A 71,318-nucleotide genomic window follows, 5' to 3' on the forward strand; every position below is an offset into this window, starting at 1 on the left:
TTAACCTTCTTATTCTTCATTTCTTTTAAAGAAAATCTTAAAAAAAACTAGAACCTCTTTCCCTCTATTTTTATTTTATTTTTTTTCTCCACATAAATCACCCACTCGCACTTCACGTTCACATCACTTAATCAAATTCTTTGGATGCTACCAATTTTCTTGTGCTCAATCGTTAACCAATACAAGGTACGTTCTCTTTTAATTTCTGAGCTTTGAACTTGAATTCTTTCATGAATGACTTTGTTATTGATATGTATTGATAGTTTGGATTGGAGTTTGATGGGGAATGATGAAAATTTTTTGCAATTAATTGGGGGATAGAGAATATTACAGGGGATGAAAAATAATCACGTTAAGGTACAAAAGGCATCCCACAGGAAGTCCCGAGAATGGGGGATAATTTATGAGCTTCAAAGAACGTCAAGCTAAAGACGTTAACCAAGCGCTTGTTGGGAGGCAACCCAACATCGGTATCTTTTTTTTTCATATTTATTTTGTTTTCTTAGTTTACTCACGTCCCTACCGACTTTTCAAATTTATTCTTAACGTAGTTTTGAATAAGTTTGGGGGGATGAAGTGGTGGACCGTGAGTTTAGTTGTTTTTGCTTATTTTTGTTAGTTTTTTTTAAATAATCCCGAAGTGAATCTTGTCACGAGCATAACATAGAAAATTTAGAAATACTTATGTTTAGGAACATCAGACCGAGTTGCCTATGATAAAAATTTCGTTTATGTGTTGGTTGAGTTGGCTTGATGCATTGGTTTGAAGGTTTAGTGAAAATGTGCATAAATAATGAATTGCTTGTTTGCCTTGAATCATGCTTATACCTTGTGAGACTTGAGCCATAAATTTCTTTCTTGTGTGATTTATCTGTATTCATGTATTTGTTTCTAGAACTTGCCCCTAGTCTGTCTAAGTCTATATAGTGTTTAAATGATAAAAGAGGACGTTAGGCCATCCTTCTTAGCTACTTTATATATCCAAATTATTGACCTTACTCAAAATATTTTTCCCTAGCTAGCCATTTTGAGCCTTTAAAGCCTTTTTCTTTGGAAGCTAAATAAAGGGGGAATATTCATACACTCTTGGAGAAAGTTAGTTCATATCTTATGAAAAGAGTTGGAGAGATAAGGTAGAAAGAAAAGTAGTGTGCTTACTTATGAAAAGTGCATAGACATTTGTGGTTTGAATGAGATAATTGGTTGTGCATAGAAAGAAAAAAAATGTACAAAAGAAAAAAAAATGAAAAGAAAAAAAAATCAAAGGAATTTGGGAAGTGAGAAGAAATTTAGACAAAGTCTAGAATTTACTGAGATTCGAATTGTTGGTGCAGTGCTATGTTTGATGTAGTAGAAATTGATCACTTTTGCTATGTTTGGGATTAGTCACTTTTTAGCCATATTTCCTCACCTTACCAAAGAGCCTACATTATAACCGAAAATAAAGACCTTTCGAATTTTTGATTTTAATCACATAAAGTAGAGGAGGGATTAGACATCGAGCAAGCCTATGGTAAACTTTGCATGTTGCATGATCTGAGAGCATATATTCTTTACCTTATACACTTTGAGAGTGAGTGATAAACACACTTCTAAACACTTGTGAGCGCATGTACTTCAAGGTGATCAACGAGCTAGTAATGAAAATGCACTAATAAGCTTTGCTTGAGTTGATTTGTATTCTTGTCAAACTCTTTATTTCTTGTTACAATTTTTGAGGCAACTATGAAGTCTAGTTCTTAGCTTCCGTGTTTCTTTATTAGTTTCTCTTTTGTTTTGTTTGAGGACAAACAAATAATTAAGTTTGGGGGAGTTGACAAACACATATTTTGCATGTTTTTAAGGACTAGATTTGACTTGTTTTAAATGTCAATCATGCAAATTATGTTCTTAAATTGCATATGTTATACCTTTGGTATTTTTGACGTGTTTGTTGATAAATGATAGAAAAAGATAGAAAAAGGTGAAAAAAAGCCAAAGTGCAGCAGCCTCTGTTCGAGCCCATTCTGGAAGCGATTTTGAAGTCCAATCAGTGCTTACTATATGTCATTCTCTTCGTCTTCGAAAGAGCTTCGCGTGGATATCTTGCATGTCTCAATCGGAGTTCTGTGGAGAAAGTTATGACAATTCTACGAACATTGCGCAGTGCAGTCAAAGCTGGCGGGAATTTAGGCGGAAATTCACGGAAGAAAAGAAATTATTATATTGTGAAGCCAAATCTCTCCTATTTCTTGTAGGGCACGAAATTTATCAAAAATAAACCTTTTTCCAGCCTATAAATACCTCTAAACCTAATTCACAATCTTGATCTCAGAGCCTCCAATCCTTCTCACTATCTACACTTCTTCCATTCCATATTCCACCCTTAAATTCATCCATCTTCCATTGGAGCGGAGCTCTGCAGATCCAGGCAAGAAAAGACTGAAGATTGAAGATTCAACCTTCGGTTTATCAATTTCTTTCATGTCTTATACTTTAATTTTTGTTTTTACTACTTGTCTATGAGTAGTTATACATCATTTGTAGTTTTTTTGGTGAAAACTATTATGATTATGTTTTGATTTATTGAATTGAACCTTTTTCTAGCTCTTGTGATTATTTTGCTTGTTCTTGTGCTTTTATTGTTCTTTTGTCTGGCCAACTTTAGAACTATGTCCGTCTAACTATATTAATCGAGAGATAGCTAGTTTTACGTGGTAAAAGGAACGAGTACAACACATAGGTTTATCTGCACTCGAGAGAGGGGACCCTTTGTGAGGGCTTGAGTCTTAGGAACTTAAGGAGTTAGAATCTAATCTATTGGAATGAGACTTTGATAGTTAGAGTCTAATCTACTAGATAAGTGCACTCGAGAGATTATCTGAAAATCGCGACTTTCCTAATAATCATGGAGACACATAAAGGTAAAGGTTCTGTGAAATTAATCATCACTAGGTCGTAGTAGTTGGATCTTAAAACTCTACTTTCTTTAGCCTGTTTTGTATTATTTTGTTTCTATGCGTTTTTTATATATTTTTTCTCTAGTTTAATCTTACTAAAACCCAAAACTCCATGTCTCTAGATAGTATATGACGCTTAGTATATGATAGCCAGTTGCAATCTTATTCCCTGTGTTCGATATTCTGGTACTGACCTTTAGCTATACTAGTTCTACCCTGTATGCTTGCAGGTATTTTTAGTGCTAATAAATAGTGCATCAAGGGGGAAAAGAATAGTAAGGAACAAAAAAGTATAGTCACAAATGGAGCATGTATGTTTACCTTTTTGGGTTTTAACGTATATACAATTTGAGGTCGAAGTTGTCGTACTCTTCTTGCTGCACCTTTAGAATTTGTTGTACCGAGGCCACTGTAGAAGCGCCACATTCACGAATATGAATCTGTTGGAGAGTTGGGATATCTCCAATGGCGCTGGGGATTTCCTCTAGCTTATAGCAATCGGATACAGACAGCCTCCGGAGTTTAGGGAAGTTGGTCTCATCGGCTTTCCAACGCACCAGATTTAAGGATTCTAACTATAGGAATAGCAGTGAGCGAAATTCATCTCCTTCTGTCGCCTCCCACTCTTCCTCTTCCTCTGCCGCTGCCTCTTCTTCTTCCTCTACCTCTTCCTCCTCTTCCTCTTCCTCTTCCTCTTTCGCTGCCTCTCTTTCAAATACACAGTCATTTATTCTCAACACTTCCAGATTCGGTAGTGTACACAAAGTTGTCAACAAACTCCTAAATACTACACAACTACGAAGAGTTAACTTTCTAATATTAGATGGAAATCTGAGTTTGTGCAGAAAACGACTACCATCTTTATCCAATTCAGATTGGCAATGCAATATTTCGAGCTTGTGAAGATGGCTAAGATCAGCTTCAATGTTTGGTGAGTCTTCATAATAGATTTCCAACTTTATGATATTTGGAATTCCTTCATAAAGTCCATTACCAATCAGCTCAAGAGTTATCCACACAGTGCTAAGAGTTTGGGCGAAAAGTATTATGGAATTCCTTCAGAAAGTCCATTACCAATCAGCTTAGGAGTTATACCAACTATGTAAGGCCGAAAAGTATTGTGGAACAAATAATATAGTAGCAACTGGAGCACGTATATTTACCTTTTGGGTTCTAACGTATATACAATTTGAGGTCGAAGTTGCGTACTCTTCTTGCTGCAGCTTTAGAATTTGTTGAGCCGAGGCCACTATAGAAGCGCCACATTCACGAATATAAATTCGTTGGAGAGTTGGGATATCTCCCATGGCGTTAGGGATTTCCTCTAGCTTATAGTAGCGGCCTACAAACAGCTCCCGGAGTTTAGGGAAGTTGGTCTCATCGGCTTTCCAGTGCACCAGATTTAAGGATTCTAACTGTAGGAACAACAGTGAGCGGAATTCACCTCCTCCTGTCGCCTCCCACCCTTCCCCTGCCTCTCCCTCTCTTTCAAATAAACTCCTAAATACCACACAACCATAAAGAGTTAACTTTCTAAGATTAGAAGGAAATCTGAGTTTGTGCAGAAAACGGCTACCATCTTTATCCAATTCAGATTGGCAAAGCAATATTTCGAGCTTGTGAAGATGGCTAAGATCAACTTCAATGTTTAGTGAGTCTTCATAATAGATTCCCAACTTTATGATATTTGGTATTCTTTCAGAAAAGCCACTACAAATCAACTTAGGAGTTGTCCACACAGTGCTAAGAGTCTGCAGCTTCTTGAGATCAAATTTTATCTTCCGGATATTGATTGTTGTACTTTCAAACCTAATATGTCTTAGCTCATACATCTCCCATAATTCAGATGTCACATAGCGCATAAGTTTGGACAAATCAAGGTTTGCAGATTGTGCAATCTTGACATTCCATCAGGTAAATCCGAAGAGCAGTTGATAGCTAAGTAGGGTAGGTTGACAAGTTGTAAAATTTCTTCTAGGAACTCCTCCAATAACATACCCATTATATCCAACACTCTAACCAATCTTAACATGCATAAAGCATGAGATATATTGATCTTATCTCTAGTGCATATAAAAGATCGGGCAAGTGACATTAATTGTGGTGAAGCACACACATCATCCATTTCATATGATGACTCAACACTTACACGCCGCATGGAATCCTTAACGTGTAAAAACTTCTCCTCATTAGCTTTCCTTATGCATAAATCCCTCAAAAGATCATGCATTGAGTAACTCAATGCTTTCCCATTGGACTTTTTTCGTGTAACCACAAGTAGATTCCTCTGCACGAGTGCATTTAAGTAATCCTTAGCCTCTTCCTCCAAACTCTTATCACCAATAGATTTCACAAATCCCTCCGCTATCCATAGACTCATAAGTCTAGATCCCTTAATCTCGTTATCTTCTGGAAAAGCTCCCATATATAAGAAACATGGTTTCAAGCAAATGGGTAAGTGGTTATAACTCAAGGAGAGTATATTGGAGAACCGCTCATCTGATTTAACTATGGAAGCGTTTACATCTGTTGAAATCTGCTCCCACACATCTTTTGATCTTTTGACCTTTGACAATAGCCCTCCTATCACATGAATGGCAAGAGGAAGCCCACCGCATTCACTCGCAATCTTAGTTCCTATCCTTTGTAATTCAAGAGGGCAATCATCTTCTCCAAATACTGTTTGGCGAAGTAAATCCCAACTTGCTGACATATTAAGCAATTGCATGTCATGAGGTAAACTCTTGGAGTTTACAACATATTGGGCTACATGAGATTCCCTGGTCGTGATCACAATTCGACATCTATGTGTCTATGTGTTTTATTTTTGTGTTAGTATTTTTACTTAGTTGTATAATTTTCGTAGGAGGAAGAAGATCGAAATGCGGCCTTGTTACTTGCCCTCGCCGACAACGACCAACAAGGGGGGCATTCACATTCGGCTTCGCGTTTCGAGTACGATGTGAATCTATCGTCAGACGAAGGCGATGATGGATCGCATCAATTCCCCCCTTCTAGCACCGGCCAAGTTGGCGACAATGATGAGGAGGAGGCTGATCCTCCTCCTTCCGCAGGACGACAAAAGAAAAAGATGCCTCCCAAGTTGAAATCCGAGATTTTCACCAAATATTTCAAGAAGGTCCCGGTGGTAATTTCAAATCCTAATGATCCGACCACTACCGTGGAGACAAGTGAGTTCAAAGCATATTGCAACTATTGCGATAAAGTCTATCCATTTGTTATCGGTGGGGATATGGTACTCTCCATCGCCATTTGAAGTCAAAACACCCCGTGGAATATGGGCATACTAAGTCCCAAAGCCAAATAAACTTCCCCGCCGGCTCATCGTCTCAAACAGGTACGCCGCTATTTAAATATGATCCGAAAAATGTTACCGATGCTATGATAAGATGGGCGGCAATGAAACATTTGCCGTTCAATTTTTTTAATGACAAAAAATATGACGTTACTATGCAAACCGCTTTTAATGTTGCTACAAAGAGAATTCCCCCCTCTACTGCTCAAAGATCTAACAACCGTCAGTTTTTTGACAAAAAACGAGAGGTTGGAAAATTCCTCTCCACCTTGGGGCACAAAGTTAATATTTGCTCCGATGTGTGGACGGATTCTTTCCAACGAAATTCTTACATGGGAATTTCATGTCATTTTATAGACAATAGTTGGTCTTTAAATAAACGTTTAATTGGTTTTAGACAATTTCTTTCCCCGCACACCGCACAAGCAATTGCATCTTTAATTATTCAAGTTTTGAATGAGTATGAGTTATGCAACAAGAAATTTTCGGTTGGTTTTGATAACGCAACCGCTAACACCGCAAGTATAGCCGATTTAATTGCGGCTTGCTCCCCGGTGATAAGTGGTAAGTATTTTCACCAACGATGTATTTGTCATATTTTAAACTTATGTGTACAAGATGCTTTGTCTTTATGGCAAAGACGTATTCAACCTATTACTACAGCTGTATCCTTGATCTACTGGAAGCCTCAAATTGGCAAGGCGTGGAAGAAGTATTGTCACTCGAAGAAAATAAGGTACACAACTTTTACTTTAGACGTGTCTACTAGATGGAACTCCACATATGATATGTTGCAATCTACATTGGAGCATATAGAATATTTAGTTGATTTTTATAGAACTTACCCTGTTGATGATTTATATCTAACATCTTCTTGTTGGGATCAAAGCATGAGCTTGTTTAAGTTATTCAAAGGTTTCGAAATGCCACTATTGAGTTATCGGGTGTGTATTATTGCACATCCGTTCGTGTTTTAGAACATTGCATGATCATATCACTTGGTTTTAAAACTGCAATGAAAAATTCCACAAACAATCTTGAGTTAATGTGTGTTTTATATTATATGGTTGAAAAATAGCTCAAGTATTTCAACGAGATCCCCACGGTTTTTTTGCTTGCCAAAGTTTTGGATCCAAAGTGGAAACTAGTTGGTACTTTCAAAATTTTAGAATTTTATTACAACAATTTGGCTTCTATTGATCTTGAACCACTCCGAGCTTTGCAAACTGACGAGGACGACGACAACTACATAAACTTAGCCCAAACATTCCAAATAAACATCCCCCACCTCCCAAGCCTCCAAAGAAGTTTTGAGTTCGACTTGCGGGCTCTCTTTCACGATTACGAAGCCAAGTACAACCGTACCCACCAAGTGAGACCTAGACCCCCCCGTCAAACACATAACTTTGGCTTCTTTCAAGTTGATGACCCCGACGCCCAATCCCAATTGGCGGACCTATACGGCTTCAGCAGCGGAGGAAGGACGGCAAATTCGACAAGTGAGTTAGACTTATATTTTGACTCACACTTTTCATTCAATGAGGAAGAAGGAGGTCCCGTTCCCCAACAAATCGACGTCCTAGATTGGTGGGGATCACACGAGAAAGGTTTTCCCATCCTTGCATCAATGGCCAAAGAGATCTTTTCGGTTCCGGCTTCCACTATCGCCGTCGAGTCCACCTTTAGTGTTGGAGGCAACGTCTTGGACGATAGAAGAAGTAGACTCACCGGGCAAAACATGGAAGCCACCATGTTACTTGATGATTGGTGCTCCGCCGAAATTAGAGACCAAGAACCGGATTGGAACAATCAAGTAGTACAACCCGACCAAGACTACTTCCCCGACGAAGAAGAGTAGGCGCGCCGCCAATTCCTCCGATCAAGCCAAATAGGTAAGCAAGGTAAGAGAACTACGTGGACTTTGATTCCAAAATGCAATTGAGCATTGAGGATACGTAGGCATCTCAACTTAAATTTTAAATTTAAGTTGAGCTCGAGTCCTTTTCCTTTATTTTTTTCTCCCCTTTATTTCGAATATGTAATTTGTAAATTGTAATCAAAACTTTAGGTCTTTTGTAATTTATAATTTTTAAGTTGTAATTTGTAAATTTTAAGTTGTAATTTGTAATTTTAAAGTTGTAATTTGTAAATTTTAAGTTGTAATTTGTAATTTTAAAGTTGTAATTTGCAATTTTAAAGTTGTAATTTGTAATTTTGAAATTGTAATGTGTATCAATAAAATTGCATTTGTACATCGTTTTATTCTAATTTTATTTATGCAAATATATTTACATTTTTTACTTGAATTTCAAATTTACAATTAAAAAAAAATCGAACCGCCGAACCGGCCCGGAACCGGATTTGCACAGCGGTTCCGGCAGTTCACATGAACCGGCGGTTCACGGTTCACGAACCGGAACCGCCGAACCTTGGCCGGGCCGGTTCAGGTTCATCCAAATCTTGAACCGGAACCGGCGGTTCCGAACCGTGAACCGCCGGTTCCCGAACCGTGGTGACGTCTACTAAAGCTATTGCACTACTAGATTTTATATGGTACTTTTTGGAACATATAGTACTCAATATTTTTAGACTCCAGCGGATATTCCATTTTCAGCTCGATTCAAGGGAAAATTTAGACTCTTCAAACAACTTAACTAGATTATATATGATGATTTTTGAAACAAATAATGTGTTTGATTCATGAAATTTAATCTCAATTAAAATAATCTCACGACTTCATCCTAGATTATATCTTGGTATTATTTTATCTATTAAACCAAACAACCACCATAATGTATTTCCATGTCTTTAAATTCATCTTTATGGTATTTGGATTGATTTCAAAGAAATCAAGTCACAATAGTAAAGCGATTGCAGTGCGCTTCTCATGAACATAATTCATCTTTATGATATTTGTATCTCGAAAAACACATTATGGAACTATTGCAATCACGAAATAAATCAAGAATAGTAATGCTAATCTAATGCTCGGAGTTCGTTTAGCAACAATGAATCAATAATCAGACTACTTATAAAATAGAGAGGACCGAACAGGACGCATCAGTCACATAGCACATAGCCATAAACGAGTATTGTGTTCTAGGGATCCCGAGTCAAGGCTCTGTGCAATAAGCCAAGAGGGTCCCCCCTGTCATGGTATCAATGTAATCAAGAAAATAAAACCCTAACAAGATACAAAAGCAACAAACTGAAGTATGTGATCAGTTAGTTTCACAATCAATAATTAAGATTCAAAAAATAACTAAACATAACTACATAATCTCATAGGCATTAGCGCTTCCCTAACTAAGACCCTAGATTCATAGCAACAAATAAAGAAATTAAACTTAACGATAATGAAGTATGAACACAAGTAGAATAAGCTCCCAAATTTAAATATCTGATAACTTCATATAAAAAAAGAGGTGAAATAACACTATATAATCCAATACAACGCCACATCAAAAACCCTAAAATAGATATTAAAACCCCTAATCCCTGATCCCCAAAATTCATCATTTTTGCCCATACAAAATGACTAAGATGGATTAGGGTAAATACGTAATTTGCAGAATCTATTCTTCTCCGCTGGCGGCCTCTCCGCTCTTCTTGTTGTGCTTCTTCGCATACCTCTGGTTTCTCAGGAACTTAGGATCCATCTGCACAAAAAATAGAATCAAATAAGAGAAATTCCAAATCTAAACAGAGAGGGGGGGAAGAGAGAAATAAATACCCCTTTGGTGGAGGTGTGGGGGTGACGCTTGGGCTTCTTAATTCCGTTCCTGTGGGCCTTGTACGACTGGTTGTGGGCGGTGTGATTCTTCGACTTGGCCATTTCTTTTCTCCTCTGAGTTCAGACAAACACTGCAAACAGAAATAAATCTCAACAAAAAGATGGAACGTATAAAATTGGTGCAGAATTGAAACTTTCGGGAGGGGCAGATTCACCTGGCTGAAGGAAATGTGACGGGGTGAAATGTGACGGGGTGAATTTGGTTTACGATGTTTTATAAGAAGGTTTTCAAAACCCTAGCTATGGGAGTCCAGATAAAACGACGACGGAAATGTGGCCCATTTGTAATTGAGGTATTGGGCTCAATAATGGGTCGTGCGAGTTTGATGGGCTGAGTTCTGTTTATAAAAATCAATATATTTAATCTATTTATTTTTTTTCCATCTACTTTATTTTTTCACTATCTCATGGTATTGACTAACTAAATATTCATTTAGTGAGTTTTTTTTTTCACATACTCCGTATTTATTTTATCCTATCTTATTGTATCATTTAAATGACTAAAAGTTGAACTTAGACTAGTCACGGTGGAAGTGGAAATAAAATTTGTTATTGTGCGATCTTAAGTGATTTTATACGAATTTCATTCTTTTTATTCTCAATGGAGCGAAATCAAAGCTATTAGGCAAAGATTGCTCGAGTGAATAGACCAAATCAAAGAATAATTTATCAGAAAACAAAGATAAAGAAAGCAAGAAACTTTAGAAAGCAAATCTTTGTTTCGACTTGATGATTTCCAAATTGATCTCTCGTCTTTATCGGTTGAGGATTATTACAAAAAAACTAACTAAATTTTGTATCTCTTCAAAACATCATTTCTAAAATTTTATAATCCACCAATTGAAGATTATATGACACTACGGTATGACACATAATTGATACATTAGTGACCTCATGCTTACTAGGGGAGATGCGGATCTCCTACTCCAACAATATTGCACCATTCCTACTCACAACAAAATAAAATAATCTTATAAACATATAAGTGATGGTGGAATTATTTTATTTTGTTGCAGTGTTGGAGTAGGAATGGTGCACCATTGTTGGAGTAGGAGATCCGCTCCGCACTAGGGTAGTCGGACCGGAAAAATATATTTCCAACTGAATTGCATTTCGACATCATCACTATGCACATGTGTACAATATGACATCATCAATATATACACAACATATGCAAAACACTAAAGAGGCACTATATTAGTCATTTGTGTCTAAATAAGAAGCCATCAGCAAACAAGATTCATGAGAATCAAGATCAACTTAGTAAGAGAAGTGACCTCCCCCAAAACTCCATATAACTTGTAAAGGGGGAGAGATGCAATCATCCAAACAAAGGGGCCTACTCAAGTTCACAAATTTACAAATCTATGCGGAGTCCAGTCGAGCCGAGATGAGCTTTTTTACCGCGTTAGAAACACCTTTCTCATCCCATTTCAGTATCAGGATGGAGCAGTTCTTCGTATTCCAGCTGCAAAAGAGCAACATTCGTGACTATTATCAGAGCTTTGAGAAATTTTGATGAAAAACAAGGTGAAAAGTGAAGAATTATCCATCTACCGTACTTGACTGCATTCTAGTTTCATCCTTCTGTACTCTTCCTGCGCTTGTCTTGAACGGAACATAGCCTGCACTTTGACAACGGACCTCTCGACACGCTCCTCAGCTTGCTTTCTGCTGGCCTTGAAGAAGTCCTCTTCCGCGTCACTCTCTTGATTCGGATCGTGAAGAGTCTCATCAGCTTGGACTTCAAGTCCGCAGAAGCCTTTCCTTTTCCGGCGCCATCGCAGTATTGCTTTCTCGAGGATACCAACAGACCAACAGATTTTACGGTATTGCCTCCGAACTTGGAAGCCGCGGAAGTTAGCCTGCATCAAAAAAAAACTCGAATGAGTATCGGACCATTACTATATTGGGCAATGTGTCAATTGATGCTTGGACGTCACATCATAGTAGAACATCTCGTATTGCATGTACGGATGTTTGCCACGTGTCAAGGAAGTCTAAGGAACTACCAAATTTTGCTTATGGACATTCTTAAGTATCTCTTATCCATGCAAAATCTTACCCCCATCCCACTTCACTTGGAAGTGAGGGAGTACTATTTTTGTGAATTTTCATAAACAAAATTAGATCTAAATATCCTCGATGTGTGGCCATTATTTGCGGATAGAATATGAGAAGTTGCATGATGATGCAATAGAGGATCCGGCTTAAAACCGGAGCATAAGTAGCTCAACTTACCTGAATTCTAATGGCCTGACGGCGCATGTTAAGGAAATCATTTCGGATCTTCCATGTACGGAATCTGTACTGGATCCTGGCGGCGGCCGCGATCTTTTTGTGTGTTTCGTAGTTGCGGAAAGCATGCTGGATCCTCATCGCTGCAACTATGTTCTGTGCTTCAATCTCTGGGTTCGAAGCCTCAACTGCTAATGTCTGGACTTTGAGAGCATGTTCTCTGAATGCAGCCTGGATACGTGCCGCTGCATCAGCTGCTGTTCGATAAGCTGCAAGGGTATCCTTCAAATACACCTCCTCCTCGGTGAAACTCCCGGTGTCCACCATGTCATTTGTGGTTGTTTGCAGCGAGCCACTAACATTTCCAGCCAATGTCATGTCCTTAAATTGGGCAACCAAAGCCTTCTCAGCCAGAAAAGCTGCCAAACCCTCGTGACCACTCAAAGAAGCAAGATCAGCAGCAGTGCATCCACCGGGGTTTTGTGAGGTTGGATCTGTGACTAAATTTGGCTTCGCCCCGACAGATAAAAGGACTGCCACCATTTTTTCTCTGCAATTTAAACATAAACTTGATTACGTGGATATATTTGAAGCAATTGTATTGAGGTCTTGAAACAATGTACTAGCTAACAAACCTAAAATGCATGGTACATTCACCCTAATAAGATCCTAATTGTGATTAACAAACCATAAATTGGGATGTCCAATTCGGGATTGGTAACCCTGATTGAGAAGGATGCACCGTGCATCCAGATGAACACAAGTTTTTTGCCAAAAAAAAAACAAGCTGCTGAGGTAATAACAGGACATGGAATTAGACATAACAAACTTTTAAGGATAAGTGACACCGATATAAAATATTTTACGAAGGCTAATTTATTATTATTACCATGAACATAAAATTAGAGCAGTAATGCACCATTTATGACACATCCAAGAATCTGTGACCGTACCTTCCATAATATGCAGCCCAGTGCAGGGCTGTCCATCCATATTTGTCTCGATAATCCAACGATAAGCTAGATCGCGAAAATAGGCGAACTGCCCATGTATATCCAAGGACGGCACACAAATGAATAACACCTTGACCTTGTTCGTCACGATCAGTAATATTACACCCGGTTGCCACTTTTTCTAGCAACCATTCCTGCAGCTTATTCTGCAAAGTCAATTCAAACAGCCTTTCTTTTGCCTGAGGGAAAGACATTTTCGCGTCTTCGATCATTTTGCACAAATCCCCCCATTCATGAGAAATGCCGGAAGTGTTCTTAGCGAAAACTTTGGCTTCCTTTAAAGTGGTCTGGGATGGTTTAGACGAGTAAACACTCAACAAGTCCTTGGATGATGAAAACAAAAGACGAGAAAGTCTCATCTGGAGCTGAAATTCCTCCCAATTGTCTACATTTTCAGATGAAACCAATCCTTTAGGTTGTATAGGATTACGGAATTCAAAAGTGAGGACTTGGCTGATGGGTTTATGACCATCGAAAGTCATGAACATATTCACCAATCCAGGAGCTTGAGATGAAATTAAACATCGGAATACTCCTGCTTGTACAACTTCGACTGGAATGACCAAATCTCCACAAGCAAGATACATCTTGGAATCTGCAAGGTGTTGGTGTCCATCACTGAAAAAACCCACTACCAAGATCTGCATATCAATCATGAGTCAAAACACTATTTCTTGCAGAAAAACTAGTTCAGAAGGTCAGTAGTAACAGGTAAATTCGAACAAGAAAACACTATTTTCATCTTTTACTGCAAATTGATGAATCTTATATGTTTGCATCCAATTTGCAGATTTTTGTGCAGCTTCTCTACTCTACTTTTTTTTTTCTAATTTGAACGTTTTCCTCAATTCTAACATGATTGATGATATCTAGAGACAATAATTGTCCCATTTTCTCTGACATACCATTCATCCATGAATTTCTTGCTTCATTCTTAAAGACTCAAATAGTACTTAGAGTAGGAAACAAATGGTAAGCCATGAAGCACTTTACTATTGCATTATTGGAAGTATACCAACAGAAGAGATGGTTAAATAAGAAAAACAGAGAGTAAAAATGACCTTTGTCTCCTCAGTCGAAAGAGCCCATGACGGGGAGATATCAGTTACGTTGAATATCTGCCGCAATGGAGAGTGGTGATGAATATCCTTCATGTCAAACGAGAAGGATTGATGCGGATTCAAAAGTGAGGATTCCAAGGATTGATTGTCAACTGATTCCGGAGATCCCGCAATCACATGTGTTGTTCCAAAACTATCCGGTGATAGTGAACTGTCTGCACCCACGGAAAGCATGCCATTACCAGCTCCACCTAACGTCAGCAGTCCGGAAATTCTAGAATCCGAACTAAAAGTCGTCTCATGGCCCACTGTCTGGTAGGATGAATTGTTGGGGATGTTGTAATTGACTGAGTAAGCAACCTGTCCAGAGAAACTGTTGTCCGAGCTTTCTGGTGATAATTTATTAGTTGATCTTGCATCATTCTGCAATCAAAATACTTACTAGTAATTCTTCATAAAAAACGGGAATACGTGGTCCATTCTGCAAAATTTAACAAACACCATTGATCTACGTACACTAATTTTATAGTTGTTCATGTGATGTTGATTTGGCAACTCAAAGCCTGCATTATTACCTGCTAGAAAGATACACAAATAAATAAATAAAAATGAATGCACCAAAGGTTAACTTGAACAATTTCTCAAGAAAATAAGCATGTAAGGATCATACCTTCTTGTGGTGAATTGTGCTTGTTGGGATCAATTGGCACCACAAGCTCATCCCAGTCGAGTGTATTGATCTCATGAAGTTTCTGTTCATGAGTTTTAATCACCACACTGTCATTACGCTCTGAAATATCAAGAGATAAATTGAACATTAGCCTCACCTCAAATCATTTAGATTCAAGTGCATTGCTAGACAATAGTTTCAATCTTTAGTCGTGGCTAGCCGAAGCCTCTGTTTCTCTAAGAAAGAATACATCTCTTTCCACAAGAGGAATGAACAGCGTAAAGTGCATACTTGGAGAAAATTTGAAATTACCCAAGATTGGCATGCTGCCATCATAATAAAATGAGTCTATTGCAGGCTCGGATCCTTCAGGCAAAGTCCAAGTAGCAATCGGCGACTTTACCGTTGGTGCTGGGGAGTTCTGCAACTACATCAAAAGACAAAAAACACTAAGTTGCATTCAATGCAAATAAATGTTTGATTGACAGACACAAACCTCTTGAGTCTCACGATAATGCACAAGAACAATATGTTCCAGAGACCTGCAACAGATGCAGGAGTTACGGAAAAATTACTTTTAAGCTTAATACAAATTTACACATCAAACAAACTGTCTAAACTCCAGTGGTGTTCAATGGTTACATACTTGTCGAGAAGCCAATAACATCTACGAACAAAAGTAGTATTGTCTTCTCCATGAGCATAGTATACATGGATTCTTTCTTCGTTGCCAACCTTCATCACAACCAATACAATGCTGGCATGTCAGTAGAAGACCAAATAAAGCACAAATTCTAAGTATCAAGTAGTTCCTCTTCGAGTGATAAATCTTTAATTTATCTTGATACGTATAATCAAAAATATGTTTCTAAAAAGCAAGTTAACCATGAATAGACGCACTAGAGCTGATTAGAGTTCAATATCCCTTTTCCCCTACAATAAACAACATTTAACTGTCTCCGATATTAGAACAAGAGAAGACCATACTTTTAAGTGTTCATGAGCTTCTTTAACAGTTTTTCCATCCTTCTTCTTTTTCCAGTTATGGCCATCTTTCCGAAAATTCCGGAGCATCTTACGATCAAACAACACAATTGTTCCACCTATCTCACCACAACTTCATCTAGTCAGTCAACCTGATACCAATCTCATCCATGACCCACTCCATCCCACACAACCACGTCCATTGTTGATGTGTAGAGGAATGATTCAAGCAATTACAAATGTAAAATAAACACATAAACATAAGAAAGTGTAGTATTACTTTTTGGCAAATTCATGGGTTTGACGTGAACAGAAAAATACTTGTGGTTGCTGAGAATCGCATGAATCTCATTTGGTCGGAGCCATCTTGACGTGGCCTCCTCCGAGATATTCGGGAAATCCAAATCTGTCCAATGTTACAGTTAGCCAAAGTATTCAACATAAGTAAGCACTAAGTCAGCTTCAAGTCAATCTAATCTTGCCTGAACTGCTGAACAACAGCAAAAGAACTACTCACATAAACTAGCAAGATTAAGGTAACTTCTTGATAGAATCTAGAAATGAATTACACAATCAACAGCTCTCACTAGAAAATTACCATCTTTCCTCGGGAAAATAGGTCGATGCCCTAACTTCTTATTGGTCAAAATCAGACCAAAAATAGGCTAAATACCAAAGCAGCAATAAGAGAAACCCCCATAAATCTCAAGATTGAAGGACGATAAATCCACTGAAAACCCTAAACCCAAATGTTGACCGGCAGAGATCAATTACCCCAAAAAACTACCAAATTTGATTAACTATCAGAAAATGGAATTTATACAAACACAACCCGGGCATGCAGAGATGAGCTAAATCTACACCTTCCATGGAGCGGAAGCCATGAATCTCCGACCCAACGAGTCGACTCGGCCCACTGTGACCCTCCATCTGTAGTCAGCAGATCACTCCACGCCACCAAAAAACTGAAAAATTCTCGAGTTATTAGGTTCAGGGAAGTATCGAAAATCGGCAAAAAGGCGATCTTTTCTCCATTTTATGCGGAAGAATTCATGAGTGGCGGATTGAAAAGAATGAGAGCAGAAAAAAAAGGGGTGTCTGAAAATAATGGACTGATTTATGAGTTGACGAACCGATTGTTGACATACAACAAATCTTGACAAGAAATAAATAATGGAGTTCTTTTTTCCTGGCGTTTATATATTGCATAAGAGATAATGTAATTTAATTGGTGAAATATAACGATCTAAATGGCTAAATATTGTTTGGTAGCATTCTAAATTGATTACATCAGTATTTCCTATGTGGAAACTGTGAATAAATATTATAAAATTCAATTATAAATGTAAGCATATTTGATTTAAACTCAAATAAAATAATTACGTATGGAAATTTAAACCAATTGAAGTTTCTACTAAGTTGTTTGGATCTACGAGAATATACGAAATATCAAATATTTGCCAATAATGTATACAAACAAAAGAAAAAATTGTTTAATATTGGTCTAAGCCATCTCCCACATAATTAGTTAAATGTGTATCCGCTAATGCTTAAAGCCTATAGGCCATTTTATTGATTGAGTGAATTGCACTAAATAATCATAATTTTTGCATATGTTACACCAATGACCCTTAACAAAAAAATAACACGAGAGGGGCCTAACGTTAAATATAATCACGAATCATGTTTTTTGGACCAAAACACCCTCTGGCCCTAAAAGGACATTTTTGTCACTCCATTATATTGTTGACATGTGATTTCTGTAATTCTGTCACATTTCTGTCAGCAACTTCCTATATAATTTTCTAATAAAATTTTGTACTTCATACGTAATTAAAATTTTGTCATTATTTACACTTTCTAATTTTTTATAATATACATATTTATCATTATATGCATTAATTAATATGAACATAATAAAATGAGACCATTTCTTCCTTATAAAACTCATTTTCTGATATTTTTCAGTGTTTTTATTTCCCCTAATTTATTTTATTTACATTGATTTATGGATCAATTTTATTTATTATGAAAATATCCTAATTTTGTAGTATTAATTTATAAATTTACATTGTCTTATTTCAAATACTATTATTAATAAAAAATCTTGAAGGATTAAATAGCTAATATCACATGCTTGAATTTTTTTTAAATATTACTCACGTTTCAATTTTATCATGAATGGCAAGAAACTATGCAAATTTATATCTAAAGATTAAATGTTCATACGATGTTAAAAATTTCAGTTTGAGCTAAATTAAAATTACATCAATAAAATATCATTCATAAAAATCGTCTTAAAGTTAGGCTTAGAGTAACAAATTAGTTCGATGATATATAATGAAATAATATTTTAAATGTCAATGTTTTCAATAAAATAATTATTGTATCATTTAATTAAATGTGAATTTTTTTTATTATGTGTATTATTGATTCGGATTTTATTGCATAAATAACTTCACTTTTTCATATTTTTGTTTCTCAATGAATTTTCTACATGATATAACTAGTACTATACCACTAATTAGAAATAGAGAGACATAAGAATTTTTTTTATATACAAATATTGACTAAACTTTAATCACGTATGAAGTGCCAGAACTTATTAGGAAATCACTTAAGAAGCTGGTGACAAAAATGTGAGAGAATTCATATGTCAGCGAATTTAGGGATTGCCAAAAATGCCCTTCAAGCTATTTGGGCATTTTCGTCTGAAAAGTGACTAAAAAACTTCATTCGTGATTATATTTAACGTTAGGCTCCTCTGATACTATTTTTTTTGTTGGGTGTCACAGGTGTAACAAGTGCAAATGTTAGGGTCGTCTGGTGCAGTTCACTCTTATTGATTTTAAAATTTTTTAAAGATTTTGTACTCTATTCGTGTCTTTGACCTTGATAGGAAATGTAGAGATCAATAGTGAATTAATGAGTGTATAATTTGAAATTAAGGTTTAGATATGACTGCAAATCATGCTTTCATTCTATTTATTTATAGTGCTATTTTTATTGAAATTGTCTGAAATTATTTAGAATCTTACCAACCTGGCGCATATAAAAGTCAAATAGGAGTATTAAATATTGGAGGATTATGAGAAACTTAAATTCAATAAATTTAGGAATAAAAAATACGGAGTAGCTAAAAAGGAGTATAGAGAAGAGCTAAGAAAATATTAAAATGAGGAATAGAAAATAAAATGATTTTAAGTTAAATTAATATATTATATTATTACGAAAATGTACCAAATATATTATTAATAATATTTTATATTGTAAGTATATTATATTTACTCTAACTTATTTTACAGTGAAAAATAAATATAATTTGTTACCAACATTTTTTTCGTCCTGTCACATGCGGCTACTACATGTATAATAACATCGTTTTGCGACGAATCAAATCAATATCAAAAATTTACCGGACCAAAAATATAATTGACGTGTTAAAGTTGAATTCCTTGTTTGTTCTGACGTTTTATAGCATTACATACACTATTAGTTATGACAAGACTATTAATCCAATTTACCTAATTATATAAAAAAACAAATATGTCACTAATTATAGAAATAATATACACATTATTAGCTACGACAAGGCTATTAATCCACATTTATACTCGTATTTATATAGTATATAGTTACAATTCGAATTAATTGAAAGAATGAAAACGTTTTATAATGAAGTTGTGATATGTCATCATGTCAATTGTCACATGTGTTCTTCTTTGCAACACAATTTTGTATGATAACTTAAAAGGCTAGTAAGGCAGCTGCTTTATTGGAAAGAATTGAATTTTTAGCTTATATCATCCGACATAATAAATATCAAGATTCTACAAAGAGAACAAAAAAGAAAAAAAACATAAATTTATTATCAAATACTCATAATTATCTTTCCCATTATAAAATTTTCAAGGCATGTGAGTCTGTGTCGGAGGGGAAAAGGTAAAATAAAATACTGTACATATCTTACACTGGAATTATTATGCACATAACATATGATAAATAAATTACATAACATATAAAAAGCCACTATTATGTCCAATCAATGGGTTAGGTGAAATTCTTCCTCACTATAATAATAATGTGAACCCCTAAAGCCAAATTAGACACGTCGAAAGTTATGCTCAGTTGTACATATAATAATAATGACTATCGACAATTGAAATTAAATACTCCTTTATAAAAATATTTGGCTGGTACATTGCACCTGAACTAAAATTCAAAGTCAAATATTCATACTATTTTGGTCATCACTCTTTGGCATGGAGGACCAAATTATTAATGGTATGTGATAATTAAAATTTATATCAATTTCACATTTATTTGATCATTAGTTTCATGTATCCCTAAATAAGGAGTACTCTTAAGTCCAAATGTTGAAGAGAAATGTCAGTATGTAACCGTACTAACAAAAAATGCAATTCATTAAACTCAGAAAAATGGCAGTCAGTATGCATCTTTTATGCCATTCCCTATCACATACACACAAACATAAAATTTACTCATGCTCTTTAATCGTTATCAAAAGATATAAAAATGAATTTCATAACCATTTTTCCAATGGGATCACCTATGGCATCACTTATCATGTTTGTGTGTATGTAGTAGGAGATGACATAGGAGATGCCATAAGTGAAGTCTAGAGTATCAAAAATGATTATTTTGTTATAAAAATGTTTCGAACTTTTAGTGAAGTCTAGTTCAAGTAGCTAGGCAGAGCAAGCCTTTTGACCCATCTTAGATAGTAGTAGTACTATACATATTTTGAGTTCTATTATGTGTGAATAAGTGAATTTTTTCATCGTTGTAGTGACGGTGATCAAGCTTTCATACTCTATTTTTTTTCCTTTAAGAAAAAAATCAATAATGATTCATCAATAATCTTGTAATTGTCGTGATTCAAATATCCAAGCATCTTATCAACTAAATTGCGTGAAATTGTTGCCATATTTTTTTGAATAATATGCCCCGCCTAAATTTATTCCACTTCATTTTAGTGTGATGTTAGTAAAGTAATTTAACATCATTTAATATAAAGTCGTAATCATTGAAAAAACTAAACAAAAATTCATGAAATTTTAAACAATGACAGATCTAGGTCGGGTCGGAGGGGGTCGGCCGACCCCACCGCCGGCCATTGCGGGCCAAGAAACTCCATTAGTTCCGGTCTTTGAAATCGCCGTTGCCCCCACGGTCTGTCGGGGCAGAAAAGATAGCAGATGCGGTGTTTGGTGTGTATATAACTTTGACGAGAAATCGAGAGAGAGAGAGAGGAATAGCTTGAACATTTATGAGAAGAAATTTGAAAAATAAGTTGTTGAAAGTTAAAAGATTGAGGAGAAAATATTCCCTAGTCTAGGCATACCATAGTGGCAATTTAAGATGGTATGCCCCACCCACCAATACTTTTTTGACATGTGGAACTCAAAATTGACTCACATTTTGCATATAGAAACTTTCCAAATTAGATTTAAACTACTACTACTATTAACATATTCCATTTTGTCAGGTTTGAGTCTTTTTCTAATACTAATATTTTAATATTTAATAAATTATAAATTATATTCAAACTTAAAATAATTTTATAATTAAGTCCTTAAATCAAATTAGATAATTTTTAATGTTTTACAAATTTAATATACAATATTTCATTAAAATCTTAATTATGTCTTGATATTAGTATCGCATTTGTCCTTTATTTTTTTCACGTCACTTTTTCTTGTCTTAATATCTAATATTTATTATTATTTTCAATGGAAATTAATAATTCATTAAAATTTAATTGAATTATATCCCAATTCCATCTTTCAAATAAAAAATCCATAAATGAGTTTGACCCATCTCCGTAAAATGATTGATTGGATAAAATGATTTTAGAATTAAATTTAATTTTCAATGTCAATAAACTTATTTATGTTGTCATTTTTTTAATCTAAAAGTCTTATTATTTATATGATTTTACTTCATCAATTTCAAACTTTTGCAAGTGAAGCAAAAAATGAGATGTTGTTCGATGCGAGTTTTGATTCATAGGCTACATATTTCGATGATGTGTTTGATCCGAAAAAAGAGTTTACGACGACGATGATATTCGGGGTGCACAATTTGATTACTTCAATGGAGATAACGAGGGTGATATATAACGACAAATGAAGCCACAAAGAGACCCTTATCGGTATCGAAACATGGAACAATACTCTTCACTATGTTCTCCCCCACGAGTTTCATTTTCTAGACCCGTCATTGACTCTAAAAGAGGCTACAAATTTGGAAGTCAATGTATTGCATTTTAAATTGCTGATCTCAACTATGTGAAGTTATAACACATGTTTCAAGATTAATAATAAACTCGTTCGATACAATCGTGATGTCGATCATCTGAAAAGCCTATTTAGTCAAAAATAGAAAATGTGAACCATTTCATAACATATGGTCTGAACATAGCATTTGATAAAACAAAACTAGTCAAAAACTTTAATGTCACCATCCCTTTTTGCACTTGTGTCTGCTATCACGTTTCAAAAGGCCAATTGCAATTTTCTTCCCTTTAAGGCGTCGTTGTCTTTGAAATTTCTATGGATTGATTTGCAGAATTTATTCTATATACTACTACTACTAGCAACTTCATAACAAAGAGGATTTTTTTGATAAACTTCAATATGTGATGAAAGTTAGAGGTGAAAAATTGCTATCTGTATTTTCAAGGAAATTTTATTTGTTCAATTGTTAAAAACTTAATTTCATCATAGCTCAATAGCTTTTATACGTTTCCAAATATTTACTAAGTTATTGAGAATTTATCAAGCCATTCAAAGCCTCATGAGTAGGAGTTTCAAATCAAACATGGGCCTTAAACCAGGGATTTTGGGCCCAAAATATAAAACCAGCATATCTTGGGCTTATTGCTTGTTGGACCCAAACTTAAATATCATTTGTGTTTTTCTAAACGATATTTGAATCGGTTCACTAACCAATCAAACCTAGAAAACGAAAATAGACTTCGTTTAGATAAATAAAATCGTAAATTTTCTGCCTTAGTAACAACATGGTAAATGTATTCAACTTAAACATCCAATATAAAAATACAGTGGCAGATGAAGGTGGGATTAGATGTCAACCATTTTAGGTCTTATGATGACCAAAAAATTTTACTCTCTCCATTCTAAGATGGTTGATTCGTATTTAGATGGTTGAGTTGTATTTTTTTAATCATCTAAGGTGGTCGAGCTATTTCATTTTTGGCAAAAACTTTATCATCTCTTATTCTTTATTTTCTTTTCATCTCTCTTATTTTATTCACTCTCCTACTTTACTCTCTCAACTTTAACATTTAACACATTAATTTCTTAAATCTCGTGCCCAAAAGAAATGCACAATTACATTGGGACGAAGGAATATTAAATGCTACTTCACTTTTATTCTTTGTTCTTCTTCCATTGCTAGCAACGATTGGCGAACTACATTAGCCTTCCGACGTTGACGACGATCTTCTGGACTCAAGTTCCATTTCCATGATTCGCCATTGCACGAGAATTCAAAATCTCGATGCCTGAACCACAATGAATGAACAAAAATGCTACTCCTTTTGTTCGCCATTATTATTACTAGTTGATCTAGTTCGAGTTTAAAGAATATAGAAAAAATAGATGAAACGAGTTAGTGATTTCACTCATTTGTAAACCTTATACTATTTTTTTTACTCCATGTATTAGTTTTTTTTATGTAAAATATGTCAAAATTGAGATCCATTCACCTCCTAATTTATGTTTTAGGAAAGTGGTTTCGAACCTTTTTGTCTTCTCACAATCTCACATGAAGCGAAATCGAGAGTAAAATATTAAAACATAATGACGTAAAACTATCTAACGCCAATTTTTGTGCTTAAAATAGAAGATGAGAGACTCTCCAATCGGCTTGGTGTTATCGCATTCTTCAATCCCAGTCAACATTTCTCCAATATATAAAGAGCCAGAAAGATCCACACGCACTATCACAACGTCGGAAACGCGCAGATGGGAGTTGCAGAGAGAGACATCGATGATCTCCCCAAGAACCCTGCTAACTACGCCCCGCTCACGCCGCTCACCTTTCTGGAGCGGGCCGCCCTCGTCCACCCGACCCGGAACTCCATCGTCCATGGCTCCATCACCTACACGTGGCAGCAGACTTACCGTCGATGCCGCCAGCTCGCCTCCGCCCTCGCATCCCGCGGCGTCACCTTTGGCAGCACTGTTAGTCACTCCCACTCTCATCTTTTCTTCTTCTTGAATTATTGCTTACTTTTTGAATTATTATTTTTGTTTCTAGATCTAGGTGAAGATATTAGTTGAATTAGATTTGTTTTCTGCAAATTGGTGAAAATTCGAACTTGATTTTTACTGATGAAAATTGATGATCAAGAATGGATTTTTATGTTATTGGGTTTCAAGATTTTAATCAGTTTTCGATTAGGGCTTGCTTCTGTAGCGATATATTTATGTAATTGTGTATTCTTGCCTCACACAAAAGTAATTGAGTTATTTCTTGAACTGTTACTTTTTTTGGATAATAAATTGTCCTTGGCTTTTTGTTTTTGGTTTTGGTTTGATGAGAGCTAGCTGAAGAATTTAGTCAACTAGCTTAATTAGATTGGTGAAATTGGATTCTGGGTGCAAGTTTGCTTGGAAAAATCCGAACTTGATTAGGCCCTTTTCAATCAAATTGCTGCATACTGTGTTAATGAAGAACACAATTTGTATTTAAGTTATTGGGTTTCAAGATTTTAATCCATCTTTTATTATTGATAAGGGTTGGTTGATCATGATAACATTATGTGATTCTGGATTCAGGTAGCCCCAGAAATTATTAATGTTTTATTTAAATTTTGGATGGAATTAGAGGCAATGAAAAGGAAAGGTCTGCAGTGTGAGGATAAATGATTGGGTGGCTCATATGTGAGTGCATGTTCTAGATGAAGCACAAATCTGTACCCTTTTATAATAATTGGATGTTTTAGTTCATATTTTAGATTATTGAGATAATATGCTTGTACCTAACTGCTATAGCCAGCTAGAAATGGTTATGGTAGAAGCTCCCTTATAAAAATGCAAAATTCGAGAGGTCTACGGAGGGTAGGGGTGAGGTTGGGGTGGGGGTGAGCTAAGGAATCTTGTGGTAACAAATACCTACTTGATTGAGGATAAACATAGGTATTTTATGGCTGTGATATTGAGGTGGAATATTAGGCCGAGAAAAGCTGGTGGTGGTGTAGAATCACTTGTGATTGTCGGGCTCGATTGTAGATACGTAAGACTTGTGATGGTATATGTGTGCTTAAATACATCATTCTTGCACAAGTGAAGTGAGATGGTTGTTTGTGTGACTGAAGACTATCTGCCTGCATAAATTGTGTCTGCCGTTGGTTGAGGATCGTAGTTCATGTATATGGATTCAAGAAAGTTGAGCCGATTATGAATAGAGTACCCAAAATCATTTTCAAGATTTAGTCTGTTCCCAGCTACGACGATAAATTCTCAATACTGTTTCTGCTTATATTTTTAATTAGAGCTAAAAACAATAACAACATGCTTACTAGTCAACTCTTATTAGTTCAGCACACTTGGATTTCTTAAATCCGTGTTGTGGGCTTGATCGCGACTTCATACTTAACACTTAAATACTTGGCCAACTTGAAATGGACATGATGTGATATACTAATAAAGTAAAAATCAAGCTTCAGTGTCACAGACTCACAGTATCAGATACTAGTCTCTGTTCTGCTTTGTCAAAACATTAGTTATATGTTAAGTTGTCTTATTCACTGACCGTATTAGTTGTAAGCCAATTATAGAGGTTTGAATCCTCGTTTTAGTACTATTTGAGCATTGGTTGAGGATTCACATCATCGAGATTGCCCTGAAAAGCTAGTGATTACTTTGTAAGTTGATGGTTTTTGGTGAGGCCACAAAAGCACTGAAACTGGGAAATCATAGGTTCAAATTGCTCGACTTGATATAGTTTCTTTTGAGATGTATATATATTAGTTGTTAGCGTTCAGTCTTTGACAAGTGTACTGAATCTGAATGAAAATGAGACGAGTAAACAATCTTCTTGAAGTTTAAACTCATCAACTTCGCCTCTCAGGATGGATTCAATGCATAAACTCTAATGTGATTTTCAGAGTTTTGTTTAGAAAATCTTGGATATTTTGAGGAATTTTGCTACATTTTAGGTGCACAGAAGATAACTGATATTTTTGGCTTCTGTATTGACAGGTTGCAGTCATTGCGCCAAACATTCCAGCCATGTACGAAGCCCATTTCGGGGTTCCAATGTCCGGTGCTGTACTAAATGCCGTTAATGTTCGTCTAAACGCACAGACCATAGCTTTTCTTCTCGGACATTCACAATCTGCAGTCATTATGGTTGATCAAGAGTTCTTTACTTTAGCAGAGGAATCTCTGAAAATTATGGCAGACACGCAGAAAGAAAAGTTCAAGGCTCCGATTCTGATCGTGATCGCGGATGAGAACTGCGACCCTAAGTCACTGCATTACGCGCTAGGAAGAGGAGCCATCGAGTACGAGAAGTTTATGGCAACTGGCGACGCAAACTTTGAGTGGAGGCCACCACAAGACGAGTGGCAAAGCATCACCTTGGGTTATACCTCAGGCACGACGGCTAGTCCTAAGGGAGTCGTGCTGCACCACCGTGGGGCATATCTCATGGCTCTAAGCAACCCCGTTGTATGGGGAATGCAAGAAGGCGCTGTTTATCTTTGGACTCTACCGATGTTCCATTGCAACGGTTGGTGCTTCACTTGGAGTCTCGCAGCACTTTGTGGGACGAGCATATGCCTTAGACAGGTAAATCTCGTGTTTTTTTTCAATTATGTGCATTTCTTTGGCATTTCTAATAGATCAAATATCCGGATTCGAGCTTATATGAAACGACATATTTGCGATTTTGCTAGCATTTTATAATGATATTTTGTCGATCTAATTCACGAGACTATTGTCTTACACAAGACTCCCCGATTCGGGAATGAATATTCGTTGTTGTATCATTAGGTCACAGCAAAAGGTGTCTACTCGGCTATAGCAAATCTGGGTGTGACTCATTTTTGTGCTGCACCTGTGGTTCTCAACACCATCGTGAATGCCCCAAAAAGCGAGACGATCCTCCCCCTCCCTCGTACGGTCCATGTGATGACAGCCGGTGCTGCTCCCCCCCCTTCGGTTCTCTTTGCAATGTCGCAACAGGGCTTCCGTGTCACCCACACTTACGGACTCTCTGAAACTTATGGTCCCTCGACTATATGTGCGTGGAAGCCCGAGTGGGACTCGCTACCACCTGAAGATCAAGCCCGTCTAAACGCGAGGCAAGGGGTCCGATACGTTGCCCTAGAGGGTTTGGACGTCGTCCACACCGAAAACATGACACCCGTGCCTGTTAGGAGTGAAGGGCGGAAGAGAGGCAGAGAGCACGGGATATGCTCTCCAATCACACTTAATAATTTGTAAATGCAGAATAGAGAGGAACGATCACTTGATTGAATGGAATGTAAAGAAATATCAATCCTCCGCAGAGGCCTACGACCAAGTCGTCCAATACAAATGATCTCTCCAAGATATCTTGGACTCCCTAGCTTACATTTATTTATACTGTAAAATAAATACTAGAATGCATAAAATTAGGAATCCCATGATTTGCTCCATTTACTCCTTTGCAGCCTTGATTTAGGAATCCCATGATTTGCTTCCTTTACTCCTTCGCAGCCATGATTTTCTCACTTCCAGCTGACTGTCCCTTATGATCTGCTTCCTTGATCTTCTCACTTCCACTAACTGCCTTCCCACTTCCTCGGCGGCTGTAAACCTTCCAGCCGCTGGTCCTATCAACTGCCCCGGTCGTCGAAACAGCCTTGTCCGCAAGGCTGAAGAATGGAAATTGACCCTTGACATCTGCCACATCCATCCAAGTAGCTTCATCTTCCTCCAACCCGTCCCATTTGATGAGGACTTGGTCAACTGTTTCGCCCTCCCGCAGATCAGTACGCCTTGACAACACCTTCTCGGGTAGAATTGGAGGGTCAGCGCTGACGAGCCCGTCCGGCAGCGTGGCCTCCACCGGTGCATCCCCGATGGCCCGTTTGAGAAGGGAAACGTGGAATACCGGGTGGATGCGGGACGAAGCGGGAAGCTGCAAACGATAAGCTGTCGCGCCAATGCGAGCCTCGACCCGAAAGGGCCCGAAAAAACGCGGAGCTAACTTCCTGTTTCGGGCCGTGAAGAGGGTGGACTGGCGATGGGGGCGGAACTTCAAATAGACCATGTCACCCACGCTGAACTCGACATCCCGTCGCCGCTTGTTTGCTGAAGCTGTCATACGGTCTTGAGCTCGCCGGAGATGATGGCGTAGCAGTTCCAACACCTCGTCGCGAGAGCGAAGAGTGTCTATGACGGCTTGGGCTCGAATCTCCCCCGGGAGGAAGGTATGCAAGGTGGGCGGAGCTCGACCATAGACCACCTCGAAAGGAGTCATGCCCGAAGCCGAATGGGTGCTGGTGTTATAACAGTACTCTGCCCATGCTAGCCACTTATTCCACTGCTTCGGTCGGTCAGATGAAAAACAACGCAGGTACGTCTGCAAACACCGGTTCAAAACCTCCGTCTGCCCATCTGTTTCGGGGTGATAGGCGGAACTCATCTTCAATGTTGTTCCCGTGGCCCGAAACAATTCCTTCCAAAATGAGCTGAGGAAAATAGGGTCACGATCAGACACGATTGACCTTGGAACGCCATGAAGACGAACCACCTCGTGCGTGAACAGCTCCGCCACCTGCCGGGCTGTGAATGGGTGTCGAAGGCCTATGAAATGACCATACTTGGAAAGGCGGTCAATGACGACAAAAATGCAGTCAAACCCCCCTGCCTTAGGTAGACCGGAAACGAAGTCCATGCTAATATCCTCCCAAATACGGTCCGGAATTGGTAGGGGCTGCAAGAGACCGGCGGGAGACTTTGTTTCGGTTTTATGCCTCTGACACGTTGCACAAGCCGCGACGAAATTTGTGACTTGCTTCATCATTCCAGGCCAAAAAACGTTTGAAGCAACCCTGCGGTACGTTCGGTAGGCGCCAGAATGTCCACCGGTAGGCGTGATATGGAACTCTGCCAGCAGCCTCGGTATCCATGGGGAATGGGGGGGGACCACAATCCTCCCTTTGTAAAACAGAGTGCCGTGCACCAGCTCGTAATGAGGGGAGGTTGGCTGTCCGGCCTCCAGTGCAGATTTGATTTTTGATAGGGCCGGGTCCGAGGACAAAGTTGCCTGAATCGTTGACCATTCCGGCCATGACGGAGTTGAGATGGCGGAGAGTTCCAGCACGTCCTCATCTCGACGGGAGAGGGCGTCGGCCGCCCTATTCAGCTTTCCTTCCTTGTATACGATAGTGAAATCGTAACCCAATAACTTGGCCGCCCAATTTTGTTGCGCTGGAGTTGCTAGTGGATGAGCTAACAGTTGACGCAGACTGCGCTGATCCGTGTGAATGATGAAGCGGCGGCCCAACAAATAGGGGCGCCAATGGTGGATCGCGAGGACGAGGGCCATGAGCTCCTTCTCATAGGCTGATTTTGCTAAACTCCTAGGGGACAAGGTTTTGCTGAAGTAGGCCACCGGTTGACGTTCCTGCATTAATACCGCCCCTAGGCCTCGGCCCGAGGCGTCACATTCAATCACAAATTCCTTCGTGAAATCTGGCATCCGGAGTAAAGGTGCGGAAGTCAGTGCTTTTTTAAGAGCGTCGAAAGCGGAGGCTGCCGCCGTTGGCCAGATCCAAGCGGCTTTGGCGTGGGGTGTCGGTGGTTTCTTTAAGAGCTCCGTAAGGGGGGCTGCGATCTTGCCGTAGTCGCGGATAAAACGGCGATAATACCCTGTTAAGCCGAGAAATCCGCGAACACTCTTTAAAGAAGTCGGAGTCGGCCAGCGGAGGACCGCCGAGATCTTGGCGGGGTCCATTTTAACACCCTCAAGGGACACGATATGCCCAAGATACTCGACGCTGTCCCGCCCAAGAAGACACTTTTTGGAGTTGACGACGAGGGCGTGAGCGTGCAAGGCTTCAAAAACACGTCGAAGGTGGCGCATATGATCTGCCCAGGTCGTGCTATAGACGAGGATGTCGTCAAAGAAAACCAAAACGAACTTGCGTAGCGCCGGCCTGAAGATGTCGTTCATCAAGCTCTGGAATGTTGCCGGGGCGTTGGTGAGGCCGAACGGCATAACCAGGAACTCATAATGACCGGAATGTGTGCGAAACGCCGTCTTGGGCACGTCGTTAGGGGCTACCCGGATTTGGTGATAGCCGGCTTTCAGGTCGATCTTGCTGAACCACTTGGCCCCATGTAGTTCGTCAAGTAATTCCTGTATCACTGGAATAGGATATTTGTCGGGAATGGTCCGCTTGTTCAGTTCCCTGTAATCGACGCAAAATCTCCAAGAGCCATCCTTCTTACGCACAAGGAGTACCGGGCTAGAAAAAGGGCTAGTACTTGGCTGAATCACCCCGGAAGTCAACATCTCGGCGACGAGCTTCTCCATTTCATCTTTCTGTAAATGATTATACCGATATGGGCGGACAGAGACGGGGTCAGTACCTGGTCGCAGAGGTATGCGATGGTCAGTGCGGCGGCGGGGGGGTAAACCCGTGGCCTCCCGTGTGATCGAAGGGAACTCCTCTATCAGTTTCAGCAGTTGCGAATGGGCTGCCTGGGACAGGGACGAGCTGATCCCGAAAGGTTCCGCCACGACCTCTTTCTGTACCGAGTGGAGGACCCAGCAGCAGTCACCTTCCTCGAGGCAGCGGAGGTCCTGGGAGGAGCAGGCCCGCCGCATTAGAGTTGGATCGCCTTTGAGCGAAACGTGCCGGCCGTCGACTGAAAAATCCATGGAAGAGTGCTGCCAATTTGCCCAGACGTATCCGAGAGAAGCGAGCCACGATACCCCCAAAATTACGTCGATGTTCCGGAGGGGAAAGACATAGCATGAGACCACAAACTTCTCCTTCTCTAATGTAAGAAGCACGCCCCTGCAGAGCCCTGCTGCTCGTCGTGTGGTCCCGTCGCCCAACACCACCGAGTAGGGCGATGTGGGAGTAATCGGCAGCTGGAGCCGCTGGGCACACTGTTCTGAAATGAAACAGTAGTTAGCGCCGCTATCCACCATCACCTTGACCTGTTGTGAGTCGATTTCCCCAAATAATTTCATTGTATTGGTCGTGTCCAGCCCATTCAGGGATAGGACGGAGAGCTGCGGCTCCACGTTGTTGTCCACAAGTTCTGACTCCTCGGGATCTGAATCAGCGGCTGATCCTTCTTCCTCCTCGCAGATCAGGACGTTGAGCGTCTTGGGGGGGCATCTATGAGTCGGCCCGAACTTCAGGCCGCACTTGACACAGGTCCCTGCTGCTATGTGCCGCCTATACTCCTCTGGAGACACGTTCCGGAAGCGTTTGGATAGGGGTCTTGACGAGCCAGAGGAGTGAGAGGGGGATTGGGAGTACCCCTTTGAGAAAGAGCGAGCTGGCTGGTTTGCATATGTTTGTGGCTGGGTGGATGATTGGGTGGGCGCTGATCGCGGGGGCTGGGCGGATGCCATCATGTCAATGTCCAACGCCAATTCGACCGCATCCTCATACGTAGTGATTTTGGCGGCCTTCATTTGTAGGCGGACCTCAGGGCGAAGTGCCGCCATAAAAAATCCCAGGTATTGATGACACGAGATATCTGGAACCTGTGCGAGTCGCGCCTCGAAAGCAGCCACGAAGTCCGTTAGGGAGCCGGTGTGACGGACTGCGGCGAATGCTTCATATTCATTCAAAGCTCCATTGCCTCCAAAACGTTTCATCAATTCCCTTGCAAATCGAGCCCACGTCAGATCCGGGACTCGTTGTCGTAACAACTGGTACCACGGGAGGGCAGCGCCTGCCAGAGCTACCATGGCGACGCCAACCCGGTGCTCGGGAAGGGTTTCCGAGATCAGAAAAAACTGCTCTGCTCTTGCCAGCCACGCGAGGGCCTCTGAGCCGTCAAAGGTAGGCATGGGTGACGTCGATACACCACCCGCAGCTGTCGACTTTGACCCCCGATTCGCTGAGGTGGCCTCGTCCTCCGGTCCGGACTTATCCTTCAGCTTGAGTGAAGCGAACCCCGCACGCATCTCCTCGCGCATGGCGTTCAGATTAGAACGTACCTCCATTACTTGGTCGTCGGTGCGGCGGAATTGGGCATTCAGTTCAGTCACCGCCGCGTCCAACAAGAGCCTGCCCTGTTCCAGATTTTCCGCAGCCTTCTCCAATTCTTCCAGCCGCGTGTCCGATCGAGAGCTAACCATCGTTCACCGCACCAATTGTTAGGAGTGAAGGGCGGAAGAGAGGCAGAGAGCACGGGATATGCTCTCCAATCACACTTAATAATTTGTAAATGCAGAATAGAGAGGAACGATCACTTGATTGAATGGAATGTAAAGAAATATCAATCCTCCGCAGAGGCCTACGACCAAGTCGTCCAATACAAATGATCTCTCCAAGATATCTTGGACTCCCTAGCTTACATTTATTTATACTGTAAAATAAATACTAGAATGCATAAAATTAGGAATCCCATGATTTGCTCCATTTACTCCTTTGCAGCCTTGATTTAGGAATCCCATGATTTGCTTCCTTTACTCCTTCGCAGCCATGATTTTCTCACTTCCAGCTGACTGTCCCTTATGATCTGCTTCCTTGATCTTCTCACTTCCACTAACTGCCTTCCCACTTCCTCGGCGGCTGTAAACCTTCCAGCCGCTGGTCCTATCAGTGCCCGCCGATGGCAAGACGATCGGAGAGATTGTCTTCAGGGGCAATGTTGTGATGAAGGGATATCTAAAGAACCCGAAAGCGAACGCGGAGGCTTTCGCCAATGGATGGTTTCACTCCGGCGACCTAGCCGTGAAGCACCCTGACGGGTACATCGAGATCAGGGACCGATCGAAGGATATCATCATATCCGGAGGCGAAAACATCAGCAGCGTCGAGGTTGAGAACATTCTCTACCAGCACCCCGCGATATTCGAGGTCTCGGTCGTGGCCCGGCCGGACGAGCGGTGGGGCGAGTCGCCCTGCGCATTCGTGACACCCAAGCCGGACGCCGACGTGGCCAACCTGGCGGAAGATATAATGAAGTTCAGCCGCGCGAAGATGCCGGCGTACTGGGTCCCCAAGTCCGTCGTGTTCGGGCCGTTGCCGAAGACGGCCACCGGGAAGATACAGAAGCATCTGTTGAGGAGCAAGGCGAAGGAGATGGGGCTAGTGAGGAAGAGCCGGATGTAACCGCTCGGTGCGGGCCCAAGTCGGCCCCCACCGCGGGAAAATTACCGGTTTAAAAACTCCTGATTAATGCTGTCAAATCTGTGTAACATATTTTGTGTCTATCTTCGAGATCATTTTGGACAACGTAACATTATGTGATTTGGGTAATGGATAATGTTGATCGTCGTTGGAATAACTGCTTCATCGCAGAAGTTCACGCATCTAATGATGGTGATGTGTGTTGGTGCAACAACTTTGTGTCTCCCCTACAACCAAATTAATGGGGATGACAAGTTGCAAATTCTTTAAGAGAGAGAACAAGTTGCAAAGAAGCATGGGTTGGCAATATATTGATATATCATCAGTGCACGTTTTCATCTCTATCACTTGGAAAAACACTTGATGCATACTATTGGACTGAATTACCAAACTAAAGTATGAGATAAAATATATTATAGGAAGTTATGGAAACATGATGTCAATACGAGATATTTGAAGCTAAGATTAGATATATAATTAAAGAGTTTATGATCAATGTCGAAGCAATTTTAAAGACCGAACTAGAGACCAAATTATGACCATTAGATCTAGTTTTTTTGATTAAATTCGCTGTTGTGGAAATTATTTTGGTCTTCATTACAAAGCCAATTTACTTTATTCTAGCAGGTTTATTACTTCATTCCGGTATGTACTACCTTGAAACTACAATATGTTTTACTTACTTCCAGTAGGTTTTGAAATGATTCAACACATGCTTCATTCGAATTCATTGAACTGGGTTTTTTCTTTATTCACTTTAAAAAATACAATTCATTAAAAAACGTTATTACTTCATTGGACAAGGTATTTACTTCATTATAGTGGGACTTCAAATGTTTCTACATATACTCCATTCAAATAGTTTATTACATCATTCAATGTGCTTGTTACACCATTCAATTAGGCTATCACTTCATTTTGTTGTCATAGCTGGAATTTTGGGACTATCACAGCATTGACGGGGATGGTCTTGACTCCTCCATCCGTGAAAATGTACTCGAATGAAGTAATAATCCTATTTGGATGAAGTAAAAACCTACTGGAATGAAGTTAAATCCTCTTAATATTTTATGACTTATTTGCCCTAGGCTGAAGTAAAATAGGCTGGTGATGAAAGCGAAAATAATTTATACATTTACGCATCTCATCTATAAAAAACTAAATAAAAAAAACCCTAATTTGTTCTAATTCTGCGGTTCGGCAATAAGGAGTGGATTTGCATATAATGGGTCATTAATTAAATGGACAAATTGATTAAAAAAATCATCAAATTTGGTTAAATCATGTCCTGTAATTTTGAAAATTGGCAAAAAAAACATGAGATCATTGTTAGCAATTGTCCAACGATGTCTAATTTGAATGAAATTATTACTGGCGTGGACGGTGAAAAATCTTATGTGACAAAACGTCTATCGAAATGCAAAATGGCATCGTTTTGTTAAATAATACTGTAGTACTATTTTTCTTTGATTTTGTTTCTCTCCCAAATCATGCATCTCCTAGGGGACCGCACCATTCTGGCGCTTAATATCATTTCCGACAACCCAAAAGATAACCTTTTATCGAAGGAATAGAGGGAGATCAATCAACATATGTCTGACGTCTATTTTTTTTTATTTTCTAGACAATCTCCAGTCCGCCGCTCGATCTCGTCTCTTTTGCTAATTTATTGTACGACGTTGTTGTTGTTGTTCCGTAGCAATTGCACAATGGCTCCACGCGATTCATTGATTTTTTATGCAATTCTTACCGCGATGCTAGTGCTAGGTTAACTTTTCGTCTAATCGCATAAAAGCCTTCGAATTCGCGCTGTCAATCCTCACGATTGTCGTGTTTGCATGCACTAGGGTTGTAAACCTTAGTCCTGACTCATCAATTGTGCAATGGTGTGGTGCTTGATGGTTGTCGTAGAGTGTAGAAGCAACATGGGTTGTAGTGTTGTGAGAGCGGCTGGTATGGTGTCGTTCATGGTGGGATATAATCGTTTTCCCAAATCATCTTTCATTTTCCTTCGTTTTTATAATCGTTTTCTCCTCAAATCTAAATCAAAACGACGTCGCCTAGTCGGTCTCATCATCAATTTGAGACACACTTGTATCGCATTCGCATGAACAATATAGCATGTAAGTAATCAGAATAACTCGTTGTTAGATTATCGTGTACATTGGGAAAAATAGGAATTCGACTACACATGGTGAATTCTTTTTCAATTTGTCTACTATAAAAAGATACTCCACAGTAGGATATCAATGTGTCTACCCAATGAAACGTATCCACATGTTCCAACTATGAATGCTATTAAGTAGTTTCGGAAACTATGATCGCTTCGGCAGTTGGATCAGACAGTCAGACCCACTTTGTCCTGTCTTATATTATGATTCAACACTAAGAGCATCCACAACCGTGCTCTTGCCAGCGGCACGGTTGTGGGCCCGGGCGGTACTATTCATGCCTGCTCTCTGGCAAGAGCACAACACCCACAACTGTGCTCTTCCGCAAGGACGAGCACAATTAATATAAAATTCAATTAAACAATAACATTTCCATAATATTAAAATCCATTTAAAAACCATAATAAATATTACAAATTACAAATAAAATTAAAAAATACATAATTAAAATCCTAAAAATTAAAAATTACATAATTAAACTCCTTAAAATTAAAAATTACATAATTAAAATCCTAAAAATTAAAAATTACATAATTAAACTCCTAATAAGACTACGCATCCGGCGGGATCAACCCCAATTGTTTTTGGAGACCTTTTATCATGGTCTCGTGTGTTTCAAGTTGCGTGGGGTCATAGATGACCTATCGGCCATATTGAGTTGGCTTAAGAGCATCCACAGCGAGTTGTTCGGGGGTGGAGGTGGCACATAGGGAGCGGGAGCGGCTTCGAGAGTGGCTTCGGGAGTCGAGCCACGACGACGGTTGGCCGCCGCCTTCTTCCTTCCTTGGGGGCGGCGTTGGGAACCGCTCGGTCCGGCGTCGGGGCTACCCAAGTTAGCTCCGGCGAGTTGGCTAGCCACTTCTTCCGAGCCGGAGTCGGATAGGGCTACTGACCTTGATCGTTTGGAGGAGCCGCTAGAGGAGGATGTTATGCCTCCCTTATACTTCGGGTGCGTCCGCGTCTCCTGCCAAACGTTAAGATATTTGAACGACTTACCGTTCATGGATTGGTAGGTGCTCAGCGCGGCGGTGATGATGTCGACCTCGCTTCGGCCGCTCCCGGCATTCCGGGACTCATGGATGAAATAGCCGTTGAACTTGCCAATTTCTTCGTTGGCTCGGCCGATGCAGTTGCGCACCATACTCTCGTTGCGCTCGATCGTTCCGGGCGGCCGGTTTGCATTGTACCGGCTAGAGACGCGCCACCAAAAGTGATCGCCGGATTGGTTCGTTCCAACCACCGCATCTTCGGAGATTTCCAAGTACGCCTTGAACAATCTTTCCATCTCCGCCGGTGAGTACGGTGTGCGGACACCGGCGCGAGATGGAGGAATCGGCATTTGGGAAGGGGCGCGATGCCTAGGCTCCGGTGTCCACCCGTAGAGCCCTTCGGAGGCACCTTGGTCGTCGATTGGGTATGGACGATAGCCACCCGGAACGGCCGAATCTTGGGTTTGAGGAGGGGCCGAATATTCCGTTTCCGGACTAGGAAACGGTTGTGAACCGAACCATTCGGGGTTCCAACCGTGGGAGCCAGAAGGGTTATCGTCTTGGCCGGACATAGTGATGTTGTAGGGTATGAGAGAATGAAGATGAAAATGGATATGAGAGAATGGAGATGAGAATGGATATTGGAGAATGATGATGAGAGTTGTGTAGTTTGATGTGAATTTTTGGGGTGAAATTGGGGGTATTTATAGATGAAAGTGTGTATTTTTGGGGTAAAAAAATGAAAAAAAATTTAAAAAGGTGTAAAAAACGGTTATATTTTTTTGGGGAAGTGAATTTTTTTTATCGGTTTTTTTAATAAAAAACCGATTTAAAAAAAAAGTTTAAACACAACGGCTATGCCGTTGACGAATGGGAGCGCGACACGTGTGCGTCCGCTGGCACGGACGTGCTCGATACATCGAGCAGCGCCGTGCCAGCGGCGCGGCTGCAGCGGCGGCGGTCCTTCGCCTTGCCAACGGCGCGGACGTCGCCAACGCTGCGGATGCTCTTAAATTCATAACCTCGAAAAAAAAAAGTAGAAATAACTTTATAGGTAGACAAAATGATTATATGATATCATATTATATCCGAGAGAGCACGTAAAATCAAAGTACTATGAAGATAAACTCAACCGAATTGCCTTAACATCAAATCAAAATATTAAAGTTAATACGTATCTTCAATTTATATATATATATATATATATATATATATATATATATATATATTGGATATTTTATTTTAAGGTTATATATTAGGGGTAATCGTTTCTATCTTAACAACCTTCACAATAAAGGTGTAGGGTCTCCCTACACCATAATTATCCAGTTTTAGGATATTGCAAAAAAAATAATTGGCCAAGCCAAACTAAGGAATAAAATAATAAAATAAATTGAAGGAAAATTATTAATATTTCAATATCAAGCGTCATTGTCGTATGTTTATGTCCATGCACATCGCATCTAGTCAGCAATCATCGCCCATTCCAATTAACATTATCTTTATTTTTGGCTGGAATTTAATCATAAAAAATGATTATATATATTTTGCTTGGCTCTGGGTTTATATACAAGTACTAGGATAAATGAGAATACCATAAAAATCAGTACAAAATTGAGTAGAAGATGTAAATTTTTTAAGGGTATTGGAGTTAAAGATACCAATTGTGGTCCATTTTTTATTTTGCAAATCAATTTCCGAAATTGGTACAAAAATACCCAAACGTAATCTAAGCCAAAGTTGGTTAATTTAACATCGATAGCCAATTTAGTGATCTCCTCACAAAATGATTCACACTAGTATATATAGGTAATTGTGATTATTTTGCCCAATTTTTTTTACATTCTTTTTACTTGATAAATAATGTATTTTTTGTGCATAATTCACTCAAAGTCTACACGTGAATATCATCTATACATTTAAGTAATCTCCACTTAAAACTTACAAAGTAATAGTAACTTCATAAATGCGTGCAAAATAAAGCTTTGAGCAAACAAACCTAATCTCCGAACCCACTACACATTTATTCACATATAAAGTTAGACAATAGTTGAATGGATGTGAATATAAGTATACGAAAATGGATGATTGATTTATTTCAATAAGCAGCTATGGCTAAAGATGGTGAGAAGTCGTTCTTAAAATTAAAAGATTGGTACAAAAAGACAAGAATAGTCAAATAATTAGCTTTTTTCAGTAGGTGCAAGTATTATTTACCCATAAAGGGAAAAGATAAATGCAAGGAACAGTGCAAACATTTCTAACCTTGATAAGACCGTAAAAAATGAGAAACTTATATGACTCAAAGAGATTAAAAGCAACAATCTTGCATCTTCAAGAGAAAGGAAAAAGCACGTGCATGCGTGCTTAAGGCTTAAGCACAAGCTTGCAAATCCCTAAACATTAAGCACGCACATGATGCATGCGTATACGTGCCTAAGCACAATATTCTTTTCTTACTTTATGCCTACTAAAACAAAATTTTCACTGTTTTCTTTCTTTACATCTTATCTCACGTCTAAGAATTTTATTTGTTCTTTTTCTTGTTAATTCATATTACATCTTAACTATATTTTTCTTTCTTTTATTAATCCATATCACATCTTATTTTAGTGATTCATATTGCATCTTATTTGCGCGTATCAAAATAAATACTATTTAATAAGTATATTGATACCTAAACTTTTAGTACTTTGTGTCAAGAAAGGAAAAGAGAATAAACTACACACTAAGAAAGGAAAGATGAATAAACCATTCTATTTTAGGTAGAAGAATCAAGATTAATAGGAAATTGATACAATTAGAATAGATTGATCTTTTCCTTAGTTATCTCATATCTTTACCTATAAAACGGGATGTATTGTACACAAATTGTAACAAGAAAAAGAAATACAATACAATGTCTTCTACTACCAATCTATCCTCTCTCGATTACCATCTTTAAGATGGTATCAAAGCAGGTTATCTCCTTTCTTTTCAGCTACTAACCTAGACGTCGACGTCACCACGGTTCCGGAACCGGCGGTTCACGGTTCGGAACCGCCGGTTCCGGTTCAATAAATTGATGAACCTGAACCGGCCCGGCCAAGGTGCGGCGGTTCCGGTTCGTGAACCGTGGAACCGCCGGTTCAAGTGAACCGTGGAACCGCCTGTGATTGGCCGGTTCCGGGCCGGATCGGCGGTTCGTTTTGATTTTTTTTTCATTATAAATATGTAATTCAAGTAAAAAATGTAAATATATTTGCATAAATAAAATTAGAATAAAGCAATTTTAGAGATACAAATTACAAATATAATTTTATTGATACAAATTACAACTTCAAAATTACAAATTACAACGGTAAAATTACAAATTACAACTTTAAAATTACAAATTACAACTTAAAATTTACAAATTACAACTTAAAATTACAAATTACAACTTCAAAATTGCAAATTACAACTTATTACTTAACATTACAAATTACAACTTTAAAATTACAAATTACAACAATTACAAATCGAAAAATTTAAATACAAGTTACTTACAACAATTACAAGTTACTTACAACAATTACAAATCGAAAAATTTAAATATAAGTTACAACAATTACAAGTTACAACAATTACAAATTTACAACTTACAAGTGTTGACAAAAAAGACTTAGAAGATCATTAAAAGATATTCCTCATTTGATAAGTATCTTATTGGTGAAAAAGTGGGTAATGGGTATCTTTGGGGCAGATGGTACTGGAACACAAATTTATATATGGAATCTGGATGAATGAGGATCAGATTATAGTTTAAAATGGGAAGCTGGGTTCATTGGCGGGAGTTCGTTTCATCGTCAGACTCGGATGAATATACCACCCTGATGGCCTGATGAAACGAACTCTCGCCAGTGAACCCAACTTCCCATTTTAAACTATAATCTGATCCCCATTCATCCAGATTCCATATATAAATTTGTGTTCCAGTACCATCTGCCCCAAAGATACCCATTACCCACTTTTTCACCAATAAGATACTTATCAAATGAGGAATATCTTTTAATGATCTTCTAAGTCTTTTTTGTCAACACTTGTAAGTTGTAAATTTGTAATTGTTGTAACTTGTAATTGTTGTAACTTATATTAAAAATTTTCGATTTATAATTGTTGTAACTTGTAATTGTTGTAAGTAACTTGTAATTGTTGTAAGTAACTTGTATTTAAATTTTTCGATTTGTAATTGTTGTAATTTGTAATTTTAAAGTTATAATTTGTAATGTTAAGTAATACTCCCTCTGTCCCAAGTTACTTGAGTCATATCTTTTGGGCACGGAGATTAAGAAATAGATGATTAGTGTTTTAAGTGGTGGTCTAATTAAGTAGATTAGTTGATTAGATGTTTCAAATATAATATTGATTTAATTTCTATGACCCGTTTTTGAAATCAGTGATTACAATTCAATTTATATTTGAACCAAAAGTTGAATCAAGTCTAATAAAGTTTCATTACTTGGCGGTGATACCAAAAAATAGATTACAAATCCACCTCCCAAATTCTGTATATGGCGGCACAATCCACCTCCCATATTCTGTAAATGGCGGCAGAACCAAAAGAAAGAGCAAAACAATTACAGACTTGGCGCCTAATTTAAGCATTTACTACCTATAAATACATAATCTGATATTCACACATCCTGTCAAACTGGAAAGATCAAAACAGAAACAAAAGAGAGGATGAGGCCTCGTGAATACTCCTTGGAACAGCGAAACCAAGTGGTTCAATTCATCCTCGAACGTTGCATCAAAGGAAAACCACCACGAGGTACACTCAAGGAAGCTCAACTTAAGTTCTCGATATCAAGGCAGACATGCACAAGATATTGGAATGCTGCAAAGAAGCAACGAGAAAGTGGAAAAGCAATCTAGTTAGTAAGTGGTAAGAAGTCTAGACAATACTCAAAAGTCATTCACTTTGATCTTACTCTATTTCAAGGTCTGAACTTTTCTAAAAGATGCAATATTAGAAGTATAGCTATTGGACTAGGATGCAGTAAATCAACAGTTTGGAGATGGGTGAAAGCAGGGCTGATCAGAACTCACACTTCAGCTATACGCCCTGATTTAACCGCCCCTAACAAGCTGCTAAGATTAAGGTTCTCCCTAGAAGCTTTAGAACTAGACAGGTTTTTAAACACAATCAAGTTTAGGAACATGCACAACACTGTCCACATAGATGAAAAGTGGTTCTATATTACGAAAGGATCTCAACGATATTACTTGGCACCGGGAGAGGTTGAGCCACATAGGACATGTCAAAACAAAAAGTTCATTTCAAAAATTATGTTCATGTGTGCTGTTACTAGACCACTAATTTCAGAAAATGGAGAGGTTTTGTTTGACGGAAAGATTGGAATTTTTCCTTTCACAAAACAAGTTCCAGCCAAGAGAAAAAGCAAAAATAGAAGTGCAGGAACTATAGAGACTAAGCCTATCGAAAGCATAACAAAGGCTGTGACGAAGGAAATCTTGATCAATAAGGTAATACTATGAGCATTACTTTTATGCCTTTAATCTTCGCACTACATACATGCATTTGATCAATATCTTAATGATAGACTAATGTGATGCATGCATTCAGATCATACCAGCAATAATGGAAAAATGGCCCGAAGGTGCAAGTAAGTGCATATATATCCAACAAGACAATGCAAAGCCACACATTCTGGACGATGATCCTGATTTTAGGGCTGCTGCAAATCAAAATGGTTTCACTATGAAACTTGTACAGCAACCTCCAAACTCACCCGACACTAATGTGAATGATTTAGGATGGTTTAGAGCAATACAATCACTACAATTGCAGACTGCATGCAAGACACTTGATGATTTGGTTAAGGCGGTTGAGAAATCATTTGAGGACCTATCTGCTGTAACATTAGACAATGTGTTTCTATCACTACAAGGTTGCATGGTTGAGATCATGAAGGCTAGAGGACATAACAGCTACAAACTTCCCCATATGGGAAAGGAAGCTTTAAGAAGAGTAGCACAACTCCCTCATAACTTAGAAGTCCCAAAGGAGCTTGCCATTGAATGCATTTCATATTTGAAAGACCAGGGATGCATTGATGGACTTGAAATGATTGCCAGAGCTTTGGGTATTGAAGTTTAATGAGGCATAATGGTTTTTTTTTAAACATGCATATGGTATTTTGCAAAGATGCAGATTTGTGATGAATGCATATTGGTTTTTGTAAAGAAGCTTGATGCTCTTTTTGTAAGGAATGCAAGCACAATTCTACCCAATTTAAGGAATGTAAGGAGTGCAGATTTGTGATGAATGCACAATTCTACCCAAGCTTATAACATAATCCAATCCAAGCACAAACAGCATAAGAACATAACCAAACAAAATCTAACACTCGTATCCATCCCAACAATTATTTTCACCACAAGTCTAGTTGCAAATTTTTAGAATCTCACCAAAAATACCACCAAACGTCTAGATGCAAATTTTTATAATCGGCGTGCGTGGGAGACACGAATTAATCCATCCACCCTGACAAATCCTCTAGCTGGGCCGGGCATGGTAGATCCGAGAGTACCAAGAGGGCAGAGTAGGCGGAAGAGAGAGAATAAAGAGAGAACCCAATGAAAATTTAGAGTTTCACCTCTCAGCCATAGAGAGTCGCGAAGATGGATGTGAAAAATAGGAGTTCACCTCTGCAATGTAGAGATTTTTAGCATAGATGGTGAAATTTAGGGATTCAATATTGGAATAGAGAGAGAAACTGGAGAGGATGATTGAAGAGTGAGAAAGGAGGTGAAAAATGAATGTTACGGGTGGGTGAGTGGTGGGTGGGTGAGATTAATTAGTTAATTACAATAAGGGATAGATTAATTAGAGCTAATTATTTATTAAAATTTCCTAATTTTTACCTAAAAAGGAAATGACTCAAGTAATTCGGGACAACCCAAAAAGGAATACGACTCAAATAACGTGGGACGAAGGGAGTAAGTTGTAATTTGCAATTTTGAAGTTGTAATTTTAAGTTGTAATTTGTAAATTTTAAGTTGTAATTTGTAATTTTAAAATTATAATTTGCAATTTTACCGTTGTAATTTGCAATTTTACCGTTGCCCCGATCACCACCACGACGAGATGAAGACATGGTATTATGGAAATTGGAAGTAGAGAATAGAGAGTAGTGTTTATGTGAATATGATAACGTGAACAAGAACAACGTGAGTAAATTATGAGCGCAAATAACGTAAACAACTTGAGAGAATGAGGATGGAGAATAGAGAAATTGAGATTGAGAGAGAAATTCTTATCAACACAAGAATGGGATAAGTAGAAAATGAAGAGGAGCGGGTATTTATAGGGGAAAAATGTGATTAAAAAAAGAAAAAAAATTCAAATTTCAAATTTCAAAATTTTGAAATCCGGCGGAACCGCCGGTTTTTGGTCAGAAACCGCCGGTTTCGTCAACGGTTTTCTGACGAAAACCGGCGGTTTCTGACCCGGTTTCTGAAAAGGCTACGTATAGGCCGGTGGTAGCCTGAAAAGGTGTCGGAACCGGCGAACCGGCGGTTCGGAACCGCCGGTTCCGGTTCGCAAATTTCTTGAACCTGAACCGGCCCGTCGGAACCGCCGGTTCCGGTCACGGTTCGAACCGCCGCCGACGGTTCCGGTTCCGATTCGGAACCGCCGGTGACGGTTCCGGGCCCGTTCAGCCGGGCCCGTTCGGTTTGGTGATGTCTATACTAACCCCTGCAAAACCAAATCACCATGTCAGATTCCGAAAACTCTGACACGAAGTCACCCCACAACACACCAAAAGCCAATTCAACCAACACAAACTTCCCAATGGAATTTGCTGCCCAATTTGCAGAATTCCTCAAACAAAGTCTCAGAAATCCCAAAAAATCGGACTCATCATTGACCTCACAACCACCAAACTCAAACCAACCTGAATCCTTTGGAGAAATCTCCATCAAAACCAAACTCAATGGGGATAATTACCCCCTATAAGTCAATCTCATGGAACAAGCAATTGGGGGGAAGGGATTGACCTCTCACATTGCTGGAGTTTCAAAACCTCCCCCAATCGACGATCCCGGATACACGAAATGGCAGCAACGGGATCACTGTGTATTCAACTGGATCATCAACAACCTCGAGACGGAACTTGTAAACGAGGTATCAAGATACGCGACAGCCAGGGACCTTTGGGAAGGTCTGGCGGTCACCTACGGAAGTGGGTCTGATCCATTTCAGATCTACGATCTGCACAGACAAGCTATGACAATAAAACAGGAAAACTCGACCTTGGAATGCCTATGGAACAAGATGCAAGATTTGTGGATATCAATCGATACCCGAGACCCCAGTCCAACCGACGGGAGAACTATAACAAGCGAGAACAGCGTCATCGCTTATACCAATTTCTGAGTGCTCTAGATGACAGATACGCATACATCAAGAGGGAAATCATGGATAAGGACCCATTAAGATCAGTCCGCAAAGCTTACGGAATGGTACGAAGGCAAGCAATTAACGACGGCGTTATCGGAGCCACAGAACCACCAAACAATGGAATAGGCTCTGGACTCGCTACCATCGACAGAAGCAGACCATCACCGCAGCCCAACCACCCGCCACACACATCCAATCGATCTTGGAACGGCCGAAAACCAGAGGAAGACAAAAGCAAGCTTACCTGCTCCCATTGTGGGGGAAAGAGGCACACCCGAGAAGGATGCTTCCTCCTAATCGGCTATCCCGAGTGGTGGGATGAGATGAAGAAGGCGAGGGCCGCTCGGAATCGGAGCCAAGGGGGACGGGCTGCCGTCGCCGCCACTGACCACCCGTGGAGTCACGGCAGCTAGGCGGCGACGCAAGGAGGACCGACCACCGGTGTCTGGACATCCGGGAATCAGGCCTGGACAGCCGCCAATCAGGGACTATCGCCGGCAGCGACTGGGGGCTGGGGAGGCGAGAACCGCGCCACCAGCGCCGGCACGATTGGTGCGACACTGACGAGCAGCAGCGGCGCATCACCAGCGGGGAGTCACCCCGGAGAAGAAGGAGCGGCGATGTCAATTAGCGCGTCTGGAGGTAAAGAGGGGTTAATCGATTTTAACCCCTCAGATTTTTAAATATCTTCCTTCTCACCCCATAATTTTTCCCTATTCAGTTTCGGCCCCCACAATGTTCCACATTTATATAATCAGCCCCACTCTACCCACTTATTATTCCACAACCCCAAAAAATCCGAAAAACTCCAAATTAACCCCAAAAAAACCCACATGTTGAAATCTAAGACCCAGGACAATGCACACTTTGATATTGAGCCCAATATAACATGTACAAATTCCTTCCAAGCCTTAGCACTCTCATCCACCTTCACCGAAACCCAAGAAAAAGACTATCATTGGATTTTTTATTGTGGGGCCACGGATACCATGTCATTTTTTTTTCATACATAGGAGTTCGAGATACATTCGGCAAGCGAACTAGCCCGCCACAACCCCTCGTGGCTCGAATACTTTAGCTTCCCTCCGAAGGATTCGGGCGTGAACTAGCCAATGTTGGCTCGTAGACTGCACTCCCTCCGACGAGTTCAGCCCCGGTAGACTACCTGCCACCCTCAGACGCGTCCAGGCTCGAAAGTTTGCCAAGCCCAAAGGAAACAACCTTGAACAGGCCTACATGGAAATTAATCCCAAAGTCGCGCCATCCAGGAGTCGAACTCAAGACCTCCAGGATGGTGCCATATCCTTGCCACCCTTCTCAACCACTTGAGCTAGGGGGCTTGGATACGGATACCATGTCATTTGATATCTCTGATTTTAAGAAAATTTCTAGTACTCGAAAAAAATACATTCGAACTGCTAGTGGGGAAATTGCACATGTTCAAGGGGCAGGAACTATTGACATCTCACCTAAATTGAGTCTTTCCAATTGTTTATACGTCCCTTCCTTGTCTCATAAGTTGGTGTCTATTAGTCAAGCAACAAGGGACCTCCACTGTAACTTACTAATGCAACCTGGATTTTGCATTTTACAGGATACGAGGACGGGGGAGATAGTTGGGCGTGGCACTGAACACCGAGGACTCTACTACGTGGACAGGATGGCTCAACAGGGTACCGCGATGCTGAATCAAGGGCTGACTGACAGACAGGCCTGGCTTTGGCACTGTCGGTTAGGATATCCATCCATAGGATATTTACGTTTGCTTATTCCAAATTTAGCCACTACACATCCTTTGAATTGTGAGACATGTTTTTTGGCCAAAAGCCATCGACATTCATATAAACTCAATAATACTCGTGCAAAATCTATTTTTTCCTTAATCCACTCTAATGTCTGGGGTCCCGCACCTGTTACTAGTGATAATGGCTTTCGATATTTCTTGCTATTTGTTGATGATTGTTCTAGAATGACATGGGTATATTTTTTAAACTCTAAATCCGAAGTTTTTGATAAATTTACCCAATTCTATAGCCTCATACAAACTCAATACAAACAGAATATCCAAATCCTTAGATCAGATAATGGGGGAGAGTATGTAAACACCAAAATGAAAAACTTCTTCACCGAAAAAGGCCTTGTCCACCAAACCACTTGTGCTTATACACCTGAACAAAATGGGGTAGCAGAAAGGAAAAATAGGATACTCTTAGAAATGACTCGGGCCCTAATCATCGAATCCCATATCCCAAACTCCTTTTGGCCCGAAGCCGTAGCCACTGCAGTGTACCTCCTCAATCGACTCCCGACCCATGCCTTACACTTAAAAACTCCCTTAGACTATCTCTCAGCCTATACAAGTATACCATCATCTCTTACCCTCGAACCAAAAGTGTTTGGATGCTCAGTGTTCGTCCATATTCCGAAACAAAATCGGTCCAAATTCTACCCAAATGCTGTAAAATGTGTGTTTTTAGGGTACGGAAAAAACCAAAAGGGATACCGATGCTATGACCCCAAAACACAACATCTCCATACCACCTTAAATTGTGACTTTGTCGAGTCCGGATACTTTTACCACCAACTTAGCAGTCAGGGGAAGAATAAGAACACAGACTCGCTAAGTTGGCTCCATACACCATCATCCCTACCTATCCCAAACCCAAACCAAGTCTCAAACCAAGCCCTTACTCCTCCCAGTCCAATGCCAGAATCTGCACTAGATGTCGGCCCGCCAGAAGAGGTTAGCATACCAGCCGAGCCGACCTCATCCCATGTAGAGCCAGAGAGGTTCAATGCTTCTACCCAACCATCATCTCCGTCTTCAAATCCTGAGGTAAGCTCCGAAACCCATAACAGTTCCCAAGTTAGTACTGACAGTGTGAGACAGGAAAACAGTGAGGCTCCATAGGAGGATCCAAGCGCGAGTAGATCGAGTGGATACTTACCACCCAGGAGTACCCGAGGTGTACCACCAAAACGGTACTCTTCAGATTGGCGGGGGCGGAAATCTAGATACTCAATAGCAAACGCTGTTCGGGGGCAATACATGGAGATGGCCCGGGCTTTCGAAGCAGCGCTATACAAAGAAGTTCATATTCCTCAGTCTTGGGAAGAGACAATGAAGCATTAGCACTGGAGAGAGGTCATGAAGAAAGAAATGGATGCTCTAATGAAAAATGATACATGGGAAAAATGTAACTTGCCAAAGGGAAAGAAACCTGTAGGTTGCAAATGGGTGTTCACTATCAAACGACGGGCAGATGGATCAATCGAGAGATACAAAGCGAGATTGGTGGCAAAAGGATACACCCAGACCTATGGGATAGACTACGATGAAACTTTATCCCCAGTAGCTAAAATGAGTACAGTTCGGACCTTGTTGGCCGTAGCAGCCTGTAAAGACTGGCCATTACATCAGTTTGATGTAACTAACGCCTTTCTACATGGAGAGTTGAAGAAGAATGAGGAAGTGTATATAGAAGCTCCCCCAGGATTCTCGGAAGAGTTTGGAAAAGGACAAGTCTGCAAGCTAAGGAAGACGTTGTACGGGTTAAAACAGTCACCCAGAGTGTGGTTCGGGCGATTTTGCCAAGCCATGACAAAATATTGCTATAAACAGAGTAATGCTGATCATACTCTGTTCTTGAAGAAAAGGGAAGTGAAGATAACATGTCTAATCATCTATGTTGACGACATGATCATCACGGGTGACGACATCGAAGAAATTGAAGGACTGAAGAAGAGTCTGTCACAAGAATTCGAGATGAAAAACCTTGGGACAATGAAGTACTTTCTGGGTATCGAAGTCCTGAGATCGAAAAGGGGAATCTTCCTGAGACAGAAAAAATATGTCTTGGACTTATTAGCAGAAACTGGACTACTCGAATGTAAACCTGCCGAGACTCCGATCATGATGAATCACGGACTGAAAATCACTGAAGGGGCTACAATGACTAATCGGGAAAGGTATCAACGCCTTGTAGGGAAACTGATCTACCTCGCCCATACAAGGCCGGACATTGCATATGCTGAGGAGTGGTGAGTCAGTTCATGCACAAACCGCAGGAAGAACACATGGAAGCTGCCCTCAGAATTGTACGGTACCTAAAGGGGACAACAGGTTATGGCATACTGCTCGAAAGGAAAGAGAACTTGGAAGTAGAGGGGTACACAGACGCTGATTGGGCCAGTAACCCGAACGACAGAAGATCTACAGCGGGATATTTCACCTTCGTTGGCGGAAACTTAGTCACTTGGAGAAGTAAGAAGCAGAAAGTGGTGGCATTATCTAGTACAGAAGCAGAGTTTCGTGGAGTAAAGAGTGGAATCACCGAGATCTTATGGTTGCGAAGATTACTCACAGAGATTGGGTTCCCTCCGAAAGAGAAAAGTCGACTTTTTTGTGACAACAAAGCGGCCATTAGTATCTCGGAAAATCCAGTCCAACATGATAGGACCAAGCACGTGGAAGTCGACCGTCACTTCATCAAAGAAAAGTTAGATGGGGGCATCATCGAACTTCCATTCGTTCGGTCCGAAGAACAACTGGCGGATATTCTAACTAAGGCGGTACATGCCAAGGTCTTCAAGGAAGTTCTGACCAAGTTAAGTATCGGAGATGCCGTTACTCAACTTGAGGGGGGAGTGTCAAGAAAGGAAAAGAGAATAAACTACACACTAAGAAAGGAAAAAGGAATAAACCATTCTATTTTAGGTAGAAGAATCAAGATTAATGGGAAATTGATACAATTAGAATAGATTGATATTTTCCTTAGTTATCTCATATCTTTACCTATAAAAGGGGATGTATTGTACACAAATTGTAACAAGAAAAAGAAATACAATACAATGTCTTCTACTACCAATCTCTCCTCACTCGATTACCATCTTTAAGACTTTGCACATATTTTTGAATTTTACTCCCTCAGTCCCAAAGAATATGCACTTTGAATTTGACACGAGTTTTAATGTAAAATTGGTAAAGTAAGAGATAGTTAGAGAGGAAAATAATTAAAGTATTGTTAATGGAGAATGAGTCTCACCTAATTAGATAGAGAAGACTTTTCAAAATTCAAAAGTGCATATTCTTGTGGGACGGACTAAAAAGGAAATAATGCATATTCTTGTGGGACGAATGGAGTATTATTTAATTCAAATCAAATTTGTGATATTTATATATATATATATATATATATATATTTATCTAAAATACTTAATTATTTATATTTGTAAAATTTGGTTTTCACTAGTGACAAACAATTCTTAGTGTATGTTCCTGATAACCTCAAATTGGAGCGTAGCAATTAGGCCTGTCAAAATGGATATCGGGTATCCAATATCCTATATCCAAACCCGAAAAAGTCGGATAATTGGATACCCGAAACCCGATTTTTCGGGTATCGAATCGGGATCGGGTAGTGAGAATTTTAGATTATTGGATATCGGGTTACCCGATATCCGATTGGATATACCCGAACTATCCGATTTGTTTTTTAAAATTAATAAATTGTGTTTTTATTATAATTAAATGTAATTTAATTTCTTAATCATATTTTAGTTAATACTTAATAGTTAGCGTATAAGATATGTAATATAATTTCTTAATTACTTTTAAATTTTATTGACATGTAATATTTTGAATTTTGAATCTTTAATGATGTTATTGTTAGATCTTGATTCTTATGAATTGTGATGGTTATTGTGGATAAATGATTGGACTTGTGAATTATTGAATTGTGATGTTTATAAGGGATGGATGTTTGAACTTATGAATTGTGATTGTTATTGACTTATTGTGGATGGATGAAAGATATTAATATAACTTATGAATTTTGTATTTTTCAAAGTTTGTAGTTATTTTCATTTAAATTCGAACTACTACAAGAATTTTGTATTCCTAAAAGTTTTTAGTTATTTTCTCTTAAATTCAAACTACAAAAGAATTTTGTATTTCTAAAAGTTTGTAGTTATTTTCTCTTGAATACTACTTCAACTTTGTATTAAATTCAAACTAAATAATGTTAAATAAATTTTAAAAGTTTGTAGTTAATTTTCCAAAAATAAAAAATTAAAAAAATTAAAATCACAATCGAGACTGGATACCCGAGTCGGGTATCCGGGTAACCAAAATCAAATTTGGGTCGGGTATCGGATATTAGATTTTGAGAATTTCGGGATCGGGTATCCGCGGATACCCAATTTGACAGGCCTACTAGCAATATATATACGAATATACGCGGATACCCAATTTGACAGGCCTACTAGCAATATATATACGAATATACGATGGTTATAAAATGCATTATAATCAATACAAATATTCGAAAAATCATAAGGCTACCTCGATAAGCAAAATTGTTTTTTGGTAGTAAGTATTTTATAGAATTACAAATTTACTAGTATTTTTTAAAATACAAAAAGTCGTTTACTTCTACTAATTTTGCCCCTCGAAAATTCTATCTTGGATCTGCCATGAATCCCCATCCAACTAACATATGAATTTTGTCCAATTGAATAAACTAAATTATATACTTAATTTTGAGAAAAATCTTGGTCTTCTCCTTCTGAAAAATTAATTCCGAACCAATTCAATTTTGATAAATTTCAGAATAAGTTAATCTTGGACTTTTGAGATAATTTTACACGAGTTTTAATGTTCATTTTGGTTACTAAAAGTCTTCGAATATTTTACCTAGTAAGTTGTAACAATAGGACAACATTCACGTTTTCACCTCTTTCAAATTTCTGCTGTCAATATATCACGAGCTGCATACATAAATCACTTTCTTGTGACGGGATTTTACTATGCAACTTTGTTTGTTTGTGTTTCCATAATTTAATTATGAGTCGTTTGTTCCTCAAATTTATGCAATAAATAAGGTAAAAACAATTCTCTTTAATAGTAAACCAGCTTTCCTGCAGTAAGATTCTCTTCTTGATTCCTACTCAAATGAATCTAATACTCCAATAAAAAAAATGTAAATAAATAAAATATGGATAATAATAAGAAAATACATCTCATGCACCAATGAAATGAAATAGATATAATAATCGCATTTAGCGAGATCCTACCAATTAAATTTAATTTTTTCTGAATTTTAGGCCAACATATAAATAAGTAGACAATAATTTAAAGGTTGTGTCACGATAGTTTCAGACATTTATCACTTTATACCATTAGACTAACTCACACACACATATACACTTATATTACGACAGAGATGATGTATTCTCTTTTCTATAAAAAGATGCTAAGTATATATAGGATTAATACCGTCATTATATATTTGTATTAATACAAAGTACCAACTTGATTAAGTGTGGTTTGAATTAACTGAAACCATTTATTAAAAGCTTGCAAATTTCTACATTTGCATATAGCTAGGTACTCCTAAATTAAAAGCTCAGAAATTTCAATATTTGTATATATAGGTGTCTAAGAGACTAAGATGTGTGACATTAATGTGTGCGAACCAATAATAACACATTATTGGTTTAATTAACCTGCAAAAGCTACCTTAGGCAATTGACTGGATTTATATAGATGGAGACCGTTGCCAAAATAATTCACATTTTAGTTTATACTCCTAACAATTTCTAAAGTATGGGAATCAAAATAAATTTATAAAAAGTGCGAGATGGATAATATTTATTTGTATAGTTAATAACTCACAAATAACGAGAATATAGTTAATATCTAGTACTCCTTAATTCTACATATATAAGAAAACATTCATAAAGAAAATCTTATTTAAGAAATCAACAACTTCCCAATCATCTTATACAATCTTGTCTTCGTTCTGTTCTTTTTGCTAATTCGTCAGGTATTTTTGTACGTTGTTATTATTGTTATTGTTGTTGTGTGTTGTTTATTTTGGTTTGGTGATATTGGTTGTGTAGGAAAATCACATTGCTCTCTCTTTGTATTTGAAGGATTATGGACTCCCAGTTGGAAGTTTGAGTAATTTGTGTATAAAAGAAGGAAATCTACTCATTTGTTATTCTTAGCAAAATAGATGCAATCATTAAATTTGTAGCCCGATTTATTTTCATAGATCAAGCTTATATGCGTTAATCATTTAATTTCCACAAATATGCATAACCTCTGTCATGACAAAGCCGTAATTTCCCCACTTACAACTAAAATAATTAAATGCTACACTCAATTAATTAATTAAATATTATGTAGTATGTAATATGCCTATATGTATAAATCAAACAAATGCGTGTTCTACTTTCTCACTCACCCCATCAACATTATCTTTCTCCCTCTCCTCCCTCTCTCTTTTTTTTTCACGCACAACACACATTACATGAAACGACGTGGAGTTGCAATCATGAACATATGAAGAAAAAAAATTAATCTCACACTATATATATATATATACATTCATCCATCAAACACACTACACACACAAAAAAAAAATTGTCCCAACAAGACACACACTAACAATGGCCAAAAACACCCCTATCTTCCTCCTCCTCTCCCTATGCATCCTCCTCCGTTTATCGGAGTCGCGGCCCCCCTTCGCCTGCGACCCGAACAACGGGGCCACCAAGAACTTGCCCTTTTGTCGAACATCATTGCATATAAGAGATAGGGTTGCGGATTTGATTGGAAGGCTCACTTTGCAAGAGAAAATTAGATCTTTAGTGAACAATGCTGCCCCTGTAGAGCGCCTCGGAATATCTGGCTACGAGTGGTGGTCGGAAGCCCTCCACGGGGTGTCCAATACTGGCCCTGGGGTCAAGTTTGGTGGCGAGTTCCCCGGGGCCACCAGTTTCCCGCAGGTCATCACCACTGCGGCCTCCTACAATGCCTCGTTGTGGGAGGCCATTGGTCAGGTCAGATTATGACTTTAGTCTCTAGTCTCGTATTTTATTTCATCAGGAATTATAAGCACGTGAAGCTTGAAAAATGCGTAAAGTATTTAATGATGTGTTATTATATCTAGGAATCAATTAGTCTCTACATGGGACACACTATTTTTTTTCCATTGATAAAACATTATTATAGTATTAAGGTAATGCTACTTTATTACGTGTTTGATTTATTTATCATTAAAATTTACCATCCAAGCACTACCTACCTAGCTTATTAATTGAGCTTATAAAAAAGTATTTAGTAGTTTTTTTATTTAATTTATTTTCTGGGTGAATGAATTGATTAATGTTGACAATGATGCAAGATGTGAAATGGGTGGCACAAATTTCCTTTTCAAAATGGTGACAGAATCAGTTGCATGTGGCTAATCAAATAGTAATAAAGTGGTTAGAGGAAAAAACAAGTGTCCGAAAACAAATGAGGCTGAGAATACATTTCATGAATTGATACACACATACACACATATATTCATAGTATGTTTTTGATTAATTTGTTTACGAATGAATGAAATATTTCATGGAGATATAGTAGTATATGATAATGATGCAAGATTTGACAAAGGGGTGACAAAAATTTCTTTTTCAAAATGGTGACAGAATCAATATATTGCATGTGACTAATGAAATGCTACTATTAAAGTGGAAAGATGAATTAAAACAAGTGTCCAAACACAAATTTGGCAGAGAATGCGTTACATGAATTGATACATACATATAATGTGTGTGTGTGTGTGTAAGAAAAATGACCAATACTGGTATTGGGGGCATATGGTGGGTGAGGTCATTTTTCTATACTTTCATATGAATACAAATAGTTTGCAAATTGCATTGCCCATGCCTAATCAGCTTTTGTGAATGCAATAAATTTGATATTTTAATAGTTCAAAAAGCAACCCTACAAAATAGAGGGTGGGTGAGTGGGATGGTGGGTGGATGGGTCATGGGTTGGGTTGGTATTTTCCTCATTGAGTTTTTATTACTATTTTTTACTATATTTTAGTTCGAGTCATAATGCTAATTTGATAGATAATATAATATCATGGCTCAAAAAGAGTAATTGTATAGTTTTCTATTTGAATTTTGTTAATTATCTTGACAATTTGTTGATGGCTATAAACATGACATTTTGCACCATGCCCCACCCCATCTACCATTTATTTTTGTCACATATACATCTTTTAGCATGTATAGTAACATAATATCAAAGCATCCTCGTACATTAGCTAAGAAAATTTTAAAATTTATTTAAACTTTATAATTTAAATTTCTAATTTCAACTAAAAATATTCGATATTCATATAGGTGGTCTCGGATGAAGCACGGGCAATGTACAATGGGGGCCGGGCAGGCCTGACCTATTGGAGCCCGAACGTGAACATATTTAGGGACCCTAGATGGGGCAGAGGCCAAGAGACGCCGGGTGAGGACCCGGCACTGGCGGCTAAATACGCCGCCAGCTACGTGAAGGGGCTGCAGGGCAACTCCGCCGGAAACCGGCTAAAGGTGGCCGCGTGTTGCAAGCATTACACAGCCTATGATCTTGATTTTTGGAATGGAGTTGATCGCTTTCATTTTAATGCTAAGGTAAGTTCAAACCATATAAATTCTCACTTTTTTGGGATATATTTTATTTTATGAATGTAGAAATATCTCAAATGATTTTTGTTGAGTTTTTTTTTTGGTTGGTGTCTAAAAACTTAAAAAGCATCTTTATCAAATTTTATTGCAAAGTCGAGTTTTCAATGACCAATTTCGGTATTTCCTAGAAAGTGATTGCTCTATCATATCTAACACCAATAATTTGTTTTCATTATTAATTCATGATCATTACCTACACGGCTTATCCTCAATTTCTAAATTATGAATCATCTTATCCCATTAGCACATCTATTTGGTTCCCAACAAATATGCACCATAATAAAAATCGAAGTCTCTTAATATAATTAATCCGTGGAATCAACACATCATATTTCAGTGACCTATAGGCCATATCACACTTTTACAATAACATACTAATAAAATACGAGACTAAAACACCACCCTAAACATAAATTTTGAAAAAGAAAAAAAAACAAGAGTAATTGCGTAAGTTCACATGCAGGTGAGCAAGCAAGATTTGGAGGAAACATACAATGTGCCGTTCAAGGCGTGTGTATCAGAAGGAAAGGTGGCGAGTGTAATGTGCTCGTACAATCAAGTCAATGGTAAACCAACTTGCGCTGACCCTTCTCTCCTTCGCGACACTATTCGCGGGCAATGGCGTCTTAACGGGTCAGTTTACTCGATTCCGGGTTAATTTTAGATAACTATAACTGAATAATTTCTATATTTAAGAATATTTTTACATTTTTATGGCTGAATTATTTTTTTAAAACAAGTTGATCATTTGTAATATTTGGCATACGTGACTGGTTTTATAGCCATTAATTGAGATCAACTAAATTGGCTGAACTCCATACATAATAAGATAGACTTTCTTGACAAAAGTGAACTTAATAAATTAAGTATCTAACCTTCTCAAGTAAATAAATTTATTAATAGTCTTAATTATTTTCTGAAATACAGGTACATTGTTTCCGACTGTGACTCGGTTGATGTTCTCTACAATAGTCAACATTACACATCCACCCCTGAAGATGCAGCTGCCGATACAATTAAAGCAGGTTTATACACATAGCAATAAGGGGCATTTTTGTAAAATCACACATGCTTAATTTGGGCCAGTATGTTTTTTTCGCTTGCAGGCTTGGATTTGGACTGCGGGCCTTTTCTTGCGATCCATACAGAGGGAGCAATACGGGCCAAGAAATTAAGTGAGGTCGATGTAAATCGGGCCTTGGGGAATTTACTCACGGTCCAAATGCGTTTAGGTATGTTTGACGGCCCAAGACAACCATACGGTAATTTGGGCCCGAGAGACGTGTGCACCCCAGCCCATCAACAATTGGCTCTTGAAGCGGCCCGACAAGGAATTGTTTTATTACAAAATCGTAACCGGGCCTTGCCATTTTTGGGCCGTCAATACCGGACCGTTGCCGTGATCGGGCCCAACTCCGACGTCACGGATACCATGATAGGCAACTATGCTGGTATACATTTATTCTTTTGTTTTATAAGTCTAGTAATATTGATGTATTTTTGTGTTATATGTGATCATAATGGTAATTTTTTTAATTGGTGTTAGGAATTCCATGTGCCTATACAACTGCCTTGCAAGGTATATCAAGATACACTAAGACCATTCATGAAAATGGATGTGCTTCGGTGAGCTGCCCCGATAATCGTGGGTTTGGACCGGCCGAGGCCATTGCTCGTCAGGCTGATGCAACAGTGTTGGTGGTGGGTCTTAGCCAAGCGATCGAGCGTGAATTCCTTGATCGGAATGGGCTTCTTTTGCCGGGTCACCAACAAGAGCTTGTGTCAAGGGTGGCTAGGGCTTCCAAAGGTCCAGTTGTATTGGTCCTGATCTCTGGTGGCCCAATTGATGTCACATTTGCTAAAAATAACCCGAAAATTGGATGTATTATATGGGCCGGGTACCCGGGACAAGCCGGGGGTACTGCGATTGCTGATGTTATATTTGGGATGACCAATCCAGGTAAATATATACATATTTTATCTACCTTATATACTATTTGATATGTTTATACCAAAATATATGTGTGATTTAATTTTTTGAAATCTATAATTTTAGGAGGGAAATTGCCTATGACATGGTACCCTCAAGCTTATTTAGCAAAGGTGCCTATGACGGATATGTCGATGCGCGCTGACCCAGGAAGGGGCTATCCGGGCCGGACCTACCGGTTTTACAAAGGTCCAACTGTTTATCCATTTGGGTTTGGGCTAAGTTACACCAATTTTAGACAAACATTAGCCCATGGCCCAACAAAAGTGTTAGTCCCTTATACAGGCTCAAACACTTTCAAGAACATCACTATGATCATGAGCAATGGAATTAGAGTTTCAAGCACAAATTGTGATGCTCTAAGCTTAGGGTTTCATGTCAACGTTGAAAATGTCGGTGATATGGACGGGACACACACTATGATGCTTTTTGCGTCCTCCCCATCCGCGGGAGGGTTTGGGGACGAGAAACGTTTGGTGGCATTCGAGAAGGTTCATGTGGTGGCCGGAGCTAAGGAAAGCATAAAGATTAATCTTGATCCGTGCAGTCATTTGAGCGTTGTGGATCGATTTGGCATCCGAAGGATTCCAATGGGTGAACATAGTCTTCACTTTGGTGAAGATCTTAAACATACCATTCTACTCCACAATGAAGTGGAGGAAATCAAGTATTGATAAATTAAAGTCCAAAGGTTTGGTATTGATAAAATTAAATATTGTGAAAGCAATTGTCAACCATTACATTTCAATACAATAGTTTGCAAGTGTAAAAAATGTATTGGGTATTTATTTCGAACGAAATTAATAATATTTTGTTTGGCTATATATTTTCAGTGTTTTATATTGGATAACGTTTCTCCTAATGGATGGTGTTATATTTTTACCTTATTTACTGCTATAATAAATGCATAGATAAATGAAGAAAAGGTTAATATCATGTTGTAACGCTATTTGCAATTGTTCATGAACGGTATATATAAACCGATATTATACCATATATTTAGCAGCATTAATTAACTATATTGTCATATTATAGTCATTATCAGTCGAGAAACGGTCATAATTGACTAATTATAATACTTAAAGGAACAAATTAGTTATTTAGAAAGCGGGCCCCGCACACAATAACTACTTTGTATGGGCATTTTTGGGAGAATTTGGTTTTTATTATTTCTGTTTGAATATGGAATATTTCTTATATAGTACTCCCTCCATCTATTACACACTTCCCTTTTTAGTTTGTTCCACAAAAGATGTCACATTTCTTTATTTGGAAAAAGCTCTCTCTCACATTGATATAAACATATTATTTTCTCTCTCCACCTAACACACAACAACATCACCTAAAATCTCGTGTCAATCTCCAAGTGTGTCATCTGTTATGGGATGAAGGGAGTAATATGTTTAGATATTAGATTCAATATGCATTTCCGAACTTAAAAATTTTTCAATGTAAAATGTGCTTTATGTAGGGTATTTATATTACATGAGTAGTTTATTTGTATTCTAAATTAATCGCGATTTAGCAAAAAATGTCCTGATTATTGATGATTACAACTAACAAACACACAAAATTAAATGGATAAATACGAGTAGATCTAAACAAAATAATAGTACGATATAAAAGTTTGTGTAGATGAGGTGGGTTGTCCAAAAATTGTAGGGTTCGTGTTAGACTAAGGCTTCAATTGATGTTGATATTCTAACTACATATAAGCCAATATAAATATCAAAGGATGGATCATGGAGGTATACTTTGCTATGAATAAATTACGAAATAAATCACGAAGATAGTCAAATTCTTCCATTCCACACATTCCAAAATTTAAAACTATATGACGAAACATGAAATTTTCTCAATGATCTCATCTTTTTCTTTTTAGCAAATTATTGGGCAATGTGGCAGCTAGTTTAAAACATGTGAGCAAAACGTCATTTTGAGCTTAATTAGATGTTGTCATTTTTCCCAACATCGTTTTAAACACGTGTTTAAACCGGCTGCTATATCAGCGCGTAATTCATCAGAAAATGAAAGAATGGCTGTGAAAGTGTGATGTACGGAGTATTAGAATTTGATCACTTTGCAGATTTTGAAAAGTGTGATGTATTAGAATTTGATAATTTTTCGTGATTAATTTGACAATTTGCCTGTTATAATCCAAATTAATTATATATGTCCGTCTTTAATTTATGGATTTATTTGCAACTCAGAGTGGATGCAAAAATGATTACTCCACTTTTTAAATGACAAAATACATACGGAGTATTTATATGTAGAGAGTATTTAGACATTTAAATATGCGGATATGCCGCATATTATACGCATACATTTGTTCGTGTTTATTAAATTAATTAAACTACCATTTTATTAGAAAAATAATTAATTAAAATACCATTCACGTCTAATATTGTCTTACCCTTTTAACTCAAGTCTTAACAAACCCGCCTACACACACTTGTATATATGTGTGCTTGTTTTATTTGTTTCGTCTCTCTCTTCTCACTTTGCTTGCTTCTCTACTTTCCTCCACATCAAGGTAATGCCGATTCTCTTCTTCTTTCTCAATATTTATTTTTAAATCTATATTTTTTTTTCGTTTTTGACTGTGTGGTTGGATTTTTCCTCTTGTTATTGAGATTCTTTTTACTAATTTCAACTATTGAAAATAAAATAAGAATTAGGCCTTATATTTTGTTCCCAATGCCCATTTCTCATAGCTCCTCTGTTTCTATATTATTTCTTCACTCTCTCTCTCTCACACACACACACACAAAGAAATAACCAGACAAGTCTCATGGAGGATTACAACAGAAGTGAAGATTACAATGCTTCTTCCCAACACCATGAGGTAATTTTTTTTTTACAAAATTCTCCATTTTAAAAGCACTTTTTAATTATCATGTTTCATCTCATTGGCGTGTTACGATTCTTACTATGATTGTGTCACATCTAAAATACTGTTTTTCAATTGGGAGGTTATAATAAAGCTTCAAACACAATATACAAAAGGTAATTAAATTGCCAATTAATCGGTATTTATTTGTAGAATTGTGGTAGGATTTTTCCTAGCTGATTTATTATTGAGATATAATTTAGTTTTATAGAATAGGATTAATTAATGTAAGATGCGTACTTGCTGTATAACCTATATTTACATGCATCACGTGAAAAAATCATCTAAACTCTCACATTTGTGTGTAAATGCAAAACATTATTATATTAATACATGTAATTGTGTTATGTAAAAGTTAAATGTACATTACAAATTTACAACATCAATAGTGATATATAATATTATCATTAGCACATTTTCTAGGGAATATTTGAACCTTTTCAAATAGTGAAAAATAATCAAATAAAGATATTGTTTTTTTTCCTTGTTTTTTTCTTTTTTGAGGGCTTCACGTGCAATATGGTCTACCTCTAGCAACATATAGTGGTCCATAAATTCGATAGTTCAATTTTGAGTTATTTGATTGTTACAAGATAGCATTTTTTGGCCACTCACTCTATAGGATTTAATTCATTTAAAAACACTCGATTATGTATTTAAATTATTGTCGGCATAGATGAGTTGCATTTGATTTATTTTGATGGTGGTTAGCCTGTCAACTAATTAATGTAAGCACTCCAAAACTCCAATTAAAAAAAAGTAAACTACTTTAGATTTTATCGATGGTCTATGACTGTATAAGTCACTGTGATATTAATTTTTATTAATGGAATTTTCGCACTTGATATTCCTAACTAATAAAATACTACAAATTGTGTTGGACTTATCGCATTTAAAAAGACTAAGAAATTAAGAAAGTCAATTTAGGTTATATACTTGAATTTAGAATACAATATTCGTAGCCTAATTTTCCTTTTTTCCACAATTGAAGTCAAATTGAGTTAGGCAGGAACGGTGAAGCTCAAACACACCTAACCCTAAATTAAATTTTTAATTCCAATTTAGGATGTTAGGCTATTTATATTGTCAATATTTAGGCTGTTAGGTTTGCTTCCATGAATTTTACGTGTTAGCCGATAAAATTGGTAGTTTTGTCACGTGAAATAATTTATTATACGGAGTATTTGATATTTTCTTTAATGTCAGTCAGCAACGGTTGATAAGAAATATGGTGGACTTGTTCCAAAAAAGAAGCCTCTAATATCTAAGGTAAGTACTTTTATTTTAAAATAATAATGATATTACTAAATTATGATTGCCATTTTAGATAGACTCGAAATAAACAGAGCTATTTGTATTATTTTTGTATCATTTATACCCTTCCTAATTAAGGGACTGCTATTTATTTTGTAAATATTATACTATGATTATTTAAATTGTTATTCTATTTATTTATTCTATGTTACATTTGAGTGTATAATTGTTTTCTTTTTCAAAAGAAAATATTTTGTACCTCTTACTACGCTCTTTTTTAGGCTTTATAATTAAAAGGGTTTTGACTTTTATAATTAAAATAAAATAATTAATAATTTCCTCCTAAATACAGGACCATGAGCGGGCTTTTTTTGACTCGGCAGATTGGGCTCTATGCAAGGTAATTTGTTTCAATTAATGAGAATAATTTAGGAAAAGAAAACAAAATCTAATTAAAAAGGAGTTAGACAATTAGAGTAATTAAATATTTACACATATCCATCTCCTGTTATTTTATTATATTTATGTTTTTTGGATACGATTGCCAGCAAGGTGCAGGAATTGATCAAAAATCAACAATTGCTATCGAGACCTTGAGACCAAAATTAAAGGTATGATTAAGCATTTTAGTATTTTGACAAGGAAAAAAAATAATGAAAATGTCACAACATTTGAACTTATCTTTCAATAATGTCATGTTTTTTTTATAATTTTCTACCAAATTGGTAACTATATTTGTATTTTTCCATTATAGTCACGACGTCAAATTTTGATGTAGCAGGATTTAGTACGAAGTTTCTATTTTCAAGTGATTTAAATTAGAAATAATAAAAGTTATATTTAACCTACTAATTTATGTAAAATGATTTTTGCAGAAAACTCCTCATCAGCAATTGCCTCCACGAAGACCTGCTTGTACATCTTAATTAATTGCCAGTCATTCTGTATTTAATTTCTATACAATATATACACTACGATATATGCTTTGGAAAAATATTATTCAGTCGCAATTTGCACAGATTGTGGGCCTATTTTGGTATTCAATACTACTATGTTCTATTTCACATAATTTGAAAATGAGAATTGATTGAAGAAGTCCATTAGAAAAGAATGTCGCCAAGAATCAACCGATGACATTACATGATATCAATACTAATTAGAAGTGTCAAAATAGACCATATTAAAATGGTAATAGTATAAAAATTTTCATACTTATGTTACTAGAACTTTTACATTGTTGGAATCGTGTTTGGTCAAACGACTTTGACTAATAATAAATGTTAGAAGACATTTAATCTTGTAAAATTAAATGCAATAGTGTCGATCTACGTTCCGAGTAAATGACCTAACATATTCATTTTCTCAAATCCGATTCCCAGTGAGTGAGAAATAATAGTATTAAAGTTAGTCACAATAAAGCTAGAACTGAGCTATGAGAAAAACTAAGGGATTAATTAACTAAGTGTTAATTATTCCACATCGGTGATGATAAACTTCTTTGCTGAAGTATTTAATAAGATGAATTATTATGTGTAATAATTATCGCGGAATAAGATGGGTGACAGAGTCCACACGCGTGCGCCGCCGCCGCCCGGCCGCGAGCCGCGCACCGTGACCCGTGACCCAGGTGCCTTAGATCTTGGCAATTGGTCTTTGGATGGTCTTTGGGCTGTTCTTTGGAGTTGGTCGTTGAGCGTGGTTCAAGCCCACCAGTTGAGCGTGGTATGTCTGTTGACTCCAGCAACCCCTGCGGGTGGACTTGGCCTATAAATATGCATGAATCCATTGCATTCAAGATACAACAAACTCAAGCGACTTGGCCTATAAATAGGCATGCATCCATTGCATTCAAGATACAACAAACTCAAGCATTCTTGCATACACGCTCTCTCCCTGTCTGCATAATCTTTCCGTCAAAGCTCTGCGTCGGAGCGGTGCGTCTACTTCAGAGACGAAGCCGTTTTATCTTTGGGGACGACATACCAATCCGAGAGCACTACCGGGGCGTATCTCGTCTTGCAGAAAGAGGACTCCTCGACTCGGCTTACCGTTTTCCACAAACTTTTCCGTGTAATTTTTCAGTTATTTTTGTTTAATTTTCTCCTTATTTTTCCATGTAATTTTCGCCCGACAAGATTGTATCTCAATTTCAACATACATTACGTCTATTGTCATCACCTTACCTAACTTCAGTATATTGCATTATTAAAATCTGCTATTTCACAGAAATTATCCATATATTATGCGGATTATAGTACCATAATTATTTTTAACAAAAATTTAGCATGCCAAAACATTACTTATTTGAAAACATGTTGCCATAATGTAAAACGGTTGAATATGGATCTGAAATTAAGTAAATTAGTCCATAACCTTTTGTTATGGGTTTATGTTTTCTATCTTAAGAGCATCTTCAATGGTGGAGGACATTCAATAGCCCTCACATAGCCTTCCCACTGCCACATCATCAGCACTAAAATTCTTCTGTCACATCATCTGGACATGCAACTAGACATCCAATAGCCCTTACATAGCCTTTCCTTAGCCTATCCACATCACTGATAACAATTATATAATTTAATTTACAATCGTAGCAACATACAGAATTTAATTTACGAGACAATTACGGGAAAATTGAATAATACTATTAAAATTTTAAAAAGTATAATAATTTTAAAAAAAGTACATTAATTTTAAAAAAAAGTACAAAAATTAAAAAGTACAATAAAAAAATTACATAAAAAACCACTCCTCGCCGCCGTCCTCGCCTCCGTCGTCGTCGCCGCTGCCTCCGTCGCCACCAACGCCGCGGCTACTCCCTCCGGTATCCCTCTGAAACCCCTCCAATTCTTCACGCATGCTCCGGAGCAATACGCGAAGATAAGCCTTCTCCTCGGGGTCCATCGCCGTCCGGAAGTCGGCTAACGTCTTCACCATTTGAGCGCGCGTTTGTTGACGCGCGAAGAATTTGAGCTCCTCGGTGGACCTGCCGAGGGAGATGCCGACTGGACCTCCTGGGACCTCAGGGTGCCCCCCCGCATCCCGTTGCACCCGCCTTTGGCCAACCGGGCGAGGTCGGCGACCGAACGAACGAGGGGTCGGGACCTCCTGGGCCGTCTCGGGGAGGTCGTGGGAACCACCGCTGCTGCCGCTATACTCACCGGTATAGTTCAGTTTCTGCTTCTTCGGCCAGCCAGCGTCGACAACTGCCCGAAATTTCTCCGACTCGTTGAGCACAAGGTAGCAGTTCCAGTAGGTGAACTCAAAGTACTTCCCCTGCGGATCGGGGTGGGCTCTCTCCGCAATCCTCCTGTAGTCTTTCTCTGTTTGGCCACTGGTCTGCATGCGGAGGGCGTTGGCGTACAAACCCGAAAATCGAGAGATGCCAGACCTGATGCGGTCCCAGCACTTCCTGCACTCCTCCCCGGTGTGCGGTCTCCCTTCAGGGCAAAATGCCCTGTAGACTGCTGCTATCTTGGCCCACAAGTTGACGATCCTCTGGTTGTTCGAAACGAGAGGATCATCGCATACACTCACCCACGCCTTGGCCAGCGCAACGTTCTCCGCGTCCGTCCACTTCCTCCGTTCCCGGCTATCCTCATCCGGCTACGACGACTCGCCGACCTTCTTGGCCTTGCCCTTCTTCTTAGGGGAGCTCCGACCCCGCCCTATTCCCCGGCTTTGAATGGGAGTTTCCGGAACCTCGTTAATATCAAAACCCAACTCCTTTAAGGAGAAGGTCTCATACTGCGTGTACTGTGCATCCGTTGGGGTCGATGTGTGCGAAGAACTGGTGGAAAAATCAAAAGACGGACGATAGACGTTTTCCAAACCGGGCGTCCCCTGCGGCGGTTGCATCATCAGCTGCGCCGGTGGCTGCATTCCGGGTGCCCACCCCTGCATCATCTGCATAGGGGGTTGCATCGGCGGTACCCCCTGCCAAGCCGGCACACTTCCCCCGGCGTCCATCGGTGGCATCATCTGCTGCCACGGGTACATGTTGTAGTACCCGGTCATCGGAGGCCAACCACCTACCACGGGAGCCGGGGGAGTCTGAGACACTCCCCCGGGAGTCGGGGGAGTCTGAGACCCGGTCGTCACTGGAGTACCTTCGTAGTTGTTCTCCATTTCTCGTTGTTGATCTTGTACAGAAATTAAGATAGAGAGTACTCTTTAAAACAAGCGGTGCGAATGAAAATGACGTCCAAAGCGCGTATATATAGTGTTTCGGAAAATTAAAAAAAAAATTAAAAATCTGACACCGGTCTGACGCCGATCCAGGGCCTACAATGGTGCCGTGAGGATCGGCGTGAGAATCGGCGTCAGCCCAAGAATCGGCGTGGGCACGCCGATTTTGACGCCGATTTCGACGACGCCGCTCGCAATGGTTCGGCGTCAGCACCGGCGTCCGCGAAAAATCGGTGTGCCGGTGCCGACGCCGCCATTGGAGATGCTCTAACTATGATTTGCTCTTTATAATATATTTCCAGAGATATACTCCCCCCGTTCCATAGTAGTGGAGTCATTTTGTCATTTTAGTACGTTCCATAGTAGTGAAGTCATTTTTATTTTTTATTAAAAGTCAACAAATTTCTTCCCACTTACTTTTTCCTCTCTCTTAATTTATTTTCTCTACTTTTTCTTCTCTTCTACTTTATTATCTTTTTATTTAATACATTACACATTTTTTTTCTTAATCTCCGTGCCGAAAAGAAATGTCCCCACTACTATGAAACGGAGAGAGTAATTCCTAGCATGGCTATAATCAGGAGTATATCTATTGCTTATAGTATAGTGTTATTCTCTCATGGTAAATTGCATAAAAAACATAAAATAATTTTTTTGATTTGTTATTGTCTCCAATTGTTGTATTGAACTGAGTAAACAATTCGTGTGTTCATCTCATTTATATGAATTCAAGAAATCAAGATGTAAGATTGTTGTGGAGAAGTTCGACAGATTTGATTTCGGCTTTTGGAAGATGCGGATTGAGGATCACTTATATGGTAAAGATATATATTAGCCCCTAAAATCCAAATCTGGAAAGATGAAGCAAGTAACGTGGGAGATGCGGGATAGAAAACATTGGAGGATGTGGCGTATTACACGACTACATCAACATCGACAAAGGAGATGATGAAAACATTGGAGGAGATGTATCAGAAATCATCCACAGTGAACAATGTATATTTGATAAGATGATTGTTTAATATGAGAATGATCAAAGGGAAAGCCGATGCATCAACATCTGAATGAGTTCAACATGGTCAATGTGCAATTGAACTCAATTGGTATTAAATTCATTGACGAAATTTGCGCTCTAATGTTGTTATCGTCCTTGTCAGAGAGTTGGGTTAGCACGCTAACAACAGTTAGCAACGCACAAACGAAAAACTAACCTTTAACAGATAGAGGAATACGCAAGTGTCGGGTCTGCAGGTCCAATCTAGGTTGATTGTATATAACACCGTTCATATCTATGCAATATAGAAACACAAATGTCTCATCTATGGCGCGATCTTTAAATTTAAAATCATTTACCCATGAAAAAAGAGACTCAAGTTTCACTTCTTTATATCTTAATCTAGTTTAGGGAGCACAAAACTGTAGATATGACTATCATGTCTAAATTTGTAATAGTAATCTCTAATTTTTCTATATATGGAGTGAATGTTTCACTTTTTTATTTGGAAGTGTTCATACTCTATATTCAGTAATTTTTTTTAATTCTATACTCTATACTCACCAAATAGAAGTGAAACACAGTAATGAGCAATAGAGAGAGTGCTAATATAACAACTTTAGTTTAAGGAGAAATTCTTTATTATTACCCTATAAACCCTAAACCCAAAATTCGGTTCAATTTAAAACACAAATTCTTCCTGTGCCCAATTTTCCTATGCCCAATTTTCCTAGGAGTAATAAAATCACTTCTTCAATCTAAAACACAAATTCTTCCTGTGCCCAATTTTCCTATGAGAAAGCTTTCATCTTTGGCTTCTTGGGCTGCACCTCAAATCCAATATGTTGCTGCAAAAATTCAAATCCCGATTAAGCCCAGAAATCTGTCACCCACAACACTGAAATCCCACAAAAATATCGTCCAAAATCGCGTAGTTTCTGCAGCCGGTAAGCTTGAATTCAAAGATTCTAGTTCTGCTTCAATTTCACCTCCCAAATCTCACATTTCAGATCGTGACCAAAGGTTGAACTCTAGAGTTATTGATCACGGCTACTTGGCTGAAATTCTGTCCAGAAAAGACTGGTTTTTGCTGCTAAATCATGATTTTGATGCTAACAGAGGTAATTTGAATGCAACAGTGGTGGTTAGCGTGTTGCAGAATCAAGAAAATGTTTTATGCGCGTTGCGGTTTTATGTTTGGATTTCTAAGTTTAGTGCTTCTCTTGCTAAGAATCAAATGATTCGTAGTGCTTTAGGCAATGCCCTTTATAGGAAAGGTCCAGTTCTCTTGTCTGCTGATTTGATACATGACATCCGAAACTCGGGTTGTCAAGTGAGTGAGGAGTTGCTTTGCGCGTTAATTGGTAGTTGGGGAAGATTGGGGTTGGCAAAGTACTGCTCTGAGGTTTTTGAGCAGGTTTCTTATTTAGGGGTTACTCCCAACACGAGGTTGTATAATTCCGTGATTGATGGGCTTGTGAAGTCCAATTCGCTCGATTTGGCATATCTCAAGTTTCAACAGATGGAGGTGGATGGCTGTGTCCCAGATAGATATACGTATAACATCCTCATTCATGGGGTCTGTAAGGCGGGAGTGGTGGGGGAGGCCCTTCGGCTGGTGAAACAGATGGAGGCTTTGGGATATTCGCCTAATGTGTTCACGTATACCATCCTGATGGATGGATATATCAAGGCTAGAAGCATAGATGAGGCCTTTAGGCTTCTTGAGACAATGAAGAATAAGAAAGTTATCCCAAATGAAGCAACATATAGGTCACTGATCAATGGTGTTTTTAGTTCTGTTGCCCCAGTTGAAGCGTTTAGGTTGTTGTCAAGATGGGTGGATAGTGAGCTCGATCTGCCTAAAGTGGTTTTTGATAGTGTGATATGTCACCTCTGTGGTCATTCTTTAGCAAAACAGGCAGCTGACTTTTTAAGGAAAGTTGAGGCACGAGGTTATTTTCCTAACAGCTCAATAGCTAACATTGCCATGACTTGTTTGATTAAAGGATTAGACGTTGAGGAAACATGCCAAATATTTGAGCATTTCATTAAAAGAAGTGTGAAGGTTGATTTAAGAACTGGTTTAGCACTTGTTGAAGCATTGTACAGGTCAATGAGAGAAGAGAAGGGCAATCAATATATAAGATGGATACTCGAGGAAGGACTTGTCAACAGCGTGTTCTCGTATAATATGGTGATTGACTGCTTTTGCAAAGCTGAAATGATGAATAGAGCATTAGAAACTTTCGGGATGATGACGAAAAAAGGTTTTTTCCCTAATGTGGCTACTTTTAATACCATTATTACAGGGTATTACAAGTCGAGGGATGTAGATAAGGCACGAGAAATGCTACTGATGCTCTTCAGTCATGGTTTTAGACCAGACGTGTTCACTTTCAGTTCTATGATTGATGGCCTCTTCCAGGTTAATCGGACTGTTGATGCTTTTGATTGTTTCGAAGAGATGTTGGAGTGGGGAGTCACTCCCAATGCTGTCACATATAATAGTCTAATTCGTTCGTTGTGCTTATCCGGGAATGTTTCCAAAGCTATGAGATTGCTGAGAAAGATGCAAATTGATGGAATCCAACCTGATATGTATACATTTAATGCTCTAATAAAGAAGTATTGTAGAGACCGTAAGATCGATAAGGCCCACAGGCTTCTGAAAAGCATGCTGACACTGGGCTTGCGCCCTGATAATTTTACATACATTGCATTTATCAATGTACTGTGCGAGTGTGAGAGGTTTCATGAGGCGAAGGGTCTACTAACTTCGATGGAGATGAATGGATGTAAGCCTGATGCTTATACGTGCAACTCGTTTATTGATGCCCTGGTCAAGTCAGGGAGGTCTCAAGAAGCCATGGACGTATGGTCGAAATATAAAGAGAAGGGACTGACTCTGAAACCTGTGCTTTCCGGATCTGAAGTTTTGGTTGGTTGATTATTTCATCAAAGAGATGAACAAATTTTCATTGCTCCGTCAAGTGCTGGTATAGACACCACAATTTGTCTTGTACGTGTAATATGTCTGTGGATAGCCTGAGTTGCATGGTTGAAGTCGAAATAGAAGGGCTTGATGCCAGTTCAAAATGCCTCTGTGGTTAGTTATTTAATTTTTTTTACATCTATGAGATTAATGCAAATGAGGTTGAATTGGGCTACTTGAAGTCGATAGATCAGTAAACTGGTAGTTATTCACAATCAAGCATTGTCAAGAAACCTTAATCATATCATTGTTTTAGTTATTTGTAAAGAGTTTTGGACAACCAACCATTGAAAACCAGAGTTGTGTACTATTTTTGTTCAGTGAAATGTCAAGAAATTCGGATGAGACGATGTTAATAAATAATGCTTGTTATTTGTGGAGCATTTACTTTTTCTAACTGACATGTCTTGTTTCGTTATACGGATACCTGCTGTAAGTACTTGTCTGTTTCGATTCTAGAACTGTGCGTATGACTAGATGTGTATGACTAGCAACAGATATTTTGGCATTCGCTGCGTACGATAGAATACTGCTTTGCTGAATGAATGTGTAAAGCTTACTGATTCTCTCTCCATATGTGATCAGGACATTTATGCCTGCTGGGAATCTCTTGCGATCGATTAATGAAAATAGAATTCATGAAGGATTCTGCTTGAAGCTCTAGCTCATTTCTAGATTGGAGATGTTGCTGTTGGTCGAGAAGCTGTTGGCTTTGTCATATCAATATTTTGAAACTTCACGGTTTTGCCAAAAATGTGTGAATACTACTGGTTTCTGGAACCGTCATATTTCTGAATGTGTGGAAGTGTTGGAGTGTATAATTGTCACTCAAAATTAGATCATTACTTGTACTACAAGCTTCTCGTGCAGGTTTGATTTCTTGCCCTTCAATAAAAAAGTATGTCAAAGTAGGTGTGAACTGCCCAACCATCCTCTTTTAAAGGCATGACCATAATTTCAGCAGATTACCTATACTTACACTTTTTTTCTTGATTTATTTTCTATAGTTCTGCTAATGATAATTAATTACTTGAAAATCATACCACTCTATATCTAGTTGGATACGAATATGTTTTTTCGGGTAGTTGTGGCAACTAGAAAACGAAGCAGTTTGTCTGATTCATAGCTATATATACTGCGAAATGGCTCTTCCATTCAGTGTTTTCAAGTGCGTTTTTCAGATGAGATTCTCAGCATCTGCTCATTGTTGCCCTCTCGTTCCACTTCTGCTTTACATCTTTGTATGCAGTAGTAAATTTGGTATAACTGTATAAGCTTATTTGAGCTGCCATTATTGTTCAAGAACTCATGTATAAATGCTGAGTTTTTTTTTGTTTGTTTGTTTCTTTCTATGACATTTCTAACAGGAACGGCGTATGATTATCCCCATCTAGGTGCTGCGGGTGTGGTCGCGGACCAGTATCTGCCCAAAGCAGAACACGATGGAGAGATAGGGTTTTTCCCTCAAGCTGGAATCATAGGCACC

At 38.5% G+C, this 71,318-nt stretch overlaps 6 protein-coding genes across 15 annotated transcripts in view; 4 read left to right on the top strand and 2 right to left on the bottom strand.

The window, feature by feature from the left end:
* Positions 1–4,788: 4,788 nt before the first annotated feature.
* Positions 4,789–5,652, bottom strand: LOC121797041 (putative late blight resistance protein homolog R1B-8). Its single transcript, XM_042195776.1, has one exon. The coding sequence runs from the start codon at positions 5,650–5,652 to the stop codon at positions 4,789–4,791; it is 864 nt and encodes a 287-aa protein (XP_042051710.1).
* Positions 5,653–11,220: 5,568 nt separating this feature from the next.
* Positions 11,221–17,181, bottom strand: LOC121796083 (calmodulin-binding transcription activator 6-like). Of its 3 annotated transcripts, none has more exons than XM_042194810.1 (13): positions 16,878–17,181; positions 16,295–16,420; positions 16,018–16,133; positions 15,677–15,765; positions 15,527–15,572; positions 15,343–15,451; positions 15,031–15,150; positions 14,877–14,935; positions 14,361–14,783; positions 13,240–13,940; positions 12,290–12,836; positions 11,611–11,913; positions 11,221–11,516 (listed from the first exon to the last, which is right to left on the bottom strand). In XM_042194810.1, exons 1-13 carry the CDS (start codon positions 16,942–16,944, stop codon positions 11,472–11,474), a joined length of 2,751 nt encoding a protein of 916 aa, XP_042050744.1. In that variant the 5' UTR covers positions 16,945–17,181; the 3' UTR covers positions 11,221–11,471. The 3 variants fall into 3 exon arrangements, with proteins under 3 accessions (XP_042050744.1, XP_042050743.1, XP_042050745.1); XM_042194809.1 differs by having other exon boundaries at positions 15,343–15,457; XM_042194811.1 differs by lacking the exons at positions 16,018–16,133; positions 16,878–17,181 and having other exon boundaries at positions 15,343–15,457; positions 16,295–16,422.
* Positions 17,182–23,888: 6,707 nt separating this feature from the next.
* Positions 23,889–34,456, top strand: LOC121796084 (acetate--CoA ligase CCL3-like). Its single transcript, XM_042194812.1, has 4 exons — positions 23,889–24,245; positions 26,268–26,858; positions 27,063–27,437; positions 32,840–34,456. The coding sequence occupies exons 1-4, from the start codon at positions 24,027–24,029 to the stop codon at positions 33,365–33,367; spliced, it is 1,713 nt and encodes a 570-aa protein (XP_042050746.1). The 5' UTR covers positions 23,889–24,026; the 3' UTR covers positions 33,368–34,456.
* Positions 34,457–53,238: 18,782 nt separating this feature from the next.
* LOC121796085 (beta-D-xylosidase 1-like) lies at positions 53,239–58,332 on the top strand. Its single transcript, XM_042194813.1, has 7 exons — positions 53,239–53,841; positions 55,183–55,464; positions 55,982–56,151; positions 56,446–56,543; positions 56,625–56,969; positions 57,065–57,478; positions 57,575–58,332. The coding sequence occupies exons 1-7, from the start codon at positions 53,449–53,451 to the stop codon at positions 58,180–58,182; spliced, it is 2,310 nt and encodes a 769-aa protein (XP_042050747.1). The 5' UTR covers positions 53,239–53,448; the 3' UTR covers positions 58,183–58,332.
* Positions 58,333–59,945: 1,613 nt separating this feature from the next.
* On the top strand, positions 59,946–62,684 carry LOC121793502. Of its 3 annotated transcripts, none has more exons than XM_042191516.1 (6): positions 59,946–60,044; positions 60,284–60,356; positions 61,608–61,670; positions 62,008–62,055; positions 62,204–62,266; positions 62,531–62,684. In XM_042191516.1, the coding sequence occupies exons 2-6, from the start codon at positions 60,303–60,305 to the stop codon at positions 62,579–62,581; spliced, it is 279 nt and encodes a 92-aa protein (XP_042047450.1). In that variant the 5' UTR covers positions 59,946–60,044; positions 60,284–60,302; the 3' UTR covers positions 62,582–62,684. The 3 variants fall into 3 exon arrangements, with proteins under 3 accessions (XP_042047450.1, XP_042047451.1, XP_042047449.1); XM_042191517.1 differs by having other exon boundaries at positions 59,973–60,044; positions 60,294–60,356; XM_042191515.1 differs by having other exon boundaries at positions 59,990–60,356.
* Positions 62,685–67,467: 4,783 nt separating this feature from the next.
* The window catches only part of LOC121796088 (putative pentatricopeptide repeat-containing protein At3g16890, mitochondrial), a 4,539-nt gene continuing 688 nt past the window's right edge, over positions 67,468–71,318 (top strand). The window contains exons 1-3 of one of the 6 annotated variants that reach the window (XM_042194816.1): positions 67,468–69,946; positions 70,418–71,092; positions 71,200–71,318. The exon at positions 71,200–71,318 is cut by the window's right edge and continues 51 nt beyond it. In XM_042194816.1, coding sequence (XP_042050750.1) covers positions 67,631–69,787 — 2,157 coding nt within the window. In that variant the 5' untranslated portion in view covers positions 67,468–67,630 and the 3' untranslated portion in view covers positions 69,788–69,946; positions 70,418–71,092; positions 71,200–71,318. Of the gene's footprint in view, positions 69,947–70,417 lie in introns of all 6 variants that reach the window. The other 5 variants (XM_042194815.1, XM_042194817.1, XM_042194814.1 and 2 more) reach the window with 5 other exon arrangements.

This window comes from Salvia splendens, chromosome 3 (genome assembly GCF_004379255.2).
Source record: "Salvia splendens isolate huo1 chromosome 3, SspV2, whole genome shotgun sequence".
NCBI classification, from domain to species: Eukaryota; Viridiplantae; Streptophyta; class Magnoliopsida; order Lamiales; family Lamiaceae; genus Salvia; species Salvia splendens.

Excerpts from the sequence above, each read along its gene's own strand:
- LOC121797041 (XM_042195776.1), bottom strand. The coding sequence starts at position 5,652 with ATGTCAGCAAGTTGGGATTTACTTCGCCAAACAGTATTTGGAGAAGAT.
- LOC121796083 (XM_042194809.1), bottom strand. The coding sequence starts at position 16,944 with ATGGAGGGTCACAGTGGGCCGAGTCGACTCGTTGGGTCGGAGATTCAT. Across the intron at positions 14,936-15,030 it reads GCACAATTCACCACAAGAAG|GTAATAATGCAGGCTTTGAG; the intron begins GTATGATCCTTA and ends TCTTTCTAGCAG. Across the intron at positions 12,837-13,239 it reads TGGGCTGCATATTATGGAAG|AGAAAAAATGGTGGCAGTCC; the intron begins GTACGGTCACAG and ends TTTAAATTGCAG.
- LOC121796084 (XM_042194812.1), top strand. The coding sequence starts at position 24,027 with ATGGGAGTTGCAGAGAGAGACATCGATGATCTCCCCAAGAACCCTGCT. Across the intron at positions 24,246-26,267 it reads GCGTCACCTTTGGCAGCACT|GTTGCAGTCATTGCGCCAAA; the intron begins GTTAGTCACTCC and ends CTGTATTGACAG. Across the intron at positions 26,859-27,062 it reads CGAGCATATGCCTTAGACAG|GTCACAGCAAAAGGTGTCTA; the intron begins GTAAATCTCGTG and ends TTGTATCATTAG.
- LOC121796085 (XM_042194813.1), top strand. The coding sequence starts at position 53,449 with ATGGCCAAAAACACCCCTATCTTCCTCCTCCTCTCCCTATGCATCCTC. Across the intron at positions 53,842-55,182 it reads TGTGGGAGGCCATTGGTCAG|GTGGTCTCGGATGAAGCACG; the intron begins GTCAGATTATGA and ends ATATTCATATAG. Across the intron at positions 55,465-55,981 it reads GCTTTCATTTTAATGCTAAG|GTGAGCAAGCAAGATTTGGA; the intron begins GTAAGTTCAAAC and ends GTTCACATGCAG.
- LOC121793502 (XM_042191516.1), top strand. The coding sequence starts at position 60,303 with ATGGAGGATTACAACAGAAGTGAAGATTACAATGCTTCTTCCCAACAC. Across the intron at positions 61,671-62,007 it reads AGAAGCCTCTAATATCTAAG|GACCATGAGCGGGCTTTTTT; the intron begins GTAAGTACTTTT and ends TCCTAAATACAG. Across the intron at positions 62,056-62,203 it reads CAGATTGGGCTCTATGCAAG|CAAGGTGCAGGAATTGATCA; the intron begins GTAATTTGTTTC and ends TACGATTGCCAG.